This window comes from Chenopodium quinoa, unplaced genomic scaffold (assembly GCF_001683475.1).
Source record: "Chenopodium quinoa cultivar QQ74 unplaced genomic scaffold, ASM168347v1, whole genome shotgun sequence".
NCBI lineage: Eukaryota > Viridiplantae > Streptophyta > Magnoliopsida > Caryophyllales > Amaranthaceae > Chenopodium > Chenopodium quinoa.
Window position 1 is genome coordinate 1,515,769 of NW_018743593.1, and position 72,089 is coordinate 1,587,857.

The following is a 72,089-nucleotide window of genomic DNA, read 5'->3' on the forward strand; positions in this document are numbered from 1 at the left end:
GCTACAACTGTGGGATGGTGTTAGCAATAGAGACATGATATATCGGAAAATATATATGTGATATATTTTCAAGAGATATAATCTGAGAAGAATAATATATTTAGGATATTTATGTTAAAATTTAGTGAATATATCTTTAGCATTTATTATCATGGTAGTATATATGTTTTAGTTTAGGAAGATTGTTTCCTATATTATGATCTTAGGTTATGTTTAAATACTCTACTATTGATATATAATAATCAAGCCATTCTATTAAGGGCGTGTTTGGCAAAATGTAGCTTTAGAGGTAGCAGTTTGTGATAGTAGCTCTTATTAGTTGTATGTGTGCTGTTAGATGTCAGCTAGCTATTAACTATAAAAATATATAATTAAAAATCAACGTTTGGTAAAGTAGCTATTAACTAGCTATTAGTTGTAAAATTCTTAAAATATAGAAGGAAAATTCCAATAGCTATCTAGTTTTCACAAAACCTAATAATATTAACTTTTCACAAAAATTACTCCAACTACCAAACTCTACTTCCACCACTACACTGCCAGACACTCATATTTTTTTTTTACTAAACAATGGCTTGATAAGTCAAACCACTTAAAGTTACTCAAACGATAGTGCTGAACACGCCCTAAATAGAGGAAGTTTATATTTAAATTGACGAACTTGCTCCATATGCAATTATGATGCTTAAATGAACGAAGAGGAGAAAGATTATTAGTTCATATGAACTTGCTCCATATGCTATTATAATGCTTAAAGTGAATATTACAAAGTGAATTAGTTCATATGAACTTGCTCCATATGCTATTATAATGCTTAAAGTGAATATTACAAAGTGAATTAAATTCATCAAGAGAAAGAGTTAGTTCATCTAGGAAGTGGAATAGCTTGTAGTGGCTCAACCTTTTTTAATGTAATACCGAACTTTTCAGCCATGTTTAAATCTTTGGTACATTTGCCATTTTCCCAATTGAAAGAATGAAGAAGAGTACCCAACATTAAGTGTATCATCCTATAAGCTAGGGGAATTCCGGGACACATTCTTCTTCCTGATCCAAAGGGTATGAGCTCAAAATCACGTCCTTTCACATCAATTTCTCGTTCCAAATATCTTTCTGGTGCAAAAATTTCCGGATTTGGCCAAACACTTGGATTACGACCAATTGACCATACATTAACCCAAATAGTTGCGTTTTTGGGCACTAAATAGTTATGTAGTAGTACATCTTCATTAGCTTTGTGGGGAAGTAAGAAAGGAGTTGGCGGATGCAATCTAAATGTCTCCTTTACTATTGCCTGAATATATGGTAGTTTTGAAATATCTGTTTCTTGCATAAACTCGCCTTTCTTAAGCACCCCATCTACTTCAATATGAGCCTTTGTCATGATTTGTGGGTTGCACAATAATTCTGCCATTATCCACTCTAACGTGCTAGAAGTGGTATCTGTTCCCGCCATAAGAGCATCTCCAATGGTAAGCTACAAAGGCTTGTAGCTTGCTTTGTCATGTTAATTTTTAAGGCTACAACCTATTTAAGCTACAAAGTACTCCAATGGCAAGCTACAAGAAGTTGTTGCTTGATTTGCCACATCATTATTTCAAGCTACAAAGTACTCCAATGGTTGGCTATATAATTTTGTAGCTTGCATGTAATACTTTATTTACTACACTATATGAGCTGAAAATTTCATTGCTATTTTACTTACTTTTACCAAAAAAATTCTAATTTATAATATAATTTTATAAGTTGTGCCTGCTATCAATATTAAAATTTATATGAAATAATTTATATAATTTCATATAAGTTGTTTTGTACTCGTATTATAAGACGACTTGCTTGCGATTTAATTATTTGAGCTTGTACGAAGTATTTAATATTTTCATCAAGAGAATTGATAACCTTTTCCATTTAAAAAAAAAAATTATTGATAACTTTTCTCCCTAAATTTATTTGCATATTTTATTATCAACATTTGACAATACAACTAAATAAAACTAATTAACAAAACAACATTCCTTAAACAAAAAAAAAAAAAAAAAAAAATAAAAAATAAAAAAACCAAAAAAAAACTTAGCAACTTAAGATCAATTCAAGTTATAGCTACCAAAACGTGACCAAATATGCTCAACTAAATCAGCCTTTAGCTGGTGATGCATTTGTCTATCTCGGATTGTTGCATCTCTTTCAAGATATGACTCAAAATTCTCTTCATGTCCTTGATGCACATCAGCAACAACACTTGGTGAAAATTCATCGTTAGGAAAGTTTTTGTTATAAGTGTGACGCTCGTCTTCAACAATCATATTATGTAATATAATACACGCATCCATAATATCATGGATATTGCGTTTATGCCAACAACGTGCAGGCCCACGAACTATAGCAAAACGAGATTGGAGTACCCCAAATGCCCTCTCAACATCTTTCCTTGCACTCTCTTGCTTTTCCTTAAACAAAAGCCTCTTCGGGTCCCGAGGATGTGAAAAAATTTTAACAAATGCAGCCCACTCAGGATATATACCATCAACTAGATAATATCCCGTTTCATACTCGGTGCCATTAATGGTAAAATTAACCTCCGGAGCTCGTCCTTGCAATTTCTCTTGAAACAAATTTGATCTACATAGCACATTAAGTTCGTTGTTGGATCCAGCAACACCGAAATATGCGTGCCAAATCCATAGATCTATTGAGGCCACGACTTCAAGCATTATTGTTGGATATCCATAATCACCTCGAGTGTATTTTCCTTTCCATCCAGTAGGGCAATTTTTCCATGCCCAATGCATACAATCAAGACTTCCAAGCATGCCCGGAAAGCCATGGTATTCCTCATGCATTTTAAGCAATCGTTGGACATCATTAGCATTGGGACTTCTCATGTACACCTCTCCAAATATTTCAATAACACCACGACAAAATTTAAATAGACAATCCATAGCCGTGCTCTCACCAATCTTGATGTACTCGTCAACAGCATCAGCTGGAGTTCCATAAGCTAATATGCGAATAGCAGCAGTGCATTTTTGAAGAGGGGACAAACCCATTCTTTTTGCGGCATCAAACCTTTGTTGAAAATATTCAGTGTGATTTTTTAAGGCCTCCACTATTCGATTGAAGACCTCTCTCCTCATACGAAAACGTCTTCGAAAAAAATGTTCTGGATATACTGGATGTTCAGAAAAATAATCTTTGTATAAACATTCTGCACCACCTTCATGATCACGAGGAACAACCTCTCTCGAGGGTGTTTCATATTGTGAAATAATGGATTTTATTGTAAGGTCTAAATAATGTGTGGAAACAATAACATTCATAGTGGAATGGTACTGAGATTTAATGGATTTTCTTAGGATTGTTTTACTTCATATCAATATTTTAATGGAATTATCCTAATTAGCCAATTAGGTATATTGGTCCAATGGTCCTACATTGCACATACTTAAGTTTGGTCCTACAAACTCTCGTAACAACCTAATAAGTTCACTCTTTTGATATAAAGAAATATTGAAGGCAAAAAACAAGAAGTAGCAAATTAAAAACAAAGCTTTAACCACTCATGATAGAAAAATAACAAAGAGATTAAGAATGCTACAAAACTTAATACATAACATTAATAATAAAGTAAACATTACATAATAAAAGGAAAAGTCTTATAAATTGCTTATTGAGTTCAACATAAAAACACCTAAAATACCCTCTCTAATAAAAAAAATTAAAAAAAACCTTAAAATACTTGACTCAGTAGTCATCAACTCATCATATTTATTTGATTTGTGATTATGACATTCCATACTTGGCCTTAATCATTTCACATACTTGATCATGATTTTTTCTAGCTTTTTCGTCCATATTAGATGTGTCCTTGCAAAGTATCACGAAATCTTGTTGTCGAATGTGTTCTTCGCACAATGAAAGTCTTTTTGACTGTATTTCTTGATAATTACCCCATTTCTCGTCAAGAAGAGATGTTTTGCCTTTCACTTTACTATTCCTTGCACTTGCTTTAGCCGCCTTTTGTCCCATTGGTCGTTTATCTCCCATTTCCACGTTATCAATTTCACTAGTATTAGGATTTGAGGAAGAGGTACTGTTATCTTTAGGAATAGAAATCTTTGTTCTTTTTGTAGAACTACTTTGTGTAGAAACGTAATCCTTCCACTTCGGGGCATTTCGAAGAATTTTCCAAGAATGTAAATAAGTAAAAAAAAATTTCTTGTTTTCACTTTTGCTAGTAAAAAGTTTTAGGGCATTACTAATTATTTGTTCATCGTCATTGCCACTTGGGTGACCACTTTTAATCTGTATATAACACCCATTGAACTTGCTAACCTCAGGACTCATTTTATACCAGTGATTTGTGGCTTGCTCAATGGTTATTGGAGGGCCTTCCCTTCTCCATTCGTTATAATACTCTACAAGATTTTTCCAATAATTTGCCTTACTTTGATGGGTGCCTTTGATAGAATCAGTTGTGAAATCTATCCAACTATTACATAAATCTTCATCCATGTATTGAGTCCAAGAAAGCTTATCTGTCGACTTACTAGTAGCTTGTGCATTTACCTCCTCTTGTATATTATCACTTTGAGGAGTGTTTGACTCCATTTGAGACCTTTTGAGTGATGTTTCTTGGTGCATATTAGAGGCCCCTACACATTCTCTTCTTGTAGCATCATGAACCACATTAGATTCACTTGAAAATGGAGGTTGAGGATGGTAGCTTGACATGTTGTCTTGCAAATTAGGCATTGTAGTATTGGGATAATAGTAGCCAGGGTGGTAGTGTGTTTGAGGGTAGGAATTTTCGGAGGTGAAATTTCCACTATTTGATGAATTTCCCAAACCAAAATGTTTACTAAATGGATTATCCGTATCATCCATCCAAATTTTTTACGAGGAATTAATCGTAGATATGAAAGTATTTGTAGATTATGTTTTTTTGAAATAATATACTGGTTGTATTCTTAAGGTTAAAAAACTTATTTATAGATGTATTAGCTAATAATTCAAAGTTAAATATGGTTACCAAATATTGTACATTGGCTAAAATTTTGGCAAAATCTTTTATTGACAAAGTCTAATTTGTTATCATATATAACGTAATCAAAAATTTTAAAATACCTATAATCTTGTACAAGTGATCTTACGAATATAATGAATGTTACTAATTTTTTTAACAAAAAGAATAAAACAAAGTATACCTATAACCTATAAGCTAGGAAGCACATTACTCAACATTAGCTAGAGCATGTCAGTTACACCTTCTGATAAAGATGAAAAATTGATTTTAAAATGTTTTTTTTTTAGAAAAAGATAAAAAAAAAAAAAAAAAAAGTTGTTGCATTATCTTTTGAGCAATTGTAGATCACGTAGAGCATTTCCATTAGCCGTGCATACCACTCTCCAATTTTTTAAAATAATATATAAATCTTGAAAATTTCCAAGCAGTGTTGCTCAAGTGAGCAGTGCTGCTCTTCCAAGCAGGTATGTCAATTTTGTTCCAATGGTCAAGCTACAGTTTTAATATTTTTAAATATTGCAAGCAAGACCCTAAAACTAACCATTGGAGATGCTCTAAATAGATCCTGAAAATATAGATGTAGATAATTATTTGCATTTGTATTCAGTATTATCTTTAAAGACATTTGGATCATTCCATCCAAAAGATCTCAAGGTAGAAAATTTAGCGCTAATATAAAATGTTCATATTGCATATATTCATAATTTTTAATCCCTCCATTCTATTAAATACGATTTGAGATTTTCACAGTTGTTAAGGATATTAGTTAAAGTTCGTTGGTGTTTTGATGTTAATTATTAGGAAAAATTAGAAAATAACACCACAAAAAAGCCACAATTTTGATAATAACACCATATAAAAAAAAGTTTTGATTATAACACCTCTAAAAATCTCAAAAATTTGATTTCACCACCGCATAGAGGATGCCGTCAAAAACGTTTGTGGACCTACTAAATACACGTGTCAGTTATATATTGGTTAAATTTTTTTTTGTATTAAAAAAAACCCTAAACCCTTAGCCCAGCCACGAAGCTCACCACCGGCAGCCCTACATCCCACCACCGGCACTACCCCCCACTGTCGCCAAGCCACACCAGTGTCCACCCAGCCACCCCCACCCTCCTTAACCAACCCCGAAAATCCCTATAGACCACCAGACGCAGCGATTGAGACCCTAGCTCGCAACTCCATAAACCTTAGCCACCACAAAAATGGCGACTAGTGGTTGAAATCGGCCAAGTTAGGGCCTGAGTGGTCAAATTCGACCCTAAATTGGCCGATCTTGACCACTAGTTGCTAATTTTGTTGTGAAATGGAAGAAAAATGGTGATGGTTGTCGGTTTTCAGTGGGAAAAAGAGGTGGTTACGGGGGTTGTTCAGTGCGAATTTCGTGGTTTTCGGTTGCTGGAGGGGTGTCGGAAGTGGTTCAAGGGGTGTCGCAGGAGGTTTTCGGTGGCTGGAGGGGTGTCGGAAGTGGTGTAAGGGATGGGAATTCGTTGTGTATGGTGGCGGAGGTGGTGGTTGTGAGGGTTTTTGATGCGAATAACGTGGTTGATGGTGGGGCAAGGCCAAGCTGGGGCAGGGGTTCGTGGTTTCGCCGGTTTTGGTGGGGCAGGGGTACCGACGGCTTGGGTTAGCATGTCGGTGGTGGTGGACAGGTGGTGCCAGTGGTGGGGTTGGGCTGGGTTTGGTGTTATTTTCTAAATTTTTTTTTAGATGTTATTATCAAAATTTGTGTTTTTTTGTGGTGTTATTTTCTAAAATTTCCTAATTATTATTTTTTATTTAGTTGGTGGTGTAAGTGGAGAAAACTATACAAATTAAATTGGTGGATTTGTTATTGTATTGGACTATTGGGAAGAGAAATAGTTGAAGAGCCTAAACGTGTATGTTAAAAAAAAAACAAAAAAAAAAATGAGATAAATGGGTTAATTATTTGTATATATTCAAAAGTGAAAAAGTTTGAAATTCTTTAATGGACTTGGTTCACACTAATTTATTGTGGACCTTGCTTTTGTAAAATAAATAAAAAAAAAAGTTAATATATTAAAAAAAAAAAATTATTATGTTGAAATAAAAGTTAGTGTGACATTATTTTTCAAAAAAAAAAAAAAAAAAAAAGTTAGTGTGACATTAAAAGTTCTAAGAGGTTAATTTTTTTTAATGAAATTTTTAATATAATGGTCAATATGAATAATAAAGACCACAATGTTAAGATCAGGTCACTATTCGATATAATGTCGTACTTTAAGTTTATAATAACATTAAAGATCACACAAATTTAAAAAAAGGCAGGTTACTTTGTTAAAAATAAGGTTACCCCCTCCGTTTCAATATGATAGTCTCATATGGAATCAATCACATAAAATAAGTAAAGGAGAATATTTGGAATCTAGCATTAAAGTAAAAAAAACAATTCATAAATAGTTTTGCATTATTTATTTTTTTGATTTTTGAGTAAAGCATTTGCCATAAATCCATAATTGCATAAATCAAGGGAGTAAATTCTTTATTTAGAGTCATGTCATTAATTCACAATCAATTAATCTAACAAATCAGAATTTAATATGTATAAAATAGGAAATAAAAAGTAAGTTAAAAGTAGAATACATTCAATATGGGTAGATCTTTTTGAAACGTCCAAAATTGTATATGGGACTAACAAATTAAAACGGAGGGAGTATTATATTAAAATTATGGGTTACTATATTGAATATAATGTCAGCTATGTGTGTATAAACCTTAGGTTCACAATAATAATTATTTTGGACCAGGTCCACACAATATTTTCTATGTATTATGCATTTATGGAATTATGGAGTAATTTTTTAAATGTCCAAAAAAGAAATTTGTCAATTATTTAAAAATGGATGGAATAGATTTGAATTTTGATTGTCCTCAATTCGTTTTATGACAGACATTGATTTGAAGTTCTGAATAGGGGTGTCAGTTCGGATAATCAGATTGAATCGAATATGGCCGGGTCGGGTCGGGTAAATTTTTTAAAGTTGAGTTATACTAAATTATTATGTACACGCGAGTCCAAATTTAAATCGGATATTTTTCAGGTTGGTTTCGGATCGGGTCGGGTGTGCTTTTCACACCTCTAATTCTCAACAATACTTTTAAGATCCCTTGTTTTTTTTACACTTTCCATCCACCACCATGTGAAGTCATGATTTAATTATTCCTTAAAATAAACTACTTGCTTATTTAATTATTTGCAACTCTACCTTTTGTTTAGTTGTTTGTTTCTGTATTCAATTGAAACATAACTTTTCACATGCAATGACTCACAAAATAATGTACTCCGTAGTTCTTACAATATCATAGACATATATACCTCAATGCATATTGTTATAAGGATAAACGTCCCATTCTTCAAGTCAAGTGTTAGTCATTATCATTTACAATAATATTATTACAACTCAACATGGATTAGCTAATTATGAATTAGCAATTAGCTTAATTAGCTAATCTTCAATGGCGGTGTTCAAGAGTCGAAATGGTTGCTCTTATGATTAATGAGCTCTCTTAGAACCAAAGACTAAACAAAACCAAATTAAGCCACTCAAATTTATTTACAAACAAATACTTTGTATATACTTCATCTTTTTCTTTTTTTTTTTTTCAGCACTTTTAATTTCACACTTACCTATGTATTATTTTGATTACAAACATCTTTAATTTTAAAAACTGATTTCCACCAATACTCTCCACACCATTGACTTCATATTCAATTATTTTTTCACAGAGTTCTTATTGCAGAACTTCGGGATGATTAAATTGGGGTTATTTTATATGTAATTATATTATAATCTTGATTTTTTGTAATTTTATGTAAAATTTTCAGTTTTTCTTTTGGGTGAATTGTGAACCGAGTTATTGATTTTCCTGTGAACCGAGTTATTGATTTTCCATCAACTTTTTGAGTGCGGCTAGCCACATCCCCTGGCCAGCTCTCACGCACCAAGTTACCCTTATCGACAAGTAATCTATGACCGAGTAACTCATGACCGAGTAAAGCTTGACCGATTTAGTAACTTCTAATGACCGAGTGAGTAACCCTAACTGAATAACCCCTGACCGACTTAATTACCCTTGACCGAATAACCCTCAACCGACCGAGTAACCCCTAACCAACTTAATAAACCCTGATCGACCGAGTAACAACTAACTAACTTAATAAATCATGACCAACCGAGTAACCCTTACCGATCGAGTACAATTAAAAAGAAACAGAAAAAGTAATAAATTATTGGCCGATTTTTTAAAAACAAAAAGTGCTAATAAATGATCATTAAAAAAAAAATTAATATTTCTCTCTTACCATGAGAAGATGTTTGACATCATCGAGAGTGAGTTCTTCATCTCCATCCCCAACAAGCTTGAGTAAAGAGCTTAGAACATCATCCTTGACATCAGATGGATCCTCCAACCTTTCATCAATAATATTCTCAAAAATCTTCTTCAACTTTGTCAAGTAACACGCTGTTTTTTTTACCACCCCTTGCAAATCCAAGTACTTAACTATTGGAAATAAATCAGACACATTAGGCCTTTCTCCTTCCTCGAAAGCATGCCAAAGAATCTCCTTTAATTCCTGTGAATTCGACGAATCAAGGCTACCCAAATCCATCGAAAACAATGTATTCGACAACAAATTTATCGTGGTTGTAAACCCTGCCTTACCAATATCAACTGGTAAACCCTTCTCACAACGATTTTGTACATACCCAATCAGCTCTTTCACCTTACTGTGTCGTAACTCTTGGCTCATATTGAGTCGTTGATTTGTAAACAAGTGAATAGCTGCAACCTTTCTAAGGGTCCGCCATTTGGGGCATACAGGAAGCCATCCTATAGAAAGTTTGTTGTGGTTTAATGGTCTAGCAGCATCTGGGATTGCCCTACTAGAAAGTGCTAAGTCGTGTTTAAGGAACATTTCTTTGGCTATTTCAGGGGATGATATAACTATGGTAGTGTTGCTACCTAGTTTTAGAGTCATTATAGGGCCATAATTTTTTGAGAGCTCGTCGACAGCACGATGAGGCTTGTCGCCGAGAAAGTGAATGTTGCCTATGATAGGCCATGGTTTAGGCCCTGGTGGGAGCTTTGATTTGGTGAACAGTTTTGAGAAGAAGAGGATGGTAAATATGACAGGAAGGATAAGTAGTGATGGAGTGGAATATTCCATTGATTGATTTATGAAATACAAGTGCTAAATGAAACGATACAAAGACTACCAAAGATTTATATAATTGACGAAGTGCCCGTCTGAATAATAAAGAGCGCATGGCCGCTTGGGAGTAGGACAACCAATGATTGTGACATTGTGTCTTCCACATGTCTATATTTTTTGGGTATTGATGCAAGTCATGTAATGGGCCATACCTTTTATCAGCATATTTGTAAGAGTTAGGCTTGTTATATATATATATTTTTTTTTTACTTAATTTCATTTCAATTCAATTCATTTTAGTTCAATTCATCTCCGATTCATTTCAGTTTAGCTCTAATCAGTTTAGTTTAGTTCAACTCCTAATTTCTCTCTCTTATAAAATATTCATTTCAACTCAGTTCACCAATCAGTTCTGTTCAGTTTAACTCAGTTCAGCAAATGTGAACAGACCCTTAAAGACCCAAATTGGCGCATAAAACTTTGTCCATCTTTTACAAATTTATCCCCATCTCCGCCTATAGGTTATAATTATCCTTGTCCACCACTCAATATCCATCTCAAATCTGACTAATACTTGCACGAGTGCTCATAAATTAGTTACTCCTTTTGTAATTTTTAGGAAAATTTAGTTTTATTAATCTCAACTTGGAGATGTGTGTTCTTCTCAATTGTTACGACTGATTAACAAAAGTCAATTACCTATTATAACAGGTTACTTGACATGTGTCAAGCCTTGATTGATCTAAAAAATAAAACTAAAATATTAATTTTTTTTTTTGAAAAAATTGGTAAAAATAATCTTAGGTTTCACTCATTTGCTCAAAATGGTCTCATATGATCGGTAACCTGTTAGAGTAATAAATATTTATTTTTGGATTAAGTAACTTGTGTCACCACATGATTTGGTTTAAATACCAAAAAAAAAAAAAAAAAAAAAAAAAAAGCACGCTCCTACCCACGCAACCCCAACCACCAACATGATTTTCTGGCAGCATCCTCCCACTCAGCCAAGCTAGGTCTTCCGACTCGACCCTACATCGCACTTAGACCCCCCTCCTTACGCCGCTAGCAAATCTCTGTATCCCCGGCCCCGCTCGTCCTTAAACAACCACCCAAAACCCATATTCCAGACCCCGAAATATCCTCTTCCCCCACTGTAAAAACCCCCAGACGCTCCTCCCCTGCCCTCGAAACCTCTAGTCGATAAGGTTCCGTGGGTGAGGGAAGGTTGATTGGGGGTTTTTATGGTGATTGTAGGATGCGAATTGGTGATTACGAGGGCTGGTGGTGATGGTGGTTATTTGGTGTAGCAGGATTGGTTGTTGCGGGACTGCTAAATGGTGGTTGTGGTGATGTGTGTTTGTGGGGTGGTGCTGGTCGCAGAAGGGTGTCGTCGGCGGGGATAGGGTGTTCCGTCAAGTGGTCGTGGCTAGTTGTGAGGAGGGTGGCCGTGGGTGGGACTTTTTTTTATCATTGTTTTTTATAAATTTTTTTAGTAGGACCTTTTTTTTTTTAATTTTTTTTTCCCAACCAATTATGTAATGTCACCTTAAACGGTTATAACATGTTAGATGACCAACTGAGATGACTTTGAGTGAATGACCCCTAAACTTTGTATTATTTAAAAATAATCCAACGTAAGGATTATTTGGAGCAAACAGGCTAAAGTTGGATTATTTTTACCGAATTTTTGTTGAGCCTATGAGAAAATCTACATATGAGTAGTGTGTTGTCCCACATTGATTGAGTTTATAAAGTGAGAGTTTGTATTGGGATGTGTTTCCAAAATTGAAGAAATAAGAAAGTTGTGTCCACTTTATAAGGCTAAGGGCTACTCCCCTAATTGTCATATGGTTTTGGGATGGAACCTCCTTGAGCTTGTAAAGTGGTCTCTCTCTCTCTCTTGGTTTGCAGATGAGGCCCAGACCCGTATTTATCATGGTATCAAAGCCAGGTTCAGTTGTATTGTGATCTGGGCCAATATTATGGACAACTCACATGTGAGGAGGAGTGTTGAGCCCAAGAGAAAACCCACATGTGAGTGGTGTGTTGTCCCACATTGGTTGAGTTTATAAAGTGAGAGTTTGTATTGGGATATGTATCACACATTGAAGAAATAAAGTTGTGTCCACTTTATAATTAAGGCTAAAGGGCTACTCCCCTAATTGTCATATGGTTTTGAGGTGGAACATCCTTAGTCGTGTAAAGTAGACAGTTGTGATGGGTGTGGCTCAGACCCGTTTATCAATTTTACTATTGTTTTTTTTTTAAAAAAAAAAAAACAAAAGTTTGAAATGGAAAAAAAAAAACCACCACCATCCCTCACCCTTTCCCCTGCCAGAAAACACCACATTTCCTTCCCCTGCCCTTCCCCGGCCTGCATATGTACCTACTGGTGTTAAAATTGTACTAAGTATACATACATACATACATACATACATACATACATACATACATATATATATATATATATATATATATATATATATAAAGGCACAAAGCAAGATAACACAATTTATTTGATTTACTTTAATATCGTTCCCCCCGGGAAATGCTAAGCCTCAACTAACTATAGTCCAAAAGGACTCAACTAGGGATATTTAAAAAAAAAAAAAAACAAAAAAAGTACCTTATCTGTATACTGAATTTCAGTACCAATGAGATACATAGGTAATACTGTAGACACCCAAATGTGTCTCCCCAAAAACCAAATCCAGTGATGAATATCTTTCATTGTCATTGATTATCGAATAAAGTGAAAGTGTGAAAAGTCTAGTGATGCGGTTGTTTTTAATAAAAATACTTCTTTATGTTTTCGAAAATATTTCTTTTCGTACCCCGTTTATGAAAAATAGCCAGTCCAATTTATATTGGTCCATGATAAGGGTCCAATAATATGAAAATTTTACCCTACACTACAGTGTAGGTAGTGTTTTCTACACCCCACCTAACGCAGCGTTTTGCTTGCTACCCACACCCCCTGGTAAGCTTCTTTATTCTTCTATTGTTTCCTTTTTTTTTCTTTCTTAATTCTTTGTTTCTTTCTTTTCAAGCTATGTATATATATTCATTTAAACCCTATATTTTCTCTCTCCTCATTTGATGAACCTCCATTTTTGTAATTGATTAACCTCAATTTTCACCATTTTTGAATCGATTTTTTTCTGGTTAATTCATTCGAATTTTGATAATCGTTTTTGTTCATCAATGGCAAATTCTTCATCTGGAGATTGCGATGATTTTGATCGTGATTGCGAGAGGTTGTTTCCTTCTGGAGTTCGTTTGGTTGATTCGTTTGCTCAGCAATGTGAGTAATTAGCATCATCATTTTGTAATTTTTGATAATTTTGTAAGTTTGTAATTGTATAATGCTCTGTTTATTTGAATAATTTTTTCGTTTGGATGAATTGTTTGCTCAACAATGTTAGTAATTAGCATTATAATTTTGTAATTTTTTTTTAATTTTATAAGTTTGTAATGTTATAATGCTTTGTTTATTTGAACTTAAATTTTATATTATGATTCATTTTTGTTGTTTCAACTTTCAAATGTGTTATATTATGCTGAAGTTTTGTAAGTTTGATTATATTATACTTTGTAAATTTGTATTGTGATACTCTGTTATGAACATTTCGGTGTTTTAATATCTTTGCTCTTTGTTTTAGAATTGAGTGTTTTTGTTATGAACATTTCGTTGGTTTAATTAATTTTAAAATTGATCATGTGTTGTTTTAATTTTGAACATTTTATTTATTCATCATTGTTCATTCCTGAAACACTTTATGTTCATTTATAATTATATATTTAAACTTTGTGCAGTGGAAAAAAAGTATAATATTGTTTATGAAGAAGCATCAAAGTCTCAATTAAAGGATAAACAATTTAAATCTGAAGATGAAGCTTTTGAAGCGTATAACGAATATGCATTTAGGAAAGGTTTTGGAATTCAAATTGGGAAGATTAAAAGAAGAAGATATGATTCATTTTTGATGAAAAGATTTGTTTGTTGCAATGAAAGATTCAAAGATGATAAGTGTAAGAATAAGAGGGTTTATGAGAAGCTGGATATTCGAACTGGTTGTTTAGATTTTGTGCAGTTTCATATTGATCATTTAGGTGTTTATACATGTACAAGACATGAAATGGTTCATAATCATGATATGATTCCTCCTGAAAAAAGGCATTTGATAAGGTCTCAAAGGGCTATCAATTTAAAGATTCTCTTCTTTTTATTTCTACAATGAAATTGAGCGGAGTCAAAGTTACTGATTCTTTGAGGGTTCTAAAGAAAGAGGTTGGTGGATCTCCTAATCTTTCTTTTACTGCTCCTAATGTGTACAATGCATTATCATCTGAAAAAGCTGTTAAAATTGAAGGATGTGATAGTAATCAATTGATTAAATATTTTGCGAAGAGACCTGTGGATGAGCAGATTTTTACTATGATTTTGAGCAAGATGATAGTGGTGCTTTAGTTAGCTTTTTTTGGCGTGATGGTAAGATGATGAGAGATTGCCATTACTTTGGAGATTTGTTGGTTTTTGATACAACCTATAGAACTAACAAATATGGAATGATATGTGCTCCATTTGTTGGAATGAACCATCATGGTAATAATGTTATGTTTGGTATGAGTTTTATTCTTAATGAGCGCACCGGGTCTTTTGATTGGTTGTTTGACACATTTCTACAGTCAATGGGAAGGAAAAGTCCTATTACAATTATGACAGATCAAGCACAAGCGATTGCAGCGGGTATAAGAAACATTTTTCCTTCAACCGTCCATCATCGTATATGTGTATGGCATCTTGAACAAAATTCGAAAAAACACATTGGATCATTGAGAGCTTTGGAAGGTTTTACATATTTGTTTGGATATCTTTTGAAGTATTGTGAAACTCCTCCTGAATTTGAACATTTCTGGAAAAGGTATATTATTATTTTAATATTTATTTTTTATTTTATTATGTGACATATTTGATTATTATGTCTTATGTATATGAACATTTAGTGTTTTACTTATGTTCATATATTTTATGTTTTTTGTATGTTATCATAATATTTATTAGTGTCCATGTTATTTATGAAAATTATTCTTTATACAAATGTACATATATTAATTAATATTTTGTTCAAATTTCAATTAATATATGATCATTTCTGTTATACAGGATGTTGGATAAATACAAGTGTGAAAATGTTGATTGGTTATGTGATTTGTATAAAATAAAAGAAATGTTGTGTCCTGCTTACTCTAAGAAGTATTGGTCTGGTGCTGATTTGTCCTCTCAACGTAGTGAAACTACTAATAAGTCATTTTCACAACGTCTTAATAAGACTCAAGGTTTATGTGATTTTTATCATGTTTTTTTTGATGTCATTTTTAAGTGAAGTAAGGAAGGTGGCAAAGATTATAATACTTTGAGGGGTAATAGGCACCTAGCATTTGCTAATATTGGTATATTAGTTCATGTAAGATCATTGTACACTATTCAAGCTTATATTCTTTATGAAGAAGAGTTCATTAAGGGGACTGCTTATGATCATGTTGATAATGGTTTGTGTTTTCCTGAATATTCATATCTTCTTTGGAGACCTGGGAAGGATATAATTAAGCATGAAGTTGTTTTCAACAAAGAAACACATGCAGTTTGTTGCACATGCATGTACTTTAGTGAGACTGGTTTACTTTGTTCTCATTCTCTTCGAGTTTATCATTTGCATTGTGTGCGTAATATTCCACAAGAGTATATAATGAAACGATAGACAAATGCTGCCATGTGTAGTCATGGTATTGAAGAACCTACTTTGAGGACAAATATTGTGGCTACTAGTGTTTGGAGGTCACAAACACTAAGAAAGTTTGTTAAGTTGATAACAAGCTGTCAGAATTCTTTGAATGCAAGGGCAGAAGTTAAGTGTTATTTCAATCTTGTAAAAGAAAAGGTTAAGAGCATATCAGGTGCAATTGAGTTTAGTGAACCTGTTAAAGAGGTTGAAATTGTTGATCTTGAGATCAAGAATCCTCCAAAAGCTAGGCCTAAAGGTGAGAGGAATGTAAGGCCTAAAAGTACCTTGGAGAAACAGTGCAACAAGGCAAAGAGTAATTGGAAGAGGAAAAAGTCTATGTACACTCCTTACAAAAGGGGTTTAGGTCAAGCAGTTGTACAGGTATATGATCATTTAATATTTGGGTATTGAACATTTGTGTTTTCTGAGATGAACATATATATATATATATATATATATATATATATATATATATATATATATTAGGAACTTGATGAGAATGGGTGTGTTGTTACCTATGCTAATTCTATCAGTGATCCCACTGAATTGATTGTTTTGAAAAATACACAGTCTCAGGTATATTTAAATATTAAAAAAAACGTTTATTTATATTTTATATATTAATGATTTTTAGTTTTTTAAAAATATAGGTTGGATTGAATTCAGTTGTTTTAGAAGAAATTCCTTCTAGTTCTAAGGAATCGGATCAGAGTGTTTCTAATGATTTTGATCAGGTATGTTTGTTTGCTATTAATTATAAATTTATTTTAGTTTTATTTATGTATTATGTATATAATATTATATTTATTTTTTGTAGGCTTCTGGTGAAAGCACTATTCAATCCAGTATATCTATTGATGTTGACATTTCATCTCTTGCTAAGGTTTTTTTTTTCCCTTATATGTTTATATAAGTGTTTGTAAATGATCATATATTGTTTTACTAATGATAATTTTTTTTTTAGGCAAAGGAATTAAATGTTGTTGAAGGTGTTTCTGCTGTTCAATCTCGTTCCAATGTTGGTGCAAATAAAGGTGCTTCTGGTTTTAAAACTTACTCTCAAGTTAATTCAGGAGTTCTAATTCATAATAGTGCTTCTACAAAATCTTCTGCTGGTGTTCAACCTACGGTTCCTAGGATTGTTCAAACTGCACCTCCGAATGGTTCAAACTGTATTCCAGAAATGATCAAATCCAATTCAAGAAATGTTCATTCAACAAATGTTCAAGGAATTCCTCCTACAGTTCAAAGAAATGATCAAGGTTCTCGTTTTCAAAATGTTCAAGTTATTTCTCCCACAATTCAAAGAAATGATCAAAGTGCTCGTGTTCAACCTAGTGAGTCAACAAAATCTCCTGCTGGTGTTCAACCTACGGTTTCTAGAATTGTTCAAACTGCACCCCAGAATTGTTCACAATTCAATCCTGAAATGTTCAAATCCAATTCAAGAAATGTTCATTCAACAAATGATCAAGGTTTTCATGTTCCAAGTGTTCAAGTTGTTCCTCCAACTGTTTAAAGAAATGATCAAGGTGCTCGTGTTCCAAATGTTCAATCAAGAAATGTTCAATTAAGTTCTGAAAAAATTTCTTCTAAGTATGACAGGTTGTTAGCCTTTTTGATACAACTGTAGCTAAACGTTTGGCTAATAAAGATAAATAGTTTAGTATATTAGATATTTATAAATGTGGTTTTAAATTCTTTTTTGTAACGGTGGTTTAAGTATTATTTTGTAATGTTGAATTTTTTATTTTTTTTTTATTATTTTAAAGACATAAAAATTTTCTGCCTATTTGACTTAATATTTTGTAATGTTTAACTTTATATTAGAATTTATATGTTTTTAAAATTCAATATTTATAAATGTTTATATGGTCATTTGTATATGAACAAAAGTAAATGTTTAACAAATAAAATTCATGTCTATTTAAATGAAACATAAACAATAAATTTTTAACAAATAAAATTCATATGTCTATTTCTTAATAAGAATTAAAAAAAACATCTATAAGTCTATATATACATATTTGTAAATGAACATATGATACTACTCCATTGCAAACTTTCTTGCTTTCCTTCTATTAATTCTTGATTCAGAGTTTTCTTCAAACAACATCAATTCTGCTGTGTATTGGATCCTTAGCTTCCTAATTTGGTTCACCTGTTGAAGAAAATGAATTATTAAATTTTAATTTTTAAACATTGTTTTATAAATGAACATTATATATTATATTATTGAACATCTATCATACTTACATTGTTTGGTTTTAAATCACAAATCCAACCCTCATTAGGATCAGCAGTGAAGGTTTCCATATGCTTCATAATGTAAACTCCACAGTTTGTATGATCCTCGTTGCTACGTCATTTCATCTTTTCCAAAACAATTGTGTAGTCTTCAATTCTATTTGCATCTTCATATCTAAGGTGTTTCATGTATTCTGCCAATCCTTTTAACTGATAATACAAGCTACGAGGAACACGCTACGCGTGTACACTATAGGAAATTTATTAATTTACTCATTATATAGTTATTGTGGATTTTTTTTCGAAAATCAATACTTACATAAACTTTAAATTTAAGAAAGAAAAAAAATGTCAATAGGACATCTACTCCACTTCGTGTACCTCAATTAACTTTAAAAAAAAAAATTGTTGATTGTTGAGTTTTTATATAAAAGATTGAAATCCCTAAAAAAAACATATATAAAAAATTGAAAACTATAGAGTAAACATCTAGTCATCTACGGTAATAGTACATATATAGACATATAGTCATATAGATTAGATAGATGTATAATTTTTCCTTTTATTTATTTTTTTAATAAATTTTAAGGGTTTATTTTTTCCTTTGTAACGTAGATTTTTTTGAAGGAAATATATTTAGTATTAATTGTTTTTTTTTTAATAAAATCATGATATAGTTATCTTTTAAAAAATTTTAATGTGGTTTTTTTCAATAAAAAAAAAGTAAATGTGGTTTGTGATTAGTTACATTTTTTTGTTGAAAAGTAGATATTTTTTGTTTGTTTTTAATGATAATAATTTTGGTTATTGGGTAGTTAGATTTTAGTTTAGTTTTTTTATTTGACAGAATAATTTTTTTTTTTTGAGCAGTTATGAATGAATTTTTTTTAAATATTAATTAATGAATAAGTAATTTTGTAAATTGAGAAGAGCATTTTGGGGAAAAACAAATTTATCACCCAAAAACCCCTTTCTCTTTATATTAGGGATGTTCAAAAATACCCGACCCGTTGACCTGCTGACCCGCAAAGTACCCGGCGGGTATTTTTATTTTTTTTCCATTTTTGCGGGTCGGGTATCCGACCCGCTAAAATATTAGATTTGCGGGTCGGGTAATGGGTCGCCCTTTGAGTGTAGCGTGTACCCGCTAAATACCCGATTTCTTTTTTTTTTTTCTTTTTCTTGGCTGGAAATCCGGAATTCCCTCTACTTCTTTAGGGAATTAGGGTTACTCATACTCACTTATTGGGCTTGTGAGTTGTGAGTAGCCGCATCTCACATACTCACAACTCTCACCCCTCCTCTCTCCTCTCCCTTCTCTCAAACATTCAAACGCTCCCTCTTAGGCGACGACCACCATCCTCCCTCTCAAGCGACGACCATCGTCCTCCATCTTAGGCTACCACCGTCCTCCCTCTCAAGCGACCACCGACCTCACTCCGCCATCCCTCAACATCAGCCGCGTTTTTTTTTTATTGTGGAAGTAGGTAATCTGGTATTGTTTGAAATTGCTAGCCATTGTTAAGCCAACAACTACGACGACGGGGGAAGAGATAAGGTGGAGTATTGAGTGGTGGCACAGGAAATTGAGATAGGCCAGAGTATTTGATTTACGAGTTTTTTTTTTCTTTTTGGGAATAATGGGTGAAATTGATTGTAACACTGCCATATTGGTACTTCATTTCACTTCTTTCAACAAGAAATAGAGTAGATCTGAAGATATTTAATTAATTTCATTGTTTTGTAAAATTTAATGTTGTTTAATCGGGTACCCGTGACCCGACCCGCAAAAATCAGGTACCCGATTACCGGGTACCCGCCTTTCGCGGGTCGGGTCATGGGCCGAGTAATTGACTACCCGCAAAGGTGGGTACCCTCCTCTTCGGGTACCCGAAAACCCGGGTACCCGGTAATGAACAACCCTACTTTATATAGTAGTATAGATCAACAGAAAAAATTGTTGAATTGTTGGTTTTGTTATGAAGTCATGAACATTTAATAACAAATAATTGATCATTTATCTAAGTATAAATGAATACATTATCTCACCATCAATTTTGGTTGTTCTTCATATTTTTCTTGTACTAAGACATGTTGTGGCAGTTTTCTGTTGTCTATTATATGAATTTTGTCTTCTATATGATTGACGCACAACAGAAAAAAAAAATGTTGAGAAGTTGATATTGGGAAGAAGACCTGAACAAATAATAAAATATTATTGAACATTTTACTAAATATAGTTGAACATATGTATATGATTATAATGGCAATACCTGTTTGTATCCAACAATGCTATCAATTTTATTCCCCTTCAGCTCATTGTTCATTCTTTCAATGAAGGATTCAATTCTTTTCTCCATGGATGAGCCTGCTTGACAAACTCTATTTGTGCACATAATGTGCTGTTCAAATAGACACAAACATATACAAAATTAATGAATTTTTAGCAATTATAAATCATATAAAACAATACCTATACTTTAAAAAAGAAGTGAAACTCACATGAAGCATTGTTGAGAAATAAATCTTGTTTCTTGGCCTTTTATGATTAAGAAACCTTGCCCATGCATCTATCACACAATTTGTCACTTCAACATCATCTCCAAGTGTTTTCATTTCTTTTCTATTGATGTGATTCAACCCATCATAATATAAAAGTGCACTGCAATATGAACATTTAGTAATATAAAGATGAACAGTATTTTCAAAGAACATATTTAACCTTATATAAAATTAGTAAGAGTAAATACCTTTCATCTTTTCCACTTAGTGCAAAGTCTACTGCAACTTGGTTCATCGTTTTCTCATCTTTGAACAGATCCTTGTATTTGATCATGTAAGGAGATCGGAAAGCAAGAGGAATTGTTTGCTTTTCACGTTGTGGTCTTGTTGTACATCAAATAAAGTAGTGTTATTAAGAACATTATTTCTTATATAAATGGACATTTATATGTATATAAAAAAATATAAAATTGTACCTTTCAACTTTTTGCTTTTCTGCAATTGACTTTTTCTTTTCATTATTCCTGGACATATTAAATAAGAAAAATGAACATTTAGTTATCTGAAAATGTTCATTAATTATTTTGAACATTAGTTTTATGTATGTACCGTTTTGTGACTTTTGAGGATGTTGTATCAATCTCCTTGGGTTCACTGAAATGTCAAACAGTGTCGGTACATATAAATAAAATGATAAGTCACATAATACATTATGTGCGTTTTCAATTCATAAAATCAAACATATTTATATAACATAAACCACACATTCATAATACATATTCAACAAAAAGTTGTACACACATCCAATAGTTTTTGAAACACCAGTTTGAAGTTACAACACAATAGTTACATAAGTTAAATTGTTCCATATAGATAATTTATCTTACTAATTACATAACCCTAATAGTAAGACATGTCTTCAAGTTTTTACCCCTCTACTTTGTCATCATTCTTTGTTTTTCCAGAAACATCTTCCTTTTCTTGTTCTGCTTCTCCTCTTGGATCATCACTTTTTCCACCAATATCTGACCTAGTGTCAGCATCAATTTTTGATCCAGATCCTGCATCTAAGAAGAAATAATATTAGAAGTGAATATTATTTCTTTGTAAATGAATATTTTACTCCTTATAATTGAACATTTTACCATTTCTAGGCAATCCTTCAATATCTTGTTCTGAAGCTGCTGAAGTTTTACCCATATCCATTTCTTCAGCTGTTTTATAAATCATCATTATGGATAAACGTAAAGTTAATAGTATTTATACATAATAATTAGAAAATATTCAATTTTCATTTATGTACATTATTTATTATATAAATGAACATTACCATTTGTTGCAGTTGTTTGTGATTCAATTATATTATCAAGTGTTGAAGTGTTGGGTCTTGTTCCTGTTTTTAAAAATTAACAAATTAAAACAATTTAGACCACAAATTGAAAAAATTTCTATATATCAGAATAGTGTCTATGAGTTAGAATTTACCAATAGCTGGAGAAGGTGGAGTCAACCCCAAGCTGAAAACTTTTCTGATGTCATATTCTTCTTCCTTTTCCTTTCCCTTTTTGGTCATTTTCTTCAAAGAAATTTGCTTTTCAGTTATTTGCCTCTCAAATGCATCAGTTCCTTCTCAGCCTGATCAAGTGCATTCAGGAAATCATCACTGCTAAAGAATTCTTCATCTTGGCTTAGAATAGACGGATCCCTACTTTCCACTTTTCCTAACACTTCATCAACTTTTTTCACCAAGTCATTTCCAGGAAATATGTCCTTTTCCTTCACCAATATTGTAGAAAGCATTGACAAGTTTGAACAAGTTGTCTTCACCAGGGTTACAAAATCATCCATGAAAACCTAGATTATAAGAATAAATATTCAGAATTATGCATGTGAACATTTAATATCATACAAATGAACATTTATGTTAACAATTTGATCATTTTATAACCTGAGCACTTTCTTCAACTTTTGTAGCAATCCTTGGTAGAATTTTTCGTCTCCCAAATCCCAAATCAAGTTCAATCTTCATCCTTTCCACAACCATGTCTCTTTTCCATACAGAAATAATACGAAATGTTCTTGGAGGCCTTTTGTCCAACCTCTGAACCCTATCAAAGTAAAACAGCTATAGGAACAAATAAAACAAGGAACATTAACAATATAATAAATGAGCATTTATCAAAATATGAATGAACATTTTGTATCTAATAATTTACCATCAGAAATTGCAGAGGGCCTTTGTAGAACCCCTTGCCTTGCTGCTTTCTCCAATCAACATGACTTCTGATAAGTGAGTCAAATACATACTGACACCAATTCAAATTCTTGATTTTTTCTTTCTCCATCATAGAAAAAAAGAAACTTGAAATGGCATTGATTGTTTGATTTGCATTTCATCATGCAGTTCACAGCTACTGCTAAAAAGTTAGTTATGAAATGTTCACTTACTGGTCTTTTGTTTTTGAATTTGTCATGTATGTATCCATTCACAATCTGTAAACAAAATGAACAAATTGTTTACAAATTTGATCATTTAATGTATTATAAATGAGCATTTAAAACTGATCATACCTGACTCACTGATGGAGTTTTTCCTGACCAAGATTTTCTCCACTTCTTCAGAAATTCTGCATACTCCTCACTAGCTTTATCAGACTTTGCCTCAACAATTGGAATTTCTCCTGTGGGCAATCCATAAACTACCCTAACATCCTCTACCTCAATTTCTAAACTTATTAGGGAATGTCTATGCTATACTTATTAGGAAAAGGGTAAATAAAAAAGAAATAGAAAAAAGAGGTTGCGAAATCTTGTCGTTGAAGCTCGCCTCTTGTCTTGTATTGTTTCCTTTATCATCACTCGCTCTTCTTGTTAACTGGAGGCATGTGAAGCTTGTTATTATCAATCAAATGTTGGATAGCCTCCTTTAGCTTCCAACAGCTCTCAGTAGCATGACCCCTACCTTGATGGTAATTGCAGTGTTTGTCTGGATTCCAACTAGGCAATCTCTTTTCAGGTGCGGGATCTTGAATAGGTCCAATGGGAGTAATGAGTCCTTTGGCATGGAGTCGATCGAAGGCAGTATCGTAGCTCATCCCAATGGGGGTGAAGTCTTTCCTTAGTTGCTTCTTAGATCCTTGGTTATCTATGGCTAAAACTTCACTGAGATCAAAGGTACTAATATTGTTACTAGAGTGGGCGTTTTCGAAAGAAGAAGGATTGTCGTTATTCTTTCCTTTACAGCCACTGTGGTTGCTGTTGTTAGTAGCTTTTTGTTTTGCGAGGTCATCTTCAATTTCAATTCCGATGTCATAAACGGCCTTGAAAGTATTCAGATTGTGTTGATATTTTAAATGCTTCGAATACTTCTCTTGGAGATTCTTGATAAACATCCTCACAGATTCTTTTTCAGTGGGCACCTCAATCATCTTAGTGGAAGTTTCCCTCCATTTATTAAAGAAAGAAGTAAAGCCTTCATTCTCCTTTTGTCTTAGCATCTCAAGTTGTCTATGGTCGGTTTCAACTTGAATATTGCACTTGTACCTATCAACGAAAGCGTTTACTATCGATTCCCAGGTAGAGGTTTTCTCTTTGTCAAGGGAGAGGTACCATTGTTGGCAAACGGTTTCAAGGGATAGAGAGAACAGAGAAGGGAAAACCTTCTTATCAATACCCTTAATGTTCATTATAGTTTCAAAAGCTCTTAGATGAAAGTAAGGGTTATCTGTTGCCTTGAATTTTGGGATGTCGGTGGCGTTGAACTTATACGGAAGAAGTTCCCTGTCCAGCGAGACTCCTTGTGAACTCACGCCCTGAAATTTATAGTCACTAGATAGCTTTCTCAAACTCTCTTGCATGAGGTTCATTTGTTGTTGTTTCACGGGATCATCGACCTTAAGTGTGAGGAGCTTCAGTGTTTCAGTCAAGGTAACCAGTTGGTTCCTAAGTTCATTGACTTCTTCTTGAGTTGCCATTATCTTTTTAGCCTTCCTCTTTTGACGAATCGGTTTATTGAAAAGTGAAACTTGAATAAAGAGGTTGTCCTTGATTAATCGCCCTTCTCTCCTTGACCAAGTACTGTGGAAAAGGAATTTGGGGATATTCATTGTTAACTATTTGACTCAAACTCTATTCAACATGCAATGGATGGAGGAAGTGAAGAAATATGGAATAGAATATGAAGAAGAATGATGGAGGTGGAGGGATATGAAGAATTAGGAATAGAATATACCCCCCAACTTAAATGACGGAAACACCGACTTATGCATGAACCTAAGACATGGCCATGGTGACATGTGTACTCAAAGTGTGTGCTAAGACTAGTGAGTGTAGGTGGCATGTTAAGACTCGTGTCATGACCATGTGGCTAGACTATGTAACTAGACTCAATTAATGACTTAACAAAGTACTATTGACAGCGAAAATTAACCGAATTAATTAGCAAACTGGTTAATTAGACACTAGGTGATGACTCGACCAATAATCCGAACTGTTGGCAAAACGACAGAATTGGCGTCACACTGTGTAGCTTGGCGTTAGACGACAGAGTTGTCGCCAGGCGTCACACTCCACAGAGTGGCGCTACAGTCCAGATTTTGGCGTCAATGCTGGAGCTTCAATCTGAGACTGTTTTCGATGTTATTAATCAACTGGGGTATGCCTAAAGTCATACTAGGTCAATTCTGATTAAAAACAAATTAGACTTTATTTACTCAAATTAATTAATTAATTAATTAATTAGGCAAAGTTCTTTAAGTCATTAATTTATTTAATCTCAACACAAGTCAAAAAAATGGTTAAGGAAACATAGAATATATGCACAACAAATAATGCACAATTAGTCAAGTAGGCACAATATGATGCAATGAGTTTGCAACCTAACCATGGCTCTAGTTCTCTAAAGTTTGGGATATGGTTTAGTCAATAGAGGGTCCATGGTTAATTGTCCGGATGCACCGCGCGGAAGCCTAACCGTGAAGGGTTGGCGCGAGTGGATGGGACACCGCGAGTTTTAGAAAAACTCGCTTCCATGGTTTGTTGAATTCAACATTCTCGGATGTACACTTTGTTGCACAGAGCGTTCAATCAGGTAGATGGAGCATGAATTCCCAGAGGGTTATGTCCATATGTAGAACACATATGGGTTTCAGAAAAGTGAGAAAAAATTCAATCACGAAGTAGGATCGAGCAAACAATACGAAAAACCGGTCGAAATTAGAACGCATATTTCTGGCTCAGTATTGGGGGAGGTTGGCGCCAGCAAACAGAGACTGGCGCCAGTTTTTAGCTGTAGCGCCTGGCGCCAATGCTGGCGTCTAGCGCTACAGTTAAAAGTCTGGCGCCAATACTCTGGCCCCTGGCGCTAATTCCCACATGCCTCAGCAGCTTTCTGTGCTCGATAAAATTTTCCAGTTTCGCGCGGTGTCATTTCGGTCCTAGTTGTGAAAGATATTTCTCAAATTTCCTACGTGTAAAATCCTATGTTTTTAAATCATTACGGATGGTCTTTCTAATAAGATCTTTTTTATGCATATGACAATAATGTTAATCAAAATTACGCACATGAAATACTTAGAACGTTTCGAGTCTCATCCACTCATTCTAAATCATTGCCGAAACAAATTCAGGAATTAAAATAGAAATCCTCCCCAGTGGAGTCGCCAAAAAAAACCGTGGGGAATAAATTTCAAGCTTTAACCCCTAGCTCGAACCCCACTGTGATCATACACTAAAGTACGGTGGCGTCCAAAGGGAAAGAAGATAGAGCAAAAGAGTCGCCAACAAGTTTTAGGAACTTGTAAACCCACAGGGTGAAGGTTACACCCCTTAATGATCCAAGAGATCGTCAACTCCATAAGGTCTTGAACCAAATAAGGGTTCGGGGATGAAGGTACAAATCCGACCTAACAGAGATTGAATCTGCCCTAATAATAGGCCTCTACTATATTCTGATCGTACTTATGTGCGCTTTCTGACTAACATGCAATCAATAGGATTACCCATAAACCTGTTTATCTATGTTGGTTGAATTTAATGCACAAATAAAACTATTATTGGCGATCACTTGAATTATAATCATATTAACCCTGACAAGATTATTAATTAACGTATTAAGCGTGATTACAAGTACCAATTCCCTTTAAACATGCATAAAAGGTGTGATCAAGCAATAAGAATAAATATAAAGCAACATAATAATAATAATAATAATAATAATAATAATAAGGATATTTTGGATTTTAACACCTTACAAAAGGCTGAAAATGTTTTTTAACACCCCCCAAAAAAAAACTTTTATTTTAACACCTCCCAAAAATATAAAAGTTGGAAGTTAACACCAGTTAACGATTTCCGTCACGGAAATTTAACGTGGGTCCCACAAATTGGCTTGAACTTCAATTTTCACCCAGCAAAACACGAAACTTCTTTCTTCATTGAATTCGCAGCAACCTTCTGCATTGAATTCTTTCTGAACCTTCATTGATTTCGCTTTTGAACCAAAGGAGATCTTGGCTGAGAAGTGGAGTGTAGGGTGGTGTCAACGTTGGAGAAGATAAGCTCAGGAGGGTTTCTTCATCATCTTCTTCAACTACAAAAGTGCGAAAGCCGCTTGAAATTCACAGAAAATAAGGTAAAATTGCTCTCCTTTGATAGCAATTTCGTCAATTACTGGTGCTTCATTGCTGTAAACCTTGCAATAATTGGGTAATTAGGGTAAATTTTGGGACCACAGTAGGAAAGCCTTGATAAATCAATTTCTGTAACTGACTATGCGACTTAGGTTAATTGGATTTCGTAATTGAAAGTAGAGATTAATTAAGGTGGTTTATTGTTAATTAAACTAGCAAGTGTGGTTTGTTGATTAATTTATGTTACTGAGCACCTACATTGGCTTGTATATGTTTATTTTCAATTTTTTTATGTGTTTGTTTGTGTGGCTGTGATGGATTTGTTTATTCGTATTGTGCATGTATAGTTACATGGCTTTTAATATGTTTTATATGTTTTTCACTGGTGGGTAGATAATGGGTGACAAGGATAGTTTGGTTGACATCTGCCTTAGAGTGGGAGGTGCTTTTGTCCCTAAAAGAGTAACCAAAAACAGGCAGCTGCTGTGTTGGTGTGGTGGTTGGTGTTACTGGAAGAGGAAGGTTCAAGTATCTAAGTTGGATGTGCATTTGATTAGAACAGCTGCAATTCATGGTTTTGTTAATGGTGATATGGATGTGCCTATGCATTACAGCTGTTGGTATAGGCAGAAGGGGAAAACCTTTAACACTGGGAAAAGGGAACTAGTTAACAGTGAAGAGGTTAAGGGCCTTTTGGAGACAGTAAATGAAGAGGGGTATGTTGAGGTTTTTGTAACAACAGAAGCTCCTAGTCAGCCCATACAAGAGGCCCAACCCAATCCTGCAAAGACAAAAAAAAAGGATAAGAAGGTAGAAAGTTCAAATACATCGACTATTAGGAGGAGCCCTAGGTTTAAGAAGACAGAAACTGAACAAAGGGAGGAGAGTCCACCTAGGAAAGCCTCAGCTAATGCTAAAGTGTTGAGGTTTGATGAAGAAAAGGATGATGGATGTGAAGGATCTGGTTATTCAAGTTCAGATTTGAGTGATGAGGGACAAGATTGGGAACCTGGTGAAGAAGAATTTGATGAAGGGGATGAGGAATGGTATATTGAAGGGTCAAAGGAGATCTTGGCAAAAGTGAACAAGAGCCTTAGGAAAGGTTTGGAGAGTGCAGTAGATGACAGGGTTGGCAAAGATAAGAGAGTAGAGTTGAGAAATGATTTGGATGTTGGAAAACCGAAGGTGAATCCAGAAAGTGATGCTGATTCAGATGATTCAAGGAGTTTGTGTGGATCTGATGAGGAACAGGACTATGCTCCTTGGTTTAATGCTGATGTGGACTTTGACAACCCAATCAAGTTGAAGTTAAATCAGAAATTCAGTAATGCTTCAGTCTTGAGGAGGGCCTTAAGACTTCATGCCATTCAAAACAGGTATGAGTTCTACTACTTGCATAATGACAGTAAAAGGATTACAGTTCAGTGTAGATATAGATGTGGCTGTGAGTTCAATAGCTACACTTGTAGAATGCCTGCTTGTACATGTGTGGGGGGGGTAAAGTGTCAGTTCAAGGTGTTTGCATCAAAACTTGTTAAGCAGCAAACTTGGCAAATCAAAACCTTGAATTTAGACCATTCCTGCTTCAGAGTAAAGAAGAACAAGATGCTTACTGCTGAATACATAGCAGAGAGGTATTTAGAAGAGTTTAGGAGTAACCCTGGTTGGAGAATTAAGGAGATTAGGGCTAGGATTTTGAATGATTTAGGAGTTGATGTGAGTTACTATAAGGCATGGCTAGCTAGGTGTAGGGCAAAACTACTGATATTTGGTTCAGCTAGGGAGCAGTATGCTAGGGTGTGGGATTATGGGAAAGCTGTGATGAAGTACAACCCTGGTTCAGGGTGCAATGTTGTTGTTGATGGTATTGACAGGCCAGAGCCACCATTGTTCATGAGGATGTTCATCTGTTTAAGGCCATTGAGAGATGGATTTGCAAAGGGTTGTAGGCCTTTAATAGGGTTGGATGGTTGTCACCTCAAGGGTGCCTTTCCTGGGCAAATTCTGGTGGCAGTTGCTAAGGATGGGAATAACAACTTGTTTCCTCTAGCTTGGGCCACAGTGGAGATTGAAAACCAGGAAACTTGGGGTTGGTTCTTGGAATCCCTTATGTCAATGTTCACACATGATCAAGGAGCTGGGCTGACCATCATGTCTGACAGGCAAAAGGTAATGCTTCTGTTTCCCTCTTAACTATTTAGGTTCAATTTCTAAGTTTTCATGTGTATGTATGTGATTGACTGATGATTATACTTTTGTCTGCATTTGGTAGGGTTTGATTAAAGCAATGGCTGATGTTATTCCCAAAGCTGAGCAAAGGTTTTGTGTGAGGCATATTTGGGCTAACTTCAAGCTCAACTTCACTGGATCAACCTTTAAGGAGCTGTTTTGGAGAGCAGCTAGGGCCACCACCATTGTAAGTTTATTGATTGTTGAAGCTAGCCTATGCTTTTATATGACTGTTGGTGTGTTTTTATATTGGTTAGCTTGTATATGCTTGGTGTGATTTCTGGTATGCTTTTATATGTCAGTTTGAGCATGAAATTGCCATGGAGTCTATCAAATTCCTCGATGAAGAGGCATATGAGTATTTAATCAACATTCCTCCCCACCATTGGTCTAGACATGCATTCACACCAAACTGCAAGTCCAACATGTTGTTGAACAACATGTGTGAGACTTTCAATGCAGTCATTAGGCCTGCCAGAGATAAACCTATCCTCACCCAAATGGAATGGATGAGGAGGTATATTATGAACAGGAATAATGAAAAGTGGGAGGATTCAAAAACAATTACACACAACTTAGTGCCATATGTGAGGCATGTTCTGGGGAGGATAGACTTTGTGGCTAGGTCCTGTGTGGTGCAGCCATCCAGAGGGAATACATTTGAGGTGCAGCTGAAGGATGACCAGGTGTTGGTTGATTTGGACAAGGAGACCTGCACATGTTACCATTGGGAACTCACTGGCATTCCATGTGTTCATGCTTATGCCTGCATATTGGATATGAGGGGTGACATAGAGGCTGTTGTTGACCCATACTATACCATGGACACATACAGGTCTGCTTATGAACCAGCTGTCCAACCAATGCCTGGCCCAAAGCACTGGGAGAGAGTCAGAATGAGGGAACCACTACCCCCTTCTGTTAAGGTGCAACCTGGGAGACTAAAGAGCAAAAAAAGGAAGCTTGAGCCAGGAGAATGTTCTTCTTCAGGTGGTCAGGCAAGTACCAAGAGGAAGAAGCAATGCAGCAACTGTGGGGGATATAGGCATTATGCCAAGACTTGCAAAGTACCTGCTGCACCAGCTACAGAGCTGATAAAGTCAGCAGGCAGACCCCCACTGAACACTCCTTGGATGGTGGAGGAGAGGAAGAAGAAAGAGATTAGGGCTGCTAAAAAGGTAACACAAGCATTACACCAACTCCCCCTTTGTTTTATATATGTATGTGTCTTTTCCATTGACTTTTTATTTTTATATGCATGTCATAGAGTGCAATTGGGGCTGGACCAAACAGCATAGGAAACAAAAAGTTTCCTCAAGAGCAAGAAGGTTGTCTGCCATTCAGCAAGCGCCCACAGCCACAGTCTTCCTCAGCTAAGCATTCCTCAGCTCAGCCATCCTCTAGTCAGCCATCCTCAGCTCAGCCTTCCTCAAGTCAGCCTGCCTCAAGCCAACCAAAAAGAAAGACAAGGTCTTCCTCAAGTCAGCCTACAACAGCCACAGGTGTTGTAACAAGGGCCAGGCTGCAATCCCTCAACAACCTTACTCAGTGATGTACTCATGCTGGATATCAAACATTATGTCTGTTGAACAATTTCAAACTTTTATTATGTACTCATGACTGGTTATGTAACTTGCTAGTTTTTTAGTGGCTTCCCTTAACAAATTTGAACAATTAGATATTGAATTGTAATGGTTGCATGGCTTTGATTGCCATTGAAACATGTTGAAGTAAGGTTCTTTTGTCAACCTGTACTTGAACTATCTTAGTGTTTCACATATTTCCCATGTTTTAATGTTTCACATGTTTAAATAGGTTGATTAAAAGACAAGGCATAAATAGGAACTTAGACAAGGCATAAATAGGTTGATTAAAAGACATATTTATAACACTTCAAGTCATTACAAGAAATTATAACTACTTAATACAACTTACTATTACACACCCCTAGCCATTAGGAAAATTACACCCATTGACAAACCTATACAAATGGCCATGCCCACCCAACCAAAACAGCTGATTGAAGACACCTTCCCTTCATTGCACTCCCTGTTCATTCTCTTCCTGTCAGCGTTCAAGGCCTTGCATCTCATCTTCAAATTATCAACTTCATTAAGTAGGCACCTCCTTTGGCCACTGATTTCATCAACTTCCCTTTTCAATTCATTAACTTCACCCTTTAGCAGCTTCTTATCCAACAACAGGTTGTTGATAACCCCTGTTTGCCAATCTGTTCCATCAGGTTGATCAACCCATTCGAAAGCTTTGCAACCCCTTGTTTCTGTTATTGGGTCATAAAACTTACATGATATGAACTTCCTGCCTGGATTCTCCCTTGTCCAGCTAGTGAGCTTGGCCATTGGCACACCACACTTACATTTTCTGGCCTCAGGAGGGGAAGAGCTAACAAACGACATAATCTGCATCAATTTTAGATCGACAGTCACATTTACAGATTTGTACACTGACGAATTAACATTGACAGCAACAAAATTCATTTTTAATTTCATAATACGAAAAGCCCCAAATTCAATTTCTGACGAACCCTAATTTCGCAATTGGGCATTTAGATGCGTACATAACATAATCCAACCATTAATCTGAGTACGAAACAATTGCAAATAATAATTGAAGAGAATTTAAACCATAATTACCAAACAACCGAACAATTGACCGCACTCACCTGTTTCAGCAGCTTCAATCTGTTCCTCTTCTCAAAAATCGTGGAAGAATCGTGAAAGAATTGTTTCAAGTATCGTGCAACAATGCAATGCGCTGCTGCTATTCAATAAGAACAACGATTTCGTTCATTGGGGGAGAATCGTGCAAGAATGGTTCTTATATATCGTGCAAGAATCGTGGAAGAATGGTTCTTATATACAGATCTTTTAAAAATATATCCGTTGGGGTGGGCCCCACTAACAGTTCTGTTAACGGAAGATGGATTTTGGTGTTAACTTCCAACTTTTATATTTTTGGGAGGTGTTAAAATAAAAGTTTTTTTTTGGGGGGTGTTAAAAAACATTTTCAGCCTTTTGTAAGGTGTTAAAATCCAAAATATCCTAATAATAATAATAATAATAATAATAATAATAATAATAATAATAATAAAATTATAATCATAACAATCATAATTAAAAATAATCATCATAATAACAATCATATTAATCATAAATCATAAAGAATAATCATAATAATAATCATCATAATAACAATTATAATTAATAATAATAATCATGTTAAAGCATAGCAAGATCCTATGATACTAACAAGATTAATCACAAACCCTAGCATGTCACTAAGCAATAAAAATCAAATCTTTAACCCTAACATGATACTAACAATCATAAATATTAGGAATAACATAGGAAGCATCGTAACAATCATATTTAGTATTAAATTTACCCTAGACATGATACTAGGAATATCATAATAATTTAAACATGATTTCTACATGATAACATCAATAAAAACCATTAAAGTACTTACTTCGATGCCTCGTACCTCTTTCTAATAACAAAATACACACGTTAGTAACTTCAAGGAAAATAATAAAACAACAATTAAATTAAATAATTGAAAGAGAGATTTGGGACCAAACCCTCAGAAATTAAACCTTTCACGTCTAGGGCGAAGGCAACTTCGAATATGGCTAGGTGTTTCTAGATCTTGCGAATGCGTGTAAAAAGCAAGTTTAGAAAAAGGGAGAGAGAGAGAGATGGTGAATGAGAAGAGAATGAGAAAATTGATGAATGAAAACTGGTTGTTGGTGAATGTATTCGTTAAAACTGGTTATCGAAAACGGAGTTTTTAATACGTTATTTATAGAGAAAATCAGCCAAAAAGATAAAATATCATAACAGAGTCTAGCGCACGTAAAACGAGATTGGCGCCAATGCTAGCGTTAGGCGCTAATCCTGTTTTTGACGTGTTTTCTAAAATCAGATAAATTTTGCCATACAGGAGGATAAAATCGTATCTTTCCTCAAAAAATGCTCTTTGATTTTAATTAAAACTCTGAAAAGTCAACAAAAGTCAATTTATCAATGCTAATTGAATTAGGAATGAAAAGAACCTTCTAGAAGAATCTAGAAGACTAAAACCATTCCTAATTGCATTAGGAATGATAAATCTATATTAGGCCCTCCCCTAGATCAATGGGTCGCACATAAGGCTCAAACCGGGCCCAGTTTAGTAAATTGGCCATAACTTCCTCAATATTCATCGGAATTGGGCTTATAATATATCGTTGGAAAGCTCTTTTCGCCCCATCCAACTACACTATTATTGGACCCATATCATGGACCAACCAAACTGGATTGGCTGTTTTCTTAAAATAAGTTTTCAAAAACAGAGAGAAGAGAAAAGAAATTAAAACTATCCGCAACACTAAACTTTCCACACTTTCGCTTCATTTGATTATGATTCGACGTGAAAGATACTCATCACTGGGTTTGGTTTTGGGAGACACATTTGGGTGTCTACATAAATATGATCATTTACCTCTCCTGATTTCCTTGCTTGCCTTTTCCATTCTTTTGAGATTTCTCATAATTCTGATTGTCAATTCTTTGTACTTCCTGTAAATGTATGATACTGTTATATAACTTTGAAATATATACATTAATTGATTATATTAATTCAATTATTCAAATTTAAACATACTTTGGGTTTCTCTCTATGTCTAAATGTATTTCTTGCATCTTGTCCTTTAATGTTGTTATTCTTGCATCATCTTTGGGTTTTCTGATAATTCATTAAAAATATGTTTGAATTTACAATTTTGATTAATAAATAAAAAAAGAACATAAAGTCTATAAAAAATGAACATTTAACTTATCTTACTATTGGCCAGGAGTAAACTTTTTTGTACTGATTTGCAAATGAACATATAGTCTATCTAAAATGAACATTTAAGTTATCTTACTTTTGGCCAAGACTATTCTTTTCAGGATTGCTTTGCCCTTTTGGTTGAACTTCTTCTTGCTTGCTGAAATCAATATTAAAAAATACTTTAAATAAAAATGAACATATATGGTACACAAAATAGATATTTATCAAAAATGAAATGAACATTATATATTTATACCTTTGATCAACTTCATTTTTGTCCTTTTTGTCAGGAGTATTCTTGTCTGAATTGCTCTGCTCTTTTGGCTGAACTTGTTTTTGCTGGCTGAAATCAATTTTAAGAAATACTTTTAATAAAAAATGCACATAAATTGTACACAAAATATAAAGTTATCAAAAATTAAATGAAAATTATTCATTAATACCTTTGATCTTCATCATGTTTGTCCTTTTCAGGTACAATTGTATCCTGATTTTGTTCCACATTCTTTTCACTGAATATTGTATATATTCATTAATTAGAATTTTTATTATAAGAAATGAAAAAATTTTGTATGTAAAATGAACATATGTTTATATAAAAGTGAGAATTAGTATATCTTTGATCCCTACTCTCTTTGTCAATTGTGTTAGGTGTAGCTGACATACTCTTAGTTGTTGCATGAGTAGCAGAAATGTTCTCACTTTGTTCACTTAAAAACAACATAATTATTTTATATAATATGATATTAAAGTATGAACTAATTTATACAATGAAGAAGATAATTAGTTATTTTGGTATAAAGCTTTTATACCTTATTGTTTGATTTGTCTCTGGTGGTCTTGATTTTGACATAACAAATTTCGCTCGAACCTTTTTTTTTCACTAAAATTTTAAGAATTACCTGATAAGTTTGGTATATATATACAATGTACAATAATTGCATGTAAAAACTATTATTTTATACATATAAATTTACTTGTTTAAAGTGTATCTTTGATAGCTATTACCATATTCATTTTGTTCTATAACCTTCTTTAGAGTTAATGGTTCAGATTTTCCATCTCTAAATTGAAGCAAGTGTATCACTCTAAATGGCACATCACTACATTATAAATTAATTACATGACATTAGTTTGAATGCATATCACTGAAATGATTATTATCATATTTATATATGTGCATGATGTTTTAATGAAATGTAAATTTGTTATTTAAATCTCAATGAATACTCAAATGAACAAATATACATATATGATCATAATTATATCTATAAATGAACATTATGAGTATCAAATATGATCATATACAATGATGTTTCAATGAAATGTACTTTTGCTCTTAAATCTCAATGAATACTCAAATGAACAAATATAAATATATGATCATAACTATATCTATAAATGAACATTATGAGTATCAAATATGATCATATACAAATAGCATATTAAACAAAGATAAAACCAATTTTTATCAAATACAACTAGCATATTAGACGTGAACATAATATATTATGTAAATGACTAATTAGCTTGGTAATGGAGACATTTTTAAATCCGTACCAATTGACTTGTCAATATCTTTTAAAAGTTCAGGATCTACAATTGGAGCATTTTGGCGGTTTTTTTTTTCAACTTTTCTATTCTTGGCTGAAGAGGTACATCATCATCGTCTCTGTTTTGTTTAATAAATTGTTATTGTTTATATTAATTTGTTAATATTCAGTAAAATTTACTACAATGGCAAGAAATTGAACAAAAATTAGGGTTCATACACACAATTGAACTAAATTGAACAAAAGTTAGGGTTCATACATTTCTTCAGAAATTTTCAACAAATTACTCGTCTCTGAAGTATTCTTCTCCAAAATCATACTACAATTGCAAAAAATTGAACAAAAATTAGGTTTCACATATAAAATCGCACTATAATTGTCATCGAAAGAAAATGAACAAAATTACTTACTCTTTAGATACATTTTGCTCCGATTTTGCAGTTTCTTCTTACATGTTCTTCTCTGTAGTGGTTTTTTGCAAAACCGCACTACAATCGCAACAAAATGAACAAAATTAAGGTTTCATACATAAAATTGCACTACAATCTCAAAAAATGAACAAAACTAATGAAATTACTTACTCTTTTTGTTGTGATTGTTTAATTTCTTCTCGAATATCAGACATTTGAAGCAATTTTGGAGTATTTTGAAGCAATTTTTCAGTGATTTAAATTGAAATTTGTTCCGATTCGTTGGGTTCGATGAGAGAGAAACTCTAGAGAAATGAAGAGGATGGTGTTTAGAGAGAGAAAATGATTTGAAATTAATTATTTTTTTTATGTGTATATATATATATATATATATATATATATATGTATATGTATATATGTGGGGTAGGGGAAGTTTTTTATGCAGTTACTGCGGTTAATGTGGGGAGTGGGTAATTACTGTGGGTTAGTGGGGGGGTGTGGGTAGTAACTCTAAACGCTGCGTTTAGAGGGGGTGTAGGTTGGGCTACCTACCCTAGGGTCTAGTATATACTAATTAACAATAATAGTGTAGTTGGATTGGGCTCGAAAAGAGCTTTCCAACGATATATTATAAGCCCAATTCCGATGAATAATGAGGAAGTTATGGCCTAAAAACTAAACTGGGCCCAAAATGAATTTTATATGCGGCCCAATGATCTAGAGGAGGGCCTATTAATTATTATTCCTAAAATTATTAGGATTGACTTTTAATCTTCTAGAATAATCTAGAAGGTTTTTTTAAATTCTAATAGTATTAAGATTGATAATTATATTTTAAGGAGTTTTATTTGGAATAAAATAAGTGTTTTATGATAAACCCGATTTTAATTTGATGATGAACACGGAATTTGCTGCTTAATCATATTAATAAGAGGATTGCGCGTGCAAAGCGCATTTTATTTCTGACTTAGCGTAAGACGACAAGTCTGTCGCCTGGGCTAATAGCTATCGCCTGGCGCTAACTGTTGTCGTCTGGCGCTAAGCTTGTCGTCTGGCGCTAACTCTTGTCGTTCGCGATAGGAGGTATTTTATTCCTAATGGGACTTGATTTTTTTCCGGACTATTTTTCTATAAATAGGCGTCATATCTACTCGTTTTTAATCATTCACAATCATCAATCTCTATTCTCACTCTCTCTAAAAGCTAGAAGCTTATTCTCTCTCTATTCTTTTTCTAAACCCTTCCCTCTTACAAAATTCCACATACATTAGTTCTAAAAACACCTAGCCAAGTTCGAAGTTGCCTTCGCCCTAAACGTGAAAGGTTTATAATTTCTGAGGGTTTGGTCCCAAATCTTATTTCAATTATTTAATTTGATTGTTTTGTTTAATATTTTCCTTGAAGTTACTAACGCGTGTATTTTGTTATTTGAAAAAGATACGAGGCATCCAAGTAAGTAATTTAATTAAATGTTATTATTTATATAGAAATCATGCTTTGATTATTTTAATTCCTAGTATCATGTTTAGGGTAATAACTAAAATTTCTAATATCATGTATGATGCTTCTTATTCTTTTTAATATCATGTTAGTATCATGTTAGGGTTAAAGATTTGATCTTTAATGTTTAGTGACCTGCTAGTGTTTGTTATTAATTTTGTTAGTAATGCCTAGGATCTTGCTATTGTTTTTATGCTTTATTGATATTATTATGATGATGATGATGGTTGTTGCTTGATATTATTATTGTTATTGCTTGATCACGCCTTTTATGCATGTTTAAAGGGAATTTGCACTTGTAATCACGCTTAATATGATATTTAATAATCTTGTTTAGGCTGATATGATTATAATTCAAGTGATCGCCAATAATAGATTTGTTTGTGCACTAATATTCAACCAACATAGATTAAACAGGTTTAAGGTTAACCTATTGATTGCATGTTAGTTAGAAAGCGCACATGGATATGAGAAGAATAAAGTAGATGCCTATTTTTAGGTCAGGTTCAATCTCTTTTAAGTTGGACTTTTACCTTCATCCCCGAATATCCAGTCATGGTTCCAGGCCACTATGGAGTTAGCGATCTCATGGATCGTGAAAGGGTGTAACCTTCACCCTATAAACGATTTTTAAGTTCCTAAAACTTGTTGTCGACTCTTTTACTCTAGCTTCATTCCCTTTGGACGCCACTATGCTTAAGTGTATGATCACAGTGGGACTCAAGTGTGGGATGCTTGAAATATTTCCTGCAAATACCATCCTAAGTAGTATCAAAATACCATCCTACAACACATTGGTATCATCATAGTACTACGATTGGTATTTTATTTATCAACTATTATCATTGGTATATGTTGTTATATTATTGGTATCCTAACTACGGTTTTATTGGTATCTAGCTGCATTCGAATGGTATTAGAGCCATACGGTTAAAAGCTAAACTAAGTTGTTAATTTAATTAATAATTAAGTAAAACTGGAGAATACTAGGCATTCTACTTAGTGTAAGAAACATGATTTTAAGCATTATTTTCATATATTTGAAAACACTAGTAATTTTGGCCTAATCCTTAATTATATAGTAGATCAAATTGGTGAATTAAGATCGGAAGTTGATAACATACATGCTCGTTTTATTAATATCAAAAATATGATATCAATAACCACAACCGATATTAATAAAAAAGTAAGCGATCTAAAAAAACAAGATCAACTTGATTTAACAAACGAAATTAGGCATCAATTGGGTAAAGACGTATCACCTAATAAAGAGAAAATTGTACTGTATAAATATAAGTATCCTTTTCAAAATTTAAATAAAAATAAAAAGTTTATTGTATCACTCCCTAAAAGACCTATTAGTAACAAAGAAAAGAATAAAGAAACTAAAGATGAGAAAACGTTTAACAAACTGCAAATCTTGTTTGATAAAGAAGAAGACACTACTAGAACTAGGCCATTTTCCAACCGAAAAGATCCGTCGCTGGAGGCTAATATTCCGTCGCAAACCACATTAACGACGGAATTCCGTCGCTAAGGTATATCGGAAAACCGTTCGTAGAAAAAAGTTGATTTTTCGAGGAATATTCCGTCGAAAAGTTGACTTTAATTCAAAATCTGTCGCTATTTTACGACGAATAATATCCGTCATTGAATTGCCTTTACGATAGAAATTTTGGTCGTTAACAACTAATTTCCAACGGATTATTTCCGTCGCAAACCTTAACAATTGCGAGGGATTCAAATGCCGTCGTAAAATTACGACAGAAATATGCGTCATAAATTTACGACGCCACGGAATTTTAATCCCTCGCAATGTTTAAGGTTTGCGACGGAAATTTCATCCAATATTTCCGTAGCAAATTGCTTCTTCCGACGGATTTAAACCTCGGAATTTCCGTCGGAAATAACATTTCAACAAATTCTGATTTAATTTTTTGAAAAAATTAGCATCATTCAAAACCTATCTCCTGCACCTAATACCTGTGATAATTAAAATCATAATCGAATTAAGGAAATATTGATATATATATATATTTGCACAAAAGCTACACTTAATCGAACATAATCAAAAGCGACATGATATATAGTCATTCTAACAAAAGCGGGAACATAATAAAACGTTACATAATTCAAATTAAGTACATGTCCATACTACATAAACCAAAGCTAGGCTAAACAATTGTCGGGGTACCCTGTCCTGCTCCTCCACTACCCGGGTCGTCCCTCGGGTCTCGATGCTAAGGATGAAAGGTGGAACATGTGTCATTGATGGCGAATCGACTCATGAACTTATCCCACCTCTCCTCTCCATTACGGCCACTTCAGCTTGAATTCGGATTTGCATCTCAGCTTCCATTTTACTCCGGACACTACTACAAAAAAGGCCTTAGAGAACTGTTATAATAGGCTTTGTAGATCGCCTTAGGGGCGTTCTTCTGCTAAGCGATTTATAAAGTATAGAGAACGGGTCATTTAGGCGTTTTATATATTGACAAATGAAGAACGGTTGTTAGTCACAACCGTTCTATTTTCCCTTCTTAAAATCGTACATTAAGGAAGGAATAAAGAACGGTTTAGGCCACTTAACCGTTCTATATTGCATTACAATAGAAAACAGTTAAGTTAGATAACAATTCTCTAATGTTTTTTTTTAAAAAAAACAAATCTGGCCATATATATTTGATAATTCGAATTACCATGTACGTATTTTATCTTGTATTATTCTGGTATTTTGTATTTTATTTTAGACCTGTATTTGTTGTATTCCTGTATTTTATCTTGTACATTTATCTGTAAGAAAATTTTCACATTTCCAATGTAAAATAAATTCATGATCCTGTATACGTGCAATATAACTTTTAGTATAATAAAATTAACCAAAATATTTCCAAATACGACGAAAGCCATCAAAATATACTTCACATATATAATTCAAAACATCCAACCGCAATTAAATTGAATCATTCATTCAAAATTTGTTCTATACAAACAAATACGAGTGAAAAATCATAAAACCTTTCTAATTAATGTTGATTTTAAAAAAATTATGCTAAGATGTACCAATATCATATTGATCTAAAATTCACATAAATCATCATCGTCGTCATTTGGTTGATGGTATCTAGTAACATATGAAGTCCACCTTTCCCTAAGCTCGTTGGTCATTTGTTGAGAATATGTAGGAGGAACTTGCTTAAAATACTATAAAACAATGTAAAATACATACATATTAGTTAATAATATACGACCTCAAAAAAAAAATACAATAAATTATGACTACACTATTATCCAATGAATCAAGAATCCTAGTTGTCGACTACAGCTATAGACCCATAAGAGAAACAATTACAGACTTAGTGACGCAGTCTTCTTAATATAGTAAGAAAGTTGCTATGGCTAGATAAGTGTGACTCCAAGGTAGGACTCTGAGGTTTAAGCCATTTAACAGCAAAGCAAATCAGATAAGTAAATAACAATTTACCCTAATATGTCATTCTTGTCATAATTCTTTGTTAAATATGAACAGAGTAACACCTATATAATGTTTGTGAATAACAGTTGAGGCTTAAGTCGTTTACTCCAAATATTATTTCTCTATTTACTTAAACTTAACATTCTGATCTTCAACAACATGATCAACAACATCGCAGCTCAATTTACTATTTCCGCCATAGATGGTATAAGGAAAACTTTACCAAATAAAATGTTTACAGTACAGCCTTAAAGGTTTACATGATAATCACATAAGAAAGACAAATATCATAGCCATCAGCACAAAGAGCTCAGGGACTTCAGTTTTAACTATAATTATAAGCTATGCAGTCAATTTGGCATGATTTGCAAAAGCCCAGTTTAACTGAATTTTAAATCCAAAAAACTAAGACATATACACAAAAAAAAAACAGTAGAAAGAGAAGGCCTACTTGCTTAAAAGGCTCAAAGCACAAAATTGTCCAGCAGCTCCTTCACCTGATCAAATAATAAGTTAGCATAATTCTCAATCAAATATGTGGATACTCCAATACATTAAATAAAGAAAAGTCATCTGAAGTCAGATCAGATTTTCCACATACCTCAAGTCTCTTCTCTCAATCTTTACCATACATGTTACTTAAGATTGGGCCAACCTTAACAATAAACTGAGGAAGCTCTTTGGAAAAAATCTACAAGACTAGTAAAAAAAATAAAAATAATCACATCCTGAACAACAAATACAATTCACTTATATAAACGTCATATTCAAAATCATAGTGTGACAAAGTACTTCAACTTCACGGCTTTTAGTATCTGACACAAAGTAACTCCACTCTGATTACCACCTTCATTCTTATCACTTGTAGTTTCCTCACCCAATCTCTTATTGATGTAGATAGCAAAGGCAAACATATATCTCTCTAATTCCTGTGGCTAAAATCAGAGATGTGCAGAAACATAGGAAATTGAAAGTAAACGTGAAAAACCAATAACTATCATTACTTGGACTCTTCATTTGGAGTCAGTTGCCGAAGTACAATATTAGAAAATATGAAATGAAGGTGGACACTTCATTACTCCATTCAAGTAAAAAAATAAAAGACATAAGTCAGATACTTGGACATTAGACATGGACCCAAGTCCAACACAAGTACCCGAGTCCAATTAACATAGCTTATAAAGTCTACTTAAGATGAAAAGATATCGTTGTGCTTCCGATAGGCGACACATTATTCAACAAAAATACTTTTGCTATCAATAAACTATTTTGAGGCGTCCTGAAACATCTTTTCATTCAACGAAAATTGGTTATGCATAAAAGTTTAAGTATAGTGTTAAACCCCAAATCTTGCAACATACTACATATAAACACAAAAATTGAGATAAACTTCATTAAATAATTTCTTTCTCGTGTAACACACAAAATTATCCCATTCATAAAAATAACTCGAAAACGACAACCCGTAGAAATTATACTGACACAAATACACCATGATCGCCATTTAATTATCACTCTAAAACCCTCAAATTTCACACAAGTTCACAAATTATACTTTAATCTAGGGTTTCATATTCAAATATCACTCTAAAAGGACTAGAACCCTCAAATTTCACACAAATTCACAAATTATCATTTATTCTAGGGCAAGAGGGGCTGCCCTGCAAGGAAGAAGAGGTCTAATTTCATAGTTCAATCCTAACATCAAAGTGTTGTGCATTACATTAGCAACCAAATTTGATTCAATTATCAAACAAATCACATAATTTTAGAGATATGTGATTCAAAGAGGCAGAAAAGCAAGTCTATGACGGCTCTGAATCTTATTCAAAAGCAGATGTAAACACAAAATTCCAATATATTTGGTTTTTAAACGACACCCAATTCACAAAATGGGCTCAGCCATATCCTCATCAATTCTACCAATAGCATATATTACCACCACTAAACCAAAACCAAAAATATAGTACTATTTAATGCTTATCTCACTATTTTAAGTCCTCTCTCTCTGTTCCTTTTTTTTTTTAATCTGATTAGGGTTCTAAATTGAACTTATGTGAGATTAATTTGGCTAAAATAACTTAGATTACAACTGAAATAAATGTGAATTCGACAAAATTAAGAGTAATTTGATTGAACTTACTGCAATTCGGCTGAAATATTTGCATACAAACAATCGATTGAATTTATCATTAAAACTAGAAATTGAAAGTTTATTTCAATCACCTAAAATTCGAATTGCAAATAACCTTAATAGATGAAAACTACGGATTTACTTCTGTATTCATAATTGGAATGATTCATGCATGCAAGTAGACAGACAAATTATCATAATCCAATTACTCTGTGACACGAAAAAAATTCAAACCTTGGTTTCCAAAAAAAAAAAAAAAAAAAAAAAAAAAAAAAATCGAGCCTACCTCCTTGCACTGGTGGCTCAGCGGACAACTGCGGTGCTGCAGATATTGTGCGGTGGTGTAAGGTGGCGCGGCAAAACAGTAAGCGGCTACTATGGAGGTTTCACTTTTTGAAGCAATAAACAATACAATACTTTTTTTTAAAGGTATTCTATGAAAGTGAAAGTGAAAATGAACGTGCAAAGTGAAAGTGAAAGTGAAATTGATGAGCGCGCTTCAATATTCCTTACATATAGCTGCCTTTGTTAATTTGGGTAAATTATTACTCCGTATTTTTTTTTTCTCCTAATTTAAAAAAAAACAATTAATTAATACAATACAAAACGGTTTTCAAGATGAACGTTCTATATCATATAATTAATTATTTTTTTAATTATTTGAGTAAAAAGAAATAGAGAACGGTTAAATATGCTAACCGTTCCATATCTATTAACATACATAATGCCTCTTATATAAACACGTTCTATATTCCTCTGTAAAATGCCTATCTTTGCTAACCGTTCTATATTTTGCGATCTCTAATATACTTTTTGGTGTAGTGGGAGTTTACTCTGGATTTCACTGCGAAGAGCCTGCACCTTGTGCTCCATCTGATCCTGCATCTGAGAAACAACGGACGGTGCGTACTGCTGTGAAGACCTGGAAACTCGACCCATCCGGTTGCCATAGTATAGCTCTACACTTTGGCCAAGTCCCCTTACACGACCCTTCTTGTTGCAACCACCCAAAATGTCCCAATACAACTCATTAGGACTCTTTATAATCCCTTGAGTGGTGGCTTCTTCAACCTTCTTCTGATAGGTCTCCTAAAAGAAATACATTATACAAACATATATTGTTTAAAAAATTACCAACAACATAAGTTACAAGTAAAGCAAAGAAACCTTCTAGTTTGCCTATTTTCTTCTTTACTTAAGTACTGAACTCATTCTCTCTCAAATAATTCATATTTTAAGTGTATGAAGGTGTCTATGACTTGAAAACACCAAAAAAAAGAGACCAATTGTAGACACCCATTTTTGTCTCCCCAAAACCAAACCCGGTGATGAGTACCTTTCACGTCGAATCATAATCGAATGAAACGAAAGTGTGGAAAGGTCTAGTGTTGCGGAAAGTTTTATTTCTTTTCTCTTCTCCCTGTTTTGGAAAACTTTATTTTAAGAAAACAGCCAATCCAGTTTGGTTGGTCCATGATATGGGTCCAATAGTGGTGTAGTTGGATGGGGCTTGCAAAGACCTTTCCAACGATATATTATAAGCCCAATTCCGATGAATATTGAGGAAGTTATGGCCAATTTACTAAACTGGGCCCGGTTTGAGCTTTATGTACGGCCCAATGATCTAGGGGAGGGCCTAATGTGATTTATCATTCCTAATGCAATTAGGAATGGTTTAAGTCTTCTAGAATCTTTTAGAAGGTTCTTTTCATTCCTAATTCAATTACCATTGATAAGTTGATTTTGTTGACTTTTCAAAGTTTTAATCAACATTAAATAATATTTTCGAAGGAATTATATTATTTTATCTTCCAGTACGGGAAATTTATCAGATTTTCGAAAACGCGTTGAAATCCAGTTTGGCGTCCAACCCCAGGCCTTGGCACCTGGAACCAGGCTTGGCGCCAGGTGCTAGCTATTGCCGCCAGGCGCTAGCCACTGGTGCTTGGCGCCAGCTAGCCAGGGTTGGCGCCAACCTTGTTGTGCGTGCGTCAGACTCTGTTTTGTTAAATTATCTTTTTTGGTTGATTTTCTCTATAAATATCGTATCAAAAAACTCTGTTTTCATTCATCTACAATTCATGATCTACAATCATCATTCATCATCTTTCATTCACGAATTCTCATCAATAATTAGTTTTAATTAGCTTTCATCAACAATCATTAATTCTTTAGCATTCAATTCTTTCTTGCTTTTTCATACAAAATTCTGCATTCACAAGATCTAGATACACCTAGCCATATTTGAAGTTGCCTTCGTCCTAGGCGTGAAAGGTTTAATTTCTGAGGGTTTGGTCCCAAATCTCTATTTCAATTATTTAATTTAATTGTTTGTTTTATTATTTTTCCTTGAAGTTACTAACGTGTGTATTTTGTTATTAGAAAGAGGTACGAGGCATTAAAGTAAGTACTTTAATTGATTAATTGATTTATGATGTAGAAATCATGTTTATATTGTTATTATAATATTCCTAGTATCATGTCTAGGTTAATTTTAATATTAAATATGATTGCTATGATGCCTTTTGTTCTCTTCCTAATATTTATGATTGTTAGTATCATGTTAGGGTTAAAGATTTGATTTTTATTGCTTAGTGACATGCTAGGGTTTGTTATTAATCTTGTTAGTATCATGCCTAGGATCTTACTATTTTTATTATGCTTTAATATTAACATGAACATGATTATGATTATAATTGTTATAATTATTTTGATGATGATTATTTTATTTATGATTATTATTATTCTTCATGATTATTATTATTATGTTGCTTGATATTATTTACTGCTTGATCACACCTTTTATGCATGTTTAAAGGGAAATTGGTACTTGTAATCACGCTTAATAAGATAACTAATAATCTTGTTTAGGGTTAATGTGATTATAATTCAAGTGATCGCCAATAATAGTTTATTTGTGCATTAAATTCAACCAACATAGATTAAACAGGTTTAGGGTTAATCCTATTGATTGCATGTTAATCAGAAAGCGCACATGAATACGAGCAGAATAAAGTAGAGGCCTATTATTAGGGAAGATTCAATCTCTTTTAGGTTGGATTTGTACCTTCATCCCCGAACCCTTATTTGGTTCATGACCTTATGGAGTTGACGATCTCTTGGATCGTTAAGGGGTGTAACCTTCATCCTTTGAACGATTTACAAGTTCCTTAAAAACTTGTTGGCGGCTCTTTTGCTCTATCTTCTTCCCTTTTGGACGCCACCGTACTTTAGTGTATGATCACAGTGGGGTTCGAGCTAGTGGGATTTAAGGCTCGAAATTATTCCCTACAGTTTTTGGCGACTCCAATGGGGAGGATTTCTATTTTAATTCCTGAATTTGTTTCGGCAATGATTTAGAATGAGTGGATGAGACTCGAAAAGTTCTAAGTATTTCATGTGCGTAATTTTGATTAACATTATTGTCATATGCATTAAAAAGATCTCATTGGAAAGACCATCCGTAATGAGTTAAAAACATAGGATTTTACACGTAGGAAATTTGAGGAATATCTTTCATAACTAGGACTGAAATAACACCGCGCGAAACTGGAAAATTTTATCGAGCACAGAAAGCTGCTGAGGCATGTGGGAAGTAGCGTCAGGGGCCAGAGCTTGGCGCCAGCATTTTAGTCGTAGCGCCAGACGCCAGTATTGGCGCCAGGCGCTACAGTTAAAAGCTGGCGCCAGTCTCTGATTGCTGGCGCCAATTTCCCCCAATACCGAGCCAGAAATATGCGTTCTAATTTCGACCAGTTTTTCGTATTGTTTGCTCGATCCTACTTCCTGATTGAATTTTTTTCTCACTTTTCTGAAACCCATATGTGTTCTACATATGGACATAACCCTCTGGGAATTCATACTCCTTCTACCCGATTGAACGCTCCGTGCAACAAAGGGTACATCCGAGATTTTGAATTCACTAAACCATGGAAGCGAGTTTTTTTTCTAAAACTCGCGGTGTCCCATCCACTCGCGCCAACCCTTCACGGTTAGGCTTCCGCGCGGTGCATCCGGACAATTAACCATGGACCCTTTATTGAATAAACCATATCCCGAACTTTAGAGAACTAGAGCCATGGTTAGGTTGCAAACTCATTGCATCATATTGTGCCTACTTAACTAATTGTGCATTAGTTGTTGTGCATACTCTATGTGATTTTTCCTAACTGTTTGCTTGACTTGTGTTAAGACTAAATAAACTGATTAATGACTAAAGGACTTTGTTTAATTAATTAATTAATTAATTAATTAATTTGAGCTAATAAATAAACATAAAATCGAGTCATAGTTCCTTTAAGTCAACCCGGATTTTTATTCCCGTATACTGCACAAACGTCAACTTGTTTTGGTCATAGCCGGAGTTCTAGGAAGACCTACGAGTCGTACAACCTATGGATCTGTAGCCCCGAGTTTTATCTTTATTTTGGCGTTGGTTTCATCCCAATAGAGTCGCAGATCAAAAGTTATGACTAAAATACCACAGTCTGTCCAGTTTAATGCATATACGTGAAGTTTTAACTTAGTCTTTGCTTGAGTCTAGTCACATTGTCTAGCCACATGGTCATGAAACGAGTCTTAATATGTCACCTACACTCACTAGTCTTAGCACACACTTCGAGTATGCATCACCATGACCATGTCTTAGGTTCATGCACAAGTCGGTCTTTTCCGTCATTTGAGTTGGGGGTGCATTCTATTCCTAATTCTTCATATCCCTCCATCTAAATCTTCTTTCACATTCTATTCCAATCTTTCTTCACTTCCTCCATCCATTGCATGTTGAATAAAGTTTGAGTCAAATAATTAACAATACGTATCCCCAAATTCCTTTTTCACAGTACTTGGTCAAGGAGAGAAGGGCGATTAATCAAGGACAACCTCTTTATTCAAGTCTCGCTTTTTGATGAACCGATTTGTCAAAAGAGGAAAGCTAGGAAGATAATGGCAACTCAAGAAGAAGTCAATGATCTTAAGAACCAGCTGGCTACTGTGACTGAGACACTGAAGCTTCTCGCGCTCAAGGTCGATGATCCCGTGAAGCAACAACAAATGAACCTCATGCAAGAAAGTTTAAGCAAGCTATCTAGCGACTATAAATTTCAGGGCATGAGTTCACAAGGGGTCTCGCTGGACAAGGAACTTCTTCCACATAAGTTCAACGCCACTGACATCCCTAAATTCAAGGCAACAGATAACCCTTACTTCCATCTAAGAGCTTTTGAAACTATAATGAGCATTAAGGGTATCGATAAGAAGGTTTTTCCCTCTCTGTTCCCACTATCTCTTGAAACCGTTTGCCAACAATGGTTCTTTTCCCTTGACAAGGAGAAAACCTCTACCTGGGAATCAATAGTAAACGCTTTCGTTGATAGGTACAAGTGCAATATTCAAGTTGAAACTGACCATAGACAACTTGAGATGCTAAGACAAAAAGAGAATTAAGGCTTTACTTCTTTCTTTAATAAATGGAGGGAAACTTCCGCCAAGATGATTGAGGTCCCCACCGAAAAGGAGTTTGTAAGGATGTTTGTCAAGAATCTCCAAGAAAAGTATTCAAAGCACTTAAATTATCAACACAACTTGAATACTTTCAAGGCCGTCTATGACATAGGTATCGAGATCGAAGACGACCTCGCAAAGCAAAAAGATACTAACAATAGTAACCACGGTGGCTGGAAAGGAAAGAAGAGCGACAATCCTTCTTCTTTCGAAAACGCCCACTCTAGTAATAATGTTAGTACCTTTGACCATAATGGCGTCTTAGCCATAGATAATCAAGGATCTAAAAGGAAACCCAGGCGAGAGTTCACACCCATTGGAATGACCTACGATGCTGCTTTCGATCGTCTCTATGATCGAGGATTAATCAAACCTATTGGCCCTACCGAGGATCCAACACCAGAAAATCGATCTTCGAGATGGAATCCAAACTCCTATTGCAAGTACCATCGAGGAAACAGTCATACTACTGATGAATGCTACAGGTTTCAAAATCTCATTCAAGATCTCATAGAAGCAAATAAGATCCCATTGCCTCTAGCTAGCGAGAAGACTGGATGATGTCGGAGCAAACAACACAAGACAAGAGGCGAGCTTCAATGACAAGATTTCATGACCTCTTTTTCTTTTTCTTTTTCATTTTTTCCTTTCCCCAATAAGTCTAGCATAGGCACCTTTCTTTTCCCTTAGATTATTTTTGTAGATTCCTTATTTATTTTCTTTTAATAAAATGAGCATTTATTTCCTTATATATGATCATTTCATTATATTGCGTTAAAAAAAAATCCATGTCGAATTAAGCACAAGGTATACTAATGATTTGAGGCACCCCTTGTAGCCACATCATATCTCCTTTCGCCCTTCAATTATACAATCCTTTCTTCATAAACCACTTTGAGCTTCGTCTAATGATAGACCTTTCTTTTTTCAACCTACATCTACCTAACCTTGTGATGGGATGGCGTGCAACTTATGCAATTCTAAAGAAAGCTTGAGAAAATTTAAAAGAAAGAAATAGCAAAAAATAAGCAATAATAAAAAACGAAAACAAGTGTACAAAAGGGTAAGTGTTCCAATGTCTTTGATGTGAATATATCTTCGATAAGAACACGTCTCAGATTGCGTCTCTTATCGAGTGCTCAGTACCGTGCCTGAGAAACATGAATGTCAAGTGAGTGATAGACCGCATGATCGGGATTGCCCACACTTATTAAAATAAAATAAATGCTAAAGCAAAAAAGAGAGCTAAACAAAGAGTAGAAAACCTCAAGCATAAAAATACAAATATTCAAAAGCAAGGTTGCACACCTTGGGGGCTTATCTAGGGTCTTGAGCCTTTATCCCCTTCTTCTTCAAACCTTTAGCCTAACCACATTACAACCTTAAAAAGACCTTTTTGAGGTATACACACTTGTGTGAGGTTCGGCTAGAGCTACGTTTGACCTGATTCCTAACGGATACGTAGGCAACCTCACATCGAGGTGCGGCCGTAATAAACATGCATTCATATTCACATTCACACACTTACACCATGATCATATCAAGGGATCTCCAATGCTCATCCCTATTCACTTAGAGCTAGACTTGGGGGCTTGATCCCTACATCATTAGCTTACCTAGCCTAAGAGTCACCACCATTTGGCTCTTTTCAATAATATATTTTTTCACACACTTAGCTCTTGCGGCCTAGCTTTAGTGTCACTATCACACACATCACGCATACATGACCAAATATACTTCCCTTAGGAACCCTTTGTCATGAAATCTTAATACAACGCTGAAGCATGCCTTGTCATATCAAAATCGCTCATAATTGTCATTACATAGAAGTATGAAGTGCTTAGCCTCTGTGCCTAAGTTACCCAAATGCTTTCATCATTGAGTCAACCATTGAGATATCCTAGGATGGGTTAATCCTTGCACCTTGAGAGATAGTATCAAACAACATTTGACTAAGTTCATTCAACATGCATTCGAAAACTTCGATTCTTTTTTTCGCGTCTTTCTTTTTTGGGAGAAAGTCGGTACCCTCCACAAAATTGACGGAAAATTTTTGCTTTTTTGCATTTTTCGAGTCGCGCACGATCACATTACAATGCACACACGAGTCATGTATACATTGAGTCATGTCGTGCCATATCACTTTGATTTGAGTCTAACACATGTGTCATTACACTTTGAGTCGAGTCAACCTCGAGTCAGTCAAACATATCGAGTCAAGTTTATACCTTGAGTCGTGTCAAGTCGATGAGTCAAGCAACATTAAGCCTTAGGTCAACCCTAAGATAATTAAAAAGATTGGCAAAGTTCTATAGTCAAAATAAATACAGGTGCAGCAGAACAGGGAAGACCCTACTCCAGCGCCTGACGCCAGAAATATCTTAGCAACGATAGAGCTCGAAGCCTCTCAAAAAGGTGATTTCGACCTCATGCAGCAATTTCGGGTTTCTTGGTACGCCAGTTAGCCCCTATAAGCAATTTGACATGATTAGTAGTCGGCTCGATTACAATCGTAGTAAGAGATTGACCTGACAAAAAATCGTCTCACTTAGCTTAAGCGCCTAAAACACTGGCTAATTACAATCGGTTCAAAAGCAAGCACTTAAACGACAATATTTCCAAATATGGATTGTCGCGCATTCTTATTAAACGATAAAGTTTTCCAAAAAATGGATTGTCATCCCCAACTGACAATATTTCCAAAAATGGATTGGCGTGCATCTTCTTCAACGACAATTTTTTCCAAGATTGGATTGTCATCTCTGGCAAAGTTTCCAAGCGTGGATTGTCGTGTTCCTTCTTTGTTTGGCAAGTTTTTCCAAGTTCGGATTGTCATACATTCATAGATTGCTGGCAAGTTTTCCGAGATTGGATTGTCATACACCCAGTTCCCTATGGCAAAATTTCCCAAAGGATTTTCGTAGGTCTCTACTCATCATAAATATCGGCAAAAGTTCGGATTGTCATTCATTTCAGTAAGTGGCAAATTTTCCCGAAGTGGATTGTCGGTCGACTCTTTTTTGCAAATGTTCTAAGACGCGGATTGTCAATAGTGGCAATATTTTCCCAAAAGGATTGTCGCATAGCGTTGACAAATTTCCAAGGTGGATTGCTTTCAAGAGTTATATTCCAAGATGTGGATTGTCGATCGTAGCAAAGTTCTTATGAAAGATTGTTACGAAGCATTGGCAACTTTTCCAAAAATTGGATTTTGGAAAATTTTCCGAGGTACGGATTGTCGCTTCATCGTGACAACATTTCCAAGGATGGATTGTTACGTGGCATTGACAACTTTCCCTAAATCGGATTGTCATACATCATACAATAGTTGTGTTGGCAACTATTCCCAAAGAAAAGAGGATTGTCATCACAGCAAAAGCACCGACATACTGGTTCACAAGCAGCAAAGTATCGACGTACTGGCATAGCAAACATTAAGAAGCAGTGATCTTTTCGAAGACTATCACAGCGAAAATTAGAGTCATATCAAAAAGAAGCTGTTTGTTCAGAGACGAGTGAACATCGAAACAGCAAGGTGGCGTTCCCTGGATTATGGAGAGTTGTCACAAACAACTGAGGATTGTTTCAAGATAAGCAATCTTCGATAGTATTCTCTTGGACGTGGAATATTATCAATGCGGATGAGGATTGTTTCGAGAGAAACAATCTTCGATAATGTTCCCTAGGATGTGGAATATTATCATTGCGGAGGAGGATAGTTTCAGGCGAAGCAATCTTCTATATTGGAAGCAGTTACGAGCGTAGCGGTTTTCAAGCGGGATGACATTCTCTAGCTTGCAGAAGGTCATCAAAACAACAAGGATACAGCAACAATCGGTTACTTTCAGAGACGTGTGCTCGACGGTGCAAGATACGCGTTTCTTAACCCTTTTATCTGTTTAACTAATGCTAGTTTTGCAGGTATTGGCGTTATAAGAATGATTTAGGATCGCAGAACGTTCTGAATCATTCTCCGTCCCTATCGTTACTTTGACTTTCGTTTTTGAAACTTGTGTTTCTCCAAACTCAGTCAAAGTGGGGGCTTCTGTAGACACCCCAAAACCAAACCCGGTGATGAGTACCTTTCACGTCGAATCATAATCGAATGAAACGAAAGTGTGGAAAGGTCTAGTGTTGCGGAAAGTTTTATTTCTTTTCTATTCTCCCTGTTTTGGAAAACTTTATTTTAAGAAAAAAGCCAATCTAGAAGGTTCTTTTCATTCCTAATTCAATTAGCATTGATAAGTTGACTTTGTTGACTTTTTAGAGTTTTAATCAACATTAAATAGTATTTTTGAAGGAATTATATTATTTTATCTTCCAGTACGGGAAATTTATTAGATTTTCGAAAACGCGTTGAAATCTAGTTTGGCGTCCAACCCCAGGCCTTGGCGCCTAGAACCAGGCTTGGCGCCAGGAGCTAGCCATTGGCGCCAGGCGCTAGCCACTGGTGCCTGGCGCCAGCTAGCCAGGGTTGGCGTCAACCTTGTTTTGCGTGCGTCAGACTCTGTTTTGTTAAATTATCTTTTTTGGTTGATTTTCTCTATAAATATCGTATCAAAAATTGATTTGGTCCAAACCCTCAGTTAATTATACCTTTCACGCCTTGGTTTAATGGCGGAACCTCGGGTTAAGTATATATGGACTCCTTGGAGTGCTTAGGGGAAGAATGGTGTAATTAGGAATATAGGTTTGAGGCTTAGAATATGAGAGAAAGAGAAGAGAATGATTTTTGGTGTAAAAGAGAGAAGGATTTGATGCCCCGAACTGCAGAAATGAGGGTCTTATTTATAGGGAAAATGAGCAGAGGGAACACACGGAACCCTTAAAAGATAAAAACCCTAGAAATCAACACCGCGACACGGTAGAGAACACCGTGACACGGTGCCAGGCACCGTCAGGCGGGGCACACTTCCGTGACACGATGAACAACAGTGCGACGCGGGAAATATTTGACCTACGGGAAGTGAAAACGCGTGAAGGGTTTACGCGGAAAAGACACGAGAAAATTCCGTGATACGGCACACGTACCGTGACACGGTAGTTTCCACCATGGCACGGTACAGTACACCGTGTCACAATATGGGAAAACGCAGAAATTACACGGAAAAAGTAACGTGACATGGTGTTCAGTACCGTGTCACGGCAACAGGTATCGTGCCACGGTGGGGAATTTGACGCGAAAAAAGCTTTGAAAATAGCACCGTGAAACGATGTTCAGTACCGTGACACGGTGCCAGGCACCGTCAGATGGGGCACACTCTCGTGACACGGTGCTTTTGCACTGTGCGCGTTGATTCTAATTTTTTTTACCTGTTTTAAAAATGTTCATAACTTTTGATCCGTAACTCGGAATAAGGTATATAATATATCATTGGAAATCTTATAAAGTCTACTTTCAAACCCAATTAGAACCAGGTAAAAATGATTTGTATATTTTAGACATGGACGTTTTAGTGGAAGGGTGTCGGTTTTGGGTCGAGTTTAGTGTTTTGATCATATCTTTTTCGTTATAGCTCGGAATTGGGCTTAAGATATATGGTTGGAAAGCTTATTTCAAGTCCTATCCAACCAAATAATAACCGGATCAAAATTATGAGATCAAAAAATCAGTTTCTCTCAGTTTTGCGATGTGGACACGAAAAGTGGATAACAAGTTATGGTTTAGGGAAATGACCTAGGAAATGGATTGGTTTATGAAATGTATTGAATAGAATATGGATTTAAGAACTCCAAATATTAAATACTCAAATTGGCCAATAATGGCGGTGAAAGGTGTTCATCATCGGGTTTGGTTTTGGGGAGACATTTTTAGAAGTCTACAATACTCGATAATCATGTTGTCACCAAAACGGTCCGAGTAACTGGATGATTAAAAGGAGAGGGAAAGTCTCAATTTTCATGAGATCTTGATAAGAAGTCTTGGTATTTATCATGTTAAGGTTATGAAGAGGCCACCTTTAGAAGGGATAGTGAGAAACAAGATTCTTGGGGGAAAAAATTCTCAAAAATAAGAATAATGGAAGTAGTACTGATTGGTGGAGTTATAGCAAGGAAAATTGTAATAAGTACTTGTTTGTGGGGCCTTGGTAAAGTCAACGGAGATGGTGTTTACAGCTCTTAGTGGACTAAAGGAAGGCAAGCCCCAGAAATGAGGCTGCAAGTAGTCCGAAGTCAGAGAAGGAAAGTGGAGCTGGTGGGTCCAGAAGTTTGGACTTTCAGAAGAAAGAAAACAATGCATGATGTGAATTGTGGCAAGTAATCTAGATAAGATTGTTACATTGTCAAATGTAATTATCCAAAATAACCTTATACATTTGTATTTTGGTAATAAACTAAGGGGTCGTTTGTTGGGGTATTCAACAAAGGGAATGGGAATCAACTACCTTGAATCCCTTTGCTGATGTTTGATAGATAAATTCAATCATTCCCTTTACCCCTCCCATTCACCCATTTTCCTCCATCTTCATTCCCCACCCCCCCCCCCCCCACCCCCTCCACAAGGGAATCACCCAAACCCCCTTCTTCAGCCAACTACCTTGACCACCCTTGAAAACACCAAGGGACCACCGACACCACCGCCTAGCCACCAAAAATATCGGCCAAACCCACCTCCCAACCGCCACCAGAATCACCGCCTAGCCATCGGAAACACGCCCAAACACTAACCACCGCACAACCACCATCCTTCCCCACTGAAACCACCCAAAACCACCAAGGAAAAAAATCCACCCACACCCAAAACCACCCTTCCCTACCGAAACCACCCAAAACCCACCCAGAAAAAAAAACCCACCCTCCTCGAAACCACCCAAACCAACTCGAAAATAAATTCACACCCACCATGTCCGCCGCCAATTACCCTCAAAAACCACCATGAAAACCACCCAAAAAACCCTAACCATCTTTATAAACAACTCAAACACCCAAAAAAACCCTTAACACCTTAAAAACAAACAAACTGACAGATCTACGAAAAAAAAATTGAAAAAAAAGAGAGAGAAGAAGGATGGCATGGGTACGGCGGGGTGTCGGAGTTGGGCAGTGGGTGTCGGAGTCGGAGTCGGGCAGTGGGTGTCGGTGTTGGAGACTTGAGGACTAGAAATGGTGGTGATGGAGAACAATGGTGGTGGTGGAGAATGTTGGTGCTATGCCAAGTATTTGATTCCCATTCTTTTTTAATAAAACAAACAACAAATTATTAAATGGGGGAGTTGCTTTCCTTTCTCTCTCATTCCCTTTCCCCTCTACCAACAAAACGACCCCAAAGAATTTAAGCACTTTATCTAGGTTTGCCAAAATAAAAATCCGTTTCGCATAAATATTATCCAAAATAACCCTTTATTTATAACAGAAGTACCTCTCAATCAATCTATGTGTCAATCAAGTCTAATCTTTGTAAATCGTACTGGTAGATGAATAAAAGTTAAATATTGGGCACGCTTAAAGTTAAATTGGGGATATTTAAAGAAGATTTAATGTATTTACGCTTTATATGGGTTTGCTTTCTCCAGAAAAGTAATCATCGAAACTTTCGACAATTGGCGGATTCTATTCCAAAGTATAGGGTTTTTAGACCCTATAATCATGGAGTTTTGAGTCCATATTCCATACTTTCCTAGTTCTAAGTCAATGCATAGCTTCCATTATCTTTCATATTAATTTTTTTTATACCCTTAGTGGAAAACATTTGATACATGTGATCTATACTGTAGTCAAGTTTCGTCTTTGTCAATTGTCCTAATCAACCAATGAAATTCAATGTTTAGGTATACCCAAATATTATATAGAGATATCTAAAGTGGAAATTTAAATTAGGTGTATGCTAGCTTTACATAAATAAATTCAAATATTGGGAACACCTGAAGTTAAAGTGGGAATGTCTAAAAGTAATGTTAAGGAAAAATTGTCCCTAATAATCTGAACTTTGCCCCGTCTGCCAATAATAATCCGTACTTTGGATTATTCACCATCACTCCTAACTTTGCCCCCATTAATTTCTATTGCACCCAACTTACCTGCAACCGGTTAATCCAATCAACATTTGTGTGTTAGATTTTTTTTTGCACACGTGTCACTACGTGAATGGTTAAATTAAAAAAAAATTTAAAAAATAAAATAAAACCCAGCCAACCCTTAATGGCAACCACCCCTTAACGACATCCACCGTTAATGGAAGCCGAATTTGGGGAAGATAGAGGAGGGGAGGCTGAATTCGGGGCGGAATTGAATGGGAAGGGGGCGAAAACGGCGGGGAGGGATTTTTAGGGGTGGGGGAAGGGGTTTTCAGGGGTGGGGGATGGGTTTTTCGAGGGTGGGGGAAGGGGGTTTTGGGGGTGGGAGAAGGGATGGGGTGAGTTTCGAGGGAATGGGAGGGCTGTTCGGCGGTTTTTGGGAGCGAGGGAGAGGTTTTCGGGGGTGGGGGAAGGGAAGGGGTGGGTTTCGAGGGAGGGGGAGGGCTGGGCGGCGGATTCTGGCAGCGGGGGAGGGGTTTTCGGGGATGGGGATGATTTTCCAGCGGAGTGGGGGTGGGGGTGTGGTGTTTTCTGGCGAAATAGGGGTAGGGGTGTGGTGGCAGCTGCTGGTTGGTTTGTGGGGTTTTTTTTTAGATAACCGGTTGGGTGCATTAGAAATTAATAACCATGAAGTTGGGAGCAAAGGTGAATAATCCAAAGTACGGATTATTATTGGCGGAGGGGCAAAGTTCAGATTATTGGGGGCAATTTAGCCTAATGTTAATGTATTTACGCTTTATATGGATTTGTTTTCTACAAAAGAGTAATTATCGAAACTTTTACCAATCGGTGGATACTTTTTTCTAATAAAAAGGTTATAAATACCCTATAATCATGTTGGAGTTTTGAGTCCTTACTCCGTACTTCTCTAGTACGAAGGCAATGCACAACTTCCTTTAGCTTCAATATTAATTTCTTTTTTATACCCTTAATGGAAAACATTTTATACACCGTGATCTATATATTCTAGTCAAGAATTGTCTTTGTCAATTGTCCTGATTAAATAACAAAGTTTGATGTTTGGGTACGCCTAAATATTAACTAGGGATATCTAAATGTGAAATTTAAGTTACGTTTGCTAGCACTACATAATAAAATTCTATAACACCCCCAAATCTCTCTCTAGGGAAATACTAGTATACTGCGTATAAATATACCATAGTGATAGTGTAGGGAATAATTTCAAGCCTTTAAAATCCCACTAGCTTGAACCCCACTGTGATCATACACTAAAGTACGGTGGCGTCCAAAAGGGAAGAAGATAGAGCAAAAGAGTCGCCAACAAGTTTTTAAGGAACTTGTAAACCGTTCACGAGGTGAAGGTTACACCCCTTAACGATCCAAGAGATCGTCAACTCCATAAGGTCATGAACCAAATAAGGGTTCGGGGATGATGGTACAAATCCAACCTAAAAGAGATTGAACCTGCCCTAATAATAGGCCTCTACTTTATTCTGATCGTATTCATGTGCGCTTTCTGACTAACATACAATCAATAGATTAACCCTAAACCTGTTTAATCTATGTTGGTTGAATTTAATGCACAAATAAACTATTATTGGCGATCACTTGAAATTATAATCACAATTAACCCTAAACAAGATTATTAATATCTTATTAAGCGTGGTTGCAAATACCAATTCCCTTTAAACATACAATAAAAGGTGATCAAGCAATAACAATAATAAAATAATACATATCAAGCAACATAATCAATAATAATAATAATCAATCATAATCATAAATATTAGGAAGAACATAGGAAGCATCATACTTTTAATCATACTTAATATTAAAGATACCCTAGACATGATACTAGGAATCATAAATAACAATCTAAGCATGATATCTACACCATGAAATCAATTAAACCATTAAAGTACTTACTTGGATGCCTCGTACCTCTTTCTAATTACAAAATACACACGTTAGTAACTTTAAGGAAAAATAATAATCAAAACAATTAAATTAAATAATTGAAAGAGAGATTTGGGACCAAACCCTCAGAAATTAAAACCTTTCACGTCTAGGGCGAAGGCAACTTCGAATATGGCTAGGTGTTTCTAGATCTTGTGAATGCGGAATTTTGTGTGAAAAAATAAGGTTTAGAAAAGAATGCTAAAAGATTAATGTTATTGAAAATTGATGAATGAATGATGTAGATGAATGAAAATTGATGAATAATTTTGTGAATGAAAAGAGTTGATTATTGGTAATTCATAAAGTGATTGTTGACGATTGTAGATAATTGTAGATGATGAATGAAACGGAGTTTTTGATACGATATTTATAGAGAAAATCATCCAAAAAAGATAATTTATCAAAACAGAGTCTGAAGATCGAAAAAACTAACTTGGCGCCAGCCCTGGCTCATTGGCGCCAGGACCAGTGGCTAGCGCCAGGCGCCAATGGCTGGCATCTGGCGCCAATCCTGATTCCAGGCGCCAAAGCCTGGGGTTGGACGCCAAACCGGATTTCAACGCGTTTTCAAAAATCTGATAAATTTCCCGTACTGGAAGATAAAATAATATAATTTCAGTCGAAAATGCTATTTGATATAATTAAAACTCTGAAGAATCCTAACTGAATTAAGAATGATAAGACCTTCTAGAATGTTCTAGAAGACCAAAACCATTCCTAATTACATTATGAATGATAAATCATATTAGGCCCTCCCCTAGATCATTGGGCCGTACTTAAAACTCAAACCGGGCCCAGTTTAGTAAATTGGCCATAAATTCCTCAATATTCATCGGAATTGGGCTTATAATATATCGTTGGAAAGGTCTTTGCAAGCCCCATCCAACTACACCACTATCGGACCTATATCATGGACCAACCAAACTGGATTGGCTGTTTTCTTAAAAAAAGTTTTCAAAAACAGAGAGAAGAGAAAAGAAAAGAAATAAAACTTTCCGCAACACTAGACCTTTCCACACTTTTGTTTTATTCGATTATGATTCGACGTGAAAGGTACTCATCACTGGGTTTGGTTTTGGGGAGACACAAATGGGTTATAAAACTCTTTTAAAATAACATAACCATAAGGTTATCACAACATAAACTCAAATCTAATGTGCATGGACTATAAAACTCTTTTAAAATAATACTTTTATATAAAATTGTAGCTTTGAAATACGTATTTGTATGTTTGAAAACTAACCATGACGAAGATAAAGGAATAGGATTAAAGAGAATTAAATTTTTGTTGGAAAAAATAGGTAGAACTTGCAGATGCAAGAACTCCTTTAAAATAAATTAGAATCGGGTGATTCTTGAGCCTAACCTCAAGGATTTTTTGAGAGAAACAATCTTATGTGAAATGTCAATACCCAAAAAACTGATCAGAAGTGCCCGAAAAGTGGCTTCAAAGGTATACAGGCTGATTTGTAAGAAAAGTATGAAAAGGTTTAGGGAAAAGAAGAAGAGAGAAGAAGAGATTTGATTTTTGGTGTGGAGAATATGATAGGTATGAGGGGGTATAGGCTCATGAATAAAAAATTATGGTATGAGAATGTAGGAAGAATTATGGTAAAAAGAATTTAGGAAATTACTTGGAGAAGTGAATAAAGAAATATGTAAACTTTTGATATTAAGGTGATTAAGAATAATAGCATTTAGGAAAGTGTGTTTGTCATGAAAATAATATGACAAAAGAGATTACTTGGGGAATAATTAAGGACGAAATAAGGTATGGAAATAAGATGATCAAATCTTTATAAAATGGATAATAAAATTGAGGAAAATAAGAGATTTTAAGGAGATAATTCAAAAATACAATTTACCAAAATAAATCACCCAAAATCCAACCAAAGTGGCCGAAAATTTTGAGCATCCATAGCTCTAAATTTTCGGACCATATTAGTACTGTTTAGGAAATTATTTTGCTATATTTTAGGCTTAAAAATAAGTGTGTAAATAATATATTTTGTATAAAATAATTAATTAGGAAAATACCAATTATTCACTAATTAATTTAACTAAGAAAAATCAGATTTCCTACTTAGAAAATCCAAATATCTTAGCTAATTAATTAGGGAAATTCAGCCCTTTTAAATTAAATAAGAAAATATAATTTTGTTTAATTAAAATATCCAAAAAATATATAAATAATCCGGTTTTTAAAATAAAATAAATGGATAATAAATCATATCCAAAATCCAAAAATAATAATAGAGTTTTTAAAAGACTTTTGGCGCCAAAATTCAAATGTTACTTTGGCTCCAAAATTCAAATAGTAAAAAAAATAACTAAAATATCCTTTTTATAAAATAATTCCTAATTGATTAATTAGAAAATACATATGAAAATACGGGGTATTACAAATTAAAATAATTGACACGCGTAAGTTTAAATAGGGGATATCTAAAGAAGACGTTAATGTATTTACGATTTTGGGTTTGTTTTCTACAGAAAAGTAATCATCTAAATTGTCAACATCGACGAATTCTTTTCCTAATTAAAAGGTTTTTAATACCCCGATAATCATGTTGTCACCAAAACGGTATGAGTAACTGGGATGATGAAAAGAGAGGGAAAGTCTCAATTTTCATGAGATCCTTATAAAAAGTCTAAGTATTTATTATGTTAAGGTTATGAAGAGGCTACCTTTGGAAGGGACAGTGAGAAATAGGATTCTTGGGGGGGGGGGAAATTCTTAAGGATAAGAATAATGGAAGTTGTACTGATGGATGGAGTTATAGCATGGAAAATTGTAATAAGTCCTTGTTGGTGGGGCACTTTTAAAGCTAACAAACATGGTGTTTCCAGCTCGTGAAGGACTAAAAGGAAGGCAAGCCGCAGGAATGAGGCTGCAGGTAGTCCGAAATCAGAGAAGGAAAGTGGAGCAGGTGAATCTGGAAGTTGGGACTTTTAGAAGAAACAGAACAACGCATAATGTGAATTGTGGCAAGTATTCTAGATAAGATTGTTACAAAGTCAGGTGATTATCCGTAATAATCCAAACGTTTGTATTTTTGTATAAAACCAAGAATTAAAGTACTTTGTCTAGGTTTCCTAAAATAAAACACCGTTTCAGATAACTATTATCCAAAATAACCCTGTATTTATAAAATAAGTACCTCTCAATCGATCTATGCGTTAATCAAGTCTTATCATTGTAAATCGTACTGGTAGACGAATAAAAGTCAAATATTGGGCACGCCTAAAGTTAAATTGGGGATATCTAAATAAGATGTAAATGTATTTATGCTTTATATGAGTTTGCTTTCTTCAAAAGAGTAATCATCAAAACTTTCAACAGTTGACGGATTCTTTTCCAAATTAATTAAAGGGTGTTTAGACCCTATAATCATGGTGTTTTTAGTCCATACTCCGTACTTTAATTCTTGGTTTTATACCCTAGTACGAAGGAAATGCACAACTTCCTTTAGCTTCAATATTAATTTCTTTTTTATACCCTTAATGGAAAACATTTTATACACCGTGATCTACATTGTAGATAGTTTTGTCTTTGTTAGTTGTCCTGATCAACCAATGAAATTCAAAGTTTTGGTATACCCAAACATTATTTAGGGATGTCTAAATTGTACATTTAAATTATGCAGCTAGCTTTACATAATAAAATTCAAATATTGGGAACGCCTGAAGTTAAAGTGGATATGTCTAAAAGTAATGGTAATGTATTAACACTTTATATGGATTTGTTTTCTATAGAAGAGGAATCATCGAAACTTTCATCAATAAGTGGATTTTTTTTCTAATAAAAAGGGTATAAATACCCTATAATCATGTTAGAGTTTTGGGTCCATACTTTGTACTTCCCTAGTACGAAGGCAATGCACAACTTCCTTTAGATTCAATATTATTAATTTCTTTTTTATACCTTTAATGGAAAACATTTTATACACCGTGATCTACATTGTAGACAGTTTTGTCTTTGTCAATTGTCCTAATAACCAATGAAATTCGATGTTTGGGTATACCCAAACATTATTTAAGGATGTCTAAATTGGACATTTAAATTATGTATGCTAGCTTTACATAATAAAATTCAAATATTGGGCACACCTGAAGTTAAAGTGGGAATGTCTAAAAGTAATGTTAATATATTTACGCTTTATACGGATTTTTTTTCTACAGAAGAGTAATCATCGAAACTTTCACCAATAGGTGTATTTTTTTCCTAATAAAAAGGGTATAAAATACCCTACATCATGTTAGAGTTTTGAGTCCATACTCCGTACTTCCCTAGTACGAAGGTAATGCACAACTTCCTTTAGCGTCAATATTAATTTATTTTTTATACCCTTAATGGAAAACACTTTATACACTGTGATATATATATTCTAGTCATGTATTGTCTTTGTCAATTTCCCTGATTAAATAACAAAGTTTGATGTATGGGTACTCCTAAATATTAACTAGGGATATCTAAATGCAAAGTTTAAGTTACGTATGCTAGCACTACATAATAAAATTCAAATAATGGACACGCCTAAAATTTAATTGGGGAATCTAAAGAAGATGTTAATGTATTTACGGTTTATATGGGTTTGATTTCTACAAAAAAGTAATCATCTAAATTGTCATTAATCGGTGCATTCTTTTTTTAATTAAAGATTTTTATTACCCGATAATCATGTTGTCACCAAAACGGTCTGAGTAACTAGGATTATGAAAAGAAGAGGGAAAGTCTCAATTTTCATGAGATCTTGATAAGAAGTCTTGGTATTTATCATGTTAAGGTTATGAAGAGGCCACCTTTGGAAGGGATAGTGAAAAACAAGATTCTTAGGGGAAAAAATTTATAAGGATAAGAATAATTGAAGTAGTACTGATGGGTGGAGTTATAGCAAGGAAAAGTATAATAAGTCCTTGTTGGTAGGGCACTAGTAAAGCCAACGGAGATGGTGTTTCCATCTCTTGAAGGACTAAAAGGAAGGCAAGCCTCAAGAATGAGACTGTAGGTAGTCAGAGCAGGAAAGTGGAGGTTGTGGGTCTAAAAGTTGGGACCGTCCCTTCCAAAGGTGGCCTCTTCATAACCTTAACATTATAAATACATAATTTAAATGCCCAATTTAGTCATCCCTTAATAATGTTTGGGTATACCCAAAATCGAATTTAATTGGTTGATCAGGACAATTGACAAAGACAAAATTTGACTACAATATAGATCACGTGTAAAAAATTTTCCACTAAGAGTATAAAAAAGAAATTAATATGGAAGATAATGGAAGTTATACATTGCCTTCAAACTAGGAAAGTACGGAATATGGACTCAAAAATCCATGATTATAGGGTCTAAAAACCTTTTAATTTGGAAAAGAATCCGCCAACTGTCGAAAGTTTTGATAATTATTGTTCTGTAGAAAGCAAACCCATATAAAGCGTAAATACATTAACATCTTCTGTAGAAAGCAAACCCATATAAAGCATAAATACATTAACATCTTCTTTACTGCGCATTGCCTTCGTACTAGGGAAATAAGGAGTATGGACTCTAAACTCCAATATGATTATAGGGTATTTATACCCTTTTAATTAGGAAAAGAATCCACTAATTGGTGAAAGTTTCGATGATTACTCTTCTATAGAAAACAAATCCACATAAAGCGTAAAGACATTAACATTTCTTTTAGACATTCCCACTTTAACTTCATGCGTGCCTAATATTTTACTTTTATTCGTCTACTAGTACGATTTACAAAGATTAGACTTGATTGACGCATAGATCGATTGAGAGGTACTTATTTTATAAATACAGGGTTATTTTGGATAATAGTTATTTGAAACGGTGTTTTATTTCAGCAAACCTAGACAAAGTACTTTAATTTTTGGTTTATTACAAAAATACAAACTTATAGGGTTATTCGGATAATCATCTTTGACTTTGTAATGATCTTATCTAGATTACTTGCCACAATTCACATTATGCATTGTTCTCTTTCTTTTGAAAGTCATAACTTCTAGACCCACTAGCTCCGCTTTCCTTCTCTGATTTCGAACTACCGACATCCTCATTTTTGCGGCTTGCCTTCCTTTAGTCCACTTAGAGCTGTAAACACCATCTCCGCTGGCTTTTCTAGTGCCCCACAAACAAGTACTTATTAAAAGTTTCCTTGCTATAACTCCACCCATCAGTGCTACTTCCATTATTCTTATTTTTATAATTTTTCCCCCAAGAATCTTGTTTCTCACTGTCCCTTCCAAGGTGGCCTCTTCATAACCTTAACTTGATAAATACTAAGACGTCTTATCATGATCTCATGAAAATTGAGACTTTCCTCTCCTTTTAATCATCCTAGTTATTCAAACCGTTTTGGTGACAAGATGATTAACAGATATAAAAACCCTTAACTTAGGAAAACAATCCGCCGATTGTTGACAATTTCGATGATTACTTTTCTGTAGAAAACAAACCCATATAAACCGTAAATACATTATCATCTTCTTTAGATATCCCTAATTTAAACTTTAGGCGTATCTATTATTTGAGTTTTATTATGTAGTGCAAGCATACGTAACTTAAATTTCACATTTAGATGTACCTAGTTAATATATAGGCGTACCCAAACGTCAAACTTCATTATTTAATCAGGACAATTGACAAAGATAATACTTGACTAGAATATATAGACCATGGTGTATAAATTGTTTTTCATTAAGTGTATAAAAAAGAAATTAATATTGAGCCTAAAGGAAGTCATGCATTGCCTTCGTACTAGGAAGTACTGAGTATGGAGTCAAAACTCCAACATGATTATAGAGTATTTAAATCCTTTTTATTAGGAAAAGAATCCATCGATTGGTGAAAGTTTGGATGATTCATCTTCTGTAAAAAAATAAATCCATATAAAGCGTAAATACATTTTTAGACATTATTACTTTAACTTCGGGCGTGCCCAATATTTGAATTTTATTATGTAGGGCTAGCATACATAATTTAATTTTCCAATTTAAACATCCTTAAATAATGTTTGGGTGTACCCAAACATCGAATTTCATTGGTTGATCAGGACAATTGACAAAGACAAAACTGTCTACAATGTAGATCATGGTATATAAAATGTTTTCCATTAAGGGTATAAAAAAGAAATTAATACCGAAGCTAATGGAAGTTATGTGTTGCCTTTTTGTTAGGGAAGTACAGAGTATGGACTAAAAAACTCCACCATGATTGTATTCTATTTATACCCTCTTTATTAGGAAAAGAATCCACCGATTGGTAAAAGTTAGATGGTTAATTTTCTATAGAAAACAAATCCATATAAAGCGCAAATACATTAACATTACTTTTAGACATTCCCACTCTATCTTTGGGCATGCTCAATATCTGAATTTTATTATGTAGAGCTAGCATACATAATTTAAATTCCAAATTTAGTCATCCCTTAATAATGTTTGGGTATACCCAAAATCAAATTTAATTGGTTGATCAGGACAATTGACAAAGACAAAACTTGACTACAATATAGATCACGTGTATAAAAAAATTTCCACTAAGAGTAAAAAAGAAATTATTACGGAAGATAATGGAAGTTATACATTGCCTTCAAACTAGGAAAGTACGGAATATGGACTCAAAACTCGATGATTATAGGGTCTAAAAACCTTTTAATTTGGAAAAGAATCCGCCAACTGTCGAAAGTTTCGATAATTACTATTATGTAGAAAGCAAACCCATATAAAGCATAAGTACATTAACATCTTCTTTAGATACGTCCAATTTAACTTCAGGCGTGCCCAATATTCGACTTTTGATCATCTACCAATATTATTTACAAAGATACGACTTGATTGACGCATAGATCGTTTGAGAGGTACTTATTTTATAACTAAAGGGTTATTTAGGATAATATATAGTTATCTGAAACGGTGTTTTATTTAAGCAAACCTAGAAAAAGTACTTTAATTCTTGGTTTATTACATAAATACAAATGTATAGGTTTATTTCGGATAATCACCTTTGACTAATAGTAACAATCTTATCTAGATTACTTGCCACAATTCACATTATGAGTTGTTCTGTTTCTTCTAAAAGTCCCAACTTCCAGACCCACCAGCTCCACCTTCCTTTTCTGACTTTCGACTACCTGTCGCTTCATGCCTGCAGCTTGTCTTCCTTTTAGTCCTCCAAGAGCTGAAAACACAATCTATGTTGGCTTTACCAGTGCCATACCGTGGACACCCATTTCTGTCTCCCCAAAACAAAACCCGGTGATGAGTACCTTTCGCGTCGAATCATAATCGAATGAAGTGAAAGTGTGGAAAGTTTAGTGTTGCGGATAGTTTTAATTTCTTTTCTCTTCTCTATGTTTTTGAAAACTTATTTTAAGAAAACAGCCAATCCAATTTGGTTGGTCCAGGATATGGGTCCAATAGTAGTGTAGTTGGATGGGGCTTGACAAGAGCTTTCCAACGATATATTATAAGCCCAATTCCGATGAATATTGAGGAAATTATGGCCAATTTATTAAACTGGGCCCGCTTTGAGCCTTATATGCGGCCCAATGATCTAGAGGAGGACCTAATATAGATTAATCATTCCTAATGCAATTAGGAATGGTTTTAGTCTTCTAGATTCTTCAAGAAGGTTCTTTTCATTCCTAATTCAATTAGCATTGATAAATTGACTTTTGTTGACTTTTCAAAGTTTTAATTAAAATCAAAGAGCATTTTTGAGGAAAAATACGATTTTATCCTCCTGTACGACAATTTTTATTTAATTTTTAGAAAACGCGTGATTTTCTAAATCAGCGCCAAACGCCAGCAGTAGCGCCTGGCGCTACGCTTGGCGCCTGGCGCTAATGTTGGCGTTTGGCGCTAATAGCCAGCGTTGGCGTTAGTTCAATTTTACGTGCGCCAGAACTCTGTTTTTATATTTTATCTTTTTGGCTGATTTTCTTTATAAATAACGTGCTTAAAACTCCGTTTCAATTCACCAACTCTCATCAAGATTTCCTTGATTACTCACTCACTCTCTCTCTCTCTTTTTCTAGACTAGCTTCTCTCAAATACAAAATTCCGCATTCATTAGATCTAGATACACCTAGCCATATTCAAAGTTGCCTTCGGCCTGGACGTGAAAGGTTTAATTTCTGAGGGTTTGGTCCCGAATCTCTCTTTCCATTATTTAATTTAATTGTTTTGTTTATTGTTTTCATTGAAGTTACTAACATATGTATTCTGTTATTAGAAAGAGGTACGAGGCATCAAACTAAGTACTTTAATGGTTTTTATTGATGTTATGATATAGAGTTCATGCTTAGGTTGTTATTTTGATTTCTAGTATCATGTCTAGGGTAACTTTAATATCAAATATGATTGTTACGATGCCTTTTATATTCTTCCTAATATTTATGATTGTTAGTATCATGTTAGGGTTAAAGCTTTGATCTTTATTGCTTAGTGACATGCTAGGGTTTTGCTATTAATATTGTTAGTATCATGTTTAGGATCTTGCTATTATTATGCTTTAACATGATTATTATAATTGTTATTATGATGATTATTTTTATAATTATTGTTATTATTATGTTGCTTGATGATATTTATTGTTATTTCTTGATCACACCTTTTATGTATGTTTAAAGGGAATTTAGTACTTGTAATCACGCTTAATAAGATAATTAATAATCTTATTTAGGGTTAATATGATTATAATTCAAGTGATCGCTAATAATAGTTTATTTGTGCATTAATATTCAACCAACATAGATTAAACAGGTTTAGGATAAACCTATTGATTGCATGTTAGTCAGAAAGCGCACATGAATACGATCTGAATAAAGTAGAGACCTATTATTAGGGCAGTTTCAATCTCTTTTAGGTTGGATTTGTACCTTCATCCCCGAACCCTATTTGGTACAAGACCTTATGGAGTTGACGATCTCTTGGATCGTTAAGGGGTGTAACCTTCACCTTGTGAACGGTTTACAAGTTCCTAAAACTTGTTGGCGACTCTTTTTCTCTATCTTCTTCCCTTTTGGACGCCACCGTACTTTAGTGTATGATCACAGTGGGGTTCAAGCTAGGGGATTAACGCTTGAAATATTCCCTACAGTTTTTTGCGACTCCACTGGGGAGGATTTCTATTTTAATTCCTGAAATTTATTTCGGCAATGATTTAGAATGAGTGGATGAGACTCGAAAAGTTCTAAGTATTTCATGTGCGTAATTTTTATTAACATTATTGTCATATGCATAAAAAAAGAACTCATTGGAAAGACCATCCGTAATGAGTTAAAAACATAGGATTTTACACGTAGGAAATTTGAGAAATATCTTTCACAACTAGGACCGAAATAACACTGCGCAAAACTGGAAAATTTTATCGAGCACAGAAAGCTGCTCAGGCATGTAGGAATTAGCGCCGGCGACCAGAGCATTGGCGCTAGACATTTAAATGTAGCGCCAGACGACAGGCTTATCGCCAGGCGCTACAGCTAAAACCTGGCGCCAATCTCTGTTTGTTGGCGCCAAATTCTTCCAATACCGAGCCAGAAATATGCGTTCTAATTTCGACCAAATTTTTGTATTGTTTGCTCGATCCTACTTCCTGATTGAATTTTTTCTCACTTTTCTAAAACCCATATGTGTTCTACATATGGACATAACCCTCTGGGAATTCATGCTCCATCTACCTGATTAAACGCTCTGAGCAACAAAGGGTACATCCGAGAATGTTGAATTCACCAAACCATGGAAGCGAGTTTTTATAAAAATCGCGGTGTCCCATCCACTCGCGCCAACCCTTCACGGTTAGGCTTCCGCGCGGTGCATCCGGATAATTAACCATGGACCCTCTATTGGCTAAACCATATCCCAAACTTTAGAGAACTAGAGCCATGGTTAGGTTGCAAACTCATTGCATCATATTGCGCCTACTTGACTAATTGTGCATTATTTGTTGTGCATATACTTTATGTTTCTCTTAACCGTTTGTTTGACTTGTGTTGAGATTAAGTAAATTAATGACTAAAAGAACTTTGCCTAATTAATTAATTAATTAATTAATTTGAGTAAGTAAAGTCTAATATTCTAAACAGAATTGACCTAGCACGACTTTAGGCATACCCCTATTGATTGATAACACCGAAAACAATCTCAAATTGAAGCTCCAATAATGGCGCCAAAGTCTGGATTGTAGCCTCACTATGTGGAGTGTAGCGCCTGGCGACAACTCTGTCGTCTGGCGCTACACTACACTGTGCGACGCCAGTCCTGTCGTTTTGCCGACAGTTCGGATTATTGGTCGAGTCATCACCTAGTGTCTAATTAACCAGATTGCTAATTAATTCAGTTAATTTTCGCTGTCAATAATACTTTGTTGAGTCATTAATTGAGTTTAGGTACTAAGTCCCATGGTCTTACACAAGAGTCCAAATATGTCACTTACACTCAATGCACACACCAATACACACACTTTGACCATGTCTAAGAGAGTCTTGTATGCACGTTTTTTCCGTCATTTTTTTAGGGGGGTAAGTCGGATATTAATCCTCCATTTTTTCTAAATAAAAAAATACTATACTTAGCTCTTAAAAATATACACATTATTTGTGTCTTTTTTGTCAAAAGATATGCACCCATTTTTTTTTCCTCTTTAAAAAACCGTAAAGTCAAGTCGATTCGAGTCAAGTAATTGGAACACAAAATGGTTTAAATTACAGCGCGTGGTCAAGAAAGGAAGGACGGTTAATCAAAGACAACCTTTTCGTACAAGTCCAACTGTTCGACAAACCCATAGCTCGTAAGAGGAAAGCTAGGACAATAATGGCAACACAAGAGGAAGTCAATGAGCTTAGGAACCAACCGGTTACCGTGACTGAGGCACTGAAGCTCCTCACACTTAAGATTGATGATCCCGTGAAACAACAACAGATGGACCTCATGCAAGAGAGTCTAAGCAAGCTATCTAGCGACTACAAGTTTCAAGGGCTTACTTCACAAGGGGTCTCGGTGGACAAGGATCTTCTTCCGCAGAAGTTCAATGCCAACGACATCCCGAAATTCAAAGCAACTGATAACCCTTATTTTCATTTAAGAGCCTTCGAAACAATAATGAGTATTAAGGGTATCGATAAGAAGGTTTTCCCCTCTCTGTTCTCACTATCTCTCGAGACCGTTTGCCAACAATGGTTCTTTTCTCTCGAGAAAGAAAAGACCTCTACCTGGGAGTCCATAGAAAACGCTTTTGTTGATAGTTACAAGTGCAACATTCAAGTTGAGACTGACCATAGAGAACTTGAAATCCTCAAGCAGAAAGAGAACGAAGGCCTCACCTCTTTCTTTAACAAATGGAGAGAAACCTCAGCTAAGATGATTGAGGTGCCAAGTGAAAAAGAGTCTGTAAGGTTGTTCATCAAAAACCTTTAAGAAAAATATTCCAAGCATCTCAAGTATTAAAATAATCTCCATACCTTCAAGGCCGTCTACGACATTGGGATTAATATTGAAGACGACCTGGCTAAGTTAAAAGCTACCAACAATAACTCTAACAGTGGCTGGAAAGGAAAGAAGAACGACAATCCTTCTTCTTCCAAAACCACCCACTCAAACAACGTTAGCACTTTTAATTTAGGTGAAGTCCTTGCTATGAACAATCAAGGATAAAAGAAACCATTTAGGAGAAACTATACTCCTATTGGCATGAGTTATGACACCGCATTTGATCGATTAAATGCAAAAGGTCTTATAACTCCTATTGGACCATTTGGGGACCCACCAGCCGAAAAGAGGTCGGCTAATTGGAACCCCAATGCACATTGTAAGTATCACCAAGGTAGGGGCCATCTCACCGAAAACCATTGGAAGCTTAAGGAAGCTATCCAAGACTTAATCGATAACAACAAGCTGCCATTGCCCCCTGCCAGTAAGAAGCCAAGCATTGATAATGCACCTCTCGCTCATGCCTTGGCTATCTTTGATGAGGAAAACGAGGTTGATCCCTCCTCTCTCATTAAACCTGTCAAAGAAATTCATGCCATTGAAGAAGACGAGAAGATATTATTCGATGCCATGGATAGTCTTCCAGAACCGGCAAGTAAAGAAGACATATAATCGCTCACACTGTCTATGATGGAAGGGTCGCATTTGCTACGT

General features: G+C 34.8%; 3 protein-coding genes and 2 long non-coding RNA genes across 5 annotated transcripts; 1 reads left to right on the forward strand and 4 right to left on the reverse strand.

Annotated features, from left to right (window-relative positions):
• Positions 1 to 865: 865 nt before the first annotated feature.
• Positions 866 to 10,343, reverse strand: LOC110682769 (cytochrome P450 76AD1-like). The gene is made up of 2 exons (XM_021859102.1): positions 9,354 to 10,343; positions 866 to 1,477 (listed from the first exon to the last, which is right to left on the reverse strand). The coding sequence occupies exons 1-2, from the start codon at positions 10,218 to 10,220 to the stop codon at positions 866 to 868; spliced, it is 1,479 nt and encodes a 492-aa protein (XP_021714794.1). The 5' UTR covers positions 10,221 to 10,343.
• Positions 10,344 to 27,768: 17,425 nt separating this feature from the next.
• Positions 27,769 to 31,542, forward strand: LOC110682834. The gene is made up of 4 exons (XM_021859179.1): positions 27,769 to 29,541; positions 29,645 to 29,788; positions 29,904 to 30,779; positions 30,869 to 31,542. The coding sequence occupies exons 1-4, from the start codon at positions 27,769 to 27,771 to the stop codon at positions 31,151 to 31,153; spliced, it is 3,078 nt and encodes a 1,025-aa protein (XP_021714871.1). The 3' UTR covers positions 31,154 to 31,542.
• On the reverse strand, positions 31,535 to 32,625 carry LOC110682770. The gene is made up of 2 exons (XM_021859103.1): positions 32,285 to 32,625; positions 31,535 to 32,021 (listed from the first exon to the last, which is right to left on the reverse strand). Exon 2 carries the CDS (start codon positions 32,016 to 32,018, stop codon positions 31,539 to 31,541), a length of 480 nt encoding a protein of 159 aa, XP_021714795.1. The 5' UTR covers positions 32,019 to 32,021; positions 32,285 to 32,625; the 3' UTR covers positions 31,535 to 31,538.
• A 3,634-nt stretch (positions 32,626 to 36,259) lies between these two features.
• On the reverse strand, positions 36,260 to 36,437 carry LOC110682721. Its single transcript, XR_002503450.1, has 2 exons — positions 36,398 to 36,437; positions 36,260 to 36,306 (listed from the first exon to the last, which is right to left on the reverse strand). It is a non-coding gene; the product is annotated as an uncharacterized LOC110682721 (long non-coding RNA).
• Positions 36,438 to 40,784: 4,347 nt separating this feature from the next.
• Positions 40,785 to 43,987, reverse strand: LOC110682771. The gene is made up of 4 exons (XR_002503467.1): positions 43,793 to 43,987; positions 41,974 to 42,071; positions 41,824 to 41,869; positions 40,785 to 41,101 (listed from the first exon to the last, which is right to left on the reverse strand). It is a non-coding gene; the product is annotated as an uncharacterized LOC110682771 (long non-coding RNA).
• Between the last annotated feature and the right edge of the window lie 28,102 nt (positions 43,988 to 72,089).

Bases quoted from the DNA above. Each gene is read 5' to 3' on its own strand.
- LOC110682769 (XM_021859102.1), bottom strand. From the start codon at position 10,220: ATGGAATATTCCACTCCATCACTACTTATCCTTCCTGTCATATTTACC. The intron at 1,478-9,353 runs GTAAGAGAGAAA...AAGCCTTTGTAG, and splicing joins ATGTCAAACATCTTCTCATG to CTTACCATTGGAGATGCTCT.
- LOC110682834 (XM_021859179.1), top strand. From the start codon at position 27,769: ATGGGTGACAAGGATAGTTTGGTTGACATCTGCCTTAGAGTGGGAGGT. The intron at 29,789-29,903 runs GTAAGTTTATTG...TTTATATGTCAG, and splicing joins CAGCTAGGGCCACCACCATT to TTTGAGCATGAAATTGCCAT. The intron at 30,780-30,868 runs GTAACACAAGCA...TGCATGTCATAG, and splicing joins AGATTAGGGCTGCTAAAAAG to AGTGCAATTGGGGCTGGACC.
- LOC110682770 (XM_021859103.1), bottom strand. From the start codon at position 32,018: ATGTCGTTTGTTAGCTCTTCCCCTCCTGAGGCCAGAAAATGTAAGTGT.